We start from the raw sequence: 72089 nt of genomic DNA, 5'->3' as shown, positions 1-72089 counted from the left end.
CCATTTGCAGATAATTTGGTGGTATAGTGCGTTTAGTTTATTATCCTTCTCATCTTTTTTATTCCTTTTGGATCTTGCTGTTGCGATTTTCTTTTGCGGCTAGTTGTGCCATTAGCTTCAAAGCTGGCTTTCATGTTCAAATATCGCATGCGAACTATCACTCTCTGTTTTGCGAATGATTTAACTATCTCTGAGGGTAATTCGACTTGTTTTTGTATATTAACCGCTAATCTCCGTACGATTAATGTTTTCTTATTGAATTTACCATTCTTGTGTAATTTTTGGAATATTTTTTCCATTTTCTTTCCAATGTTCATAAACTCTTCACTGGGTTTGTGTAGTCCACCCAGCGACAAATGGTTTACAAATGTTGGTGGTTGGCAATAGCTATGCTCATTAAAAATTTTAAATGTTTGTATTCCTAGGTTTAAGCTGGGATACTTTTCGTTAAATTTTTTTGCGAGGTAATGTATTGCAATCCATCTTCTTCTTGTTCTGTCATTGTTAAAGGATTACTGCTCGCCGTACTGATAATATCACTATCTTCGGAGCTTATTAATCCATTAGCTTTTTCCATGCGTTGCATGTCTGGGAAGTTTGGTACTATTTCGGCTCCTGAAAACACCGTTGCAGCTATATATTCCTCCGGCTCTTCATTTAAATTACTTTCTTCAACGTTAGGTTCCACTGTCGTCAAATATTCATCCGGTTCTTGGTTGTTTTGTTGTCCGGTATGAGTTTGATTCCGTAATATGGTTGAGGATTTTCCAAGTATCATTATTCTTATACGGTAAAGACAACTCAACGGCGATGGGTGATCATTCACCCCTCCTTTTTGTCTTACTTGCGTGAAGAAGTTCTCTAGTACATCTTGGTTAAGCTGTTAAAGAAAATTATAATACGAAGATAGAATTGATTATTTTAAACATTTAAAATAACTATACAGCATTACACGATGGACAATAAATTTGGTCCAACATTTGCTGCTTTTTACAATGCATAACTACTTGCCTTATATGTTGATATGAATTTGACTGCGTTTTTATGCTTTTCCTTCATGTCGTCAAACAGCATTTGTAGAGCAGTTGTTTGCATAATCACAGATTTTTGAAATGTTTGTAACGAAGATTTTCCCAACGCAATGGAATTCTCCATTAACTCGCGCATATCGTTGAGGGCCTTTCGCTGCATTTCGTTACCATTATACGATTTTTTGTAGTCTTCTTTTGCAAATGGTGAATACGAATTTGAGACACTGAACCATGAATCAATTTTTTCTATAAAATCTGCCAAATCACTTGCTTCTGTAGTGTCATCGTATCTCCGTAATGAAATTGTTACTGTACGCGATAGAAGTTGCGCTGCTTTCCGAACATTTTGTTTTTCTTGGCTAGTCATTCTTATGTGTCCTGTGTTTATTTTAAATATGGGTGTAATTTCTGCAGCCATTCTTCTTCTTCTCCTTCTTTGGCTCAACAACCGATGTCGGTCAAGGCCTGCCTGTACCCACTTGTGGGCTTGGCTTTCAGTGACTAATTGATTTCCCCCCATAGCAGGATAGTCAGTCCTACGTATGGCGGAACGGTCTATTTGGGGATTGAACCCATGACGGGCATGTTGTTAAGTCGTACGAGTTGACGACTGTACTACGAGACCAGCTTCAGCCATTCTACCTTCAAGAATTTTTTTGAGTGGTTCAAGTGTAATATTTTTTTCTTTATACTTAAATCCATGGTCCACTAGCCAGTTTCTCGTTAATTTCAGCAAATGCGGCACATCAGGAACAACGTACACATTTTTTTTGTGACGGGATGCGGAAAGAATGGGTTATAATAATCTGCTCCCAGTTCTTTCCAACAGCTCGTATTTCCTGGGCAATTATCACTTACTATTGCAACAACATTTATATTAATCTCGCTCAGTCTGTTTATGATACTTATAATTATGTCTTTTGTCATACTTTGATCAAACCCGATGTATATTGGCTGCTTTCAGTTGTTGAATAATCCTCTAGCGATTACCACTTGCATGTAATTGTGAGGTCCCAATATTTCATCTGCAGCCGGATCATATTCCATAACGCTTTCTACCTTCATCTCATCGAAGCTTAAGACACATTCCTTGTCTCTTTCGGTAAACGTTTTTGTTACGGTCGCGATTAAATTAATGATATCATCTAAAATGCCTTGTTTAAGATTAATTCTTTGGGAATATTTTTCCAATGTTGATGGCGCTGGCATTGGAATTTTCATATTATTTCCGAGATATCCATACGCTCGTTTGGAAAAGTATCTTACTGTGAAAGCCTTGCTTATTTCTTCCTTTGTCCATCTGACTCGCTTCTTTCTCTTAGTTATTAAATCGATTTGATTGCTAGTTAATGTATCTCCTAGCACCTTTTTCATTTTAGGAACAAAATCTTCTTTTTCTATGCTTGTACTTTTTACGAGTTTAAGATCGTTTTCCAGGCACGTGTTTTGTTTCTTGAGAGCTGTATTTTCTTTTACAGCGGAATCCAGATGCTCCTTCAGAATCAAGTTAGCATCTTTTAATTTTTTTGCTTCATCCAATCGAGCTGTAAGCATACATATTTGTAGCTCTAGCTGTTTGATGGTTTTGTCTTTCTGGTCACAGTTTTTACATTCGTTTTCATTATTATTGTACAGCACACGTCGACGTTCCTCAATCATAAGCTGTTCATTATTCTCATCATTATTATTTGCGTCGTTTGAAGTTTGAAGTAATATTGATGGAATAGCTTATAAAAAGAGTCACAATGTACAAAACACATAATTAATAATCATCCAAATTTCAAATAGTAAGGCAGAACCTCACATTTCACATGAGAGATAGCTATTCGCTCTGATAGATCATGCGATTAATTTAATGACACGACCCGGAGCAGGTACGTGCGTACCGGAATCGTTTCCCACTAAATCCAATCCGTGGGTGCAACGCGTTCTAGTGGACCAGAATCTCTCTTCTTTAGGCTCAACAACCGTTGTCGGTCAAGGCTTGCCTGTAACACTTGTGGACTTGGCTTTCAGTGACTAATTGATTTTTCCCCCAAGCAGGACAGTCAGTCCTACGTATGGCGGCACGATCCATTTGGGGCTTGAACCCATGACGGGCATCCAAACTCACTTCATTAACTTCATCATTTCATCAATCATTTATGCCAACGGGCTTATGTTTCCTTACACCTACCGCAATAGCTACACCTACTGAACCTACTTGTACCTTCCTGGTTGTCCCCAATGATTCCGAGTTGCTTACGGATGGCTCCGACTCAGCAGGTGTGGGTCGATCCGCATAAACTTAAGCGATAGTAATTATACTATGATAGAAAATGCCTCGTTCATGCCTCGAATGGACCGTGCCTCCATACGTAGGATTGACTATCCTGCTCTGTTAACAATAAGTCACTGAAAGCCAAGCTCACTTTACCGACAGCGGTTGTTGTGCCAAAAAAGAAGAAGGACCGTTTGAATGTGAATCAAATCACTTGCCGCCTTTGCAGGAAAAAAAATCTCAAAACCTGTCAACAAAATCTTGTGTATCCCATCTCTTTACTTTAGTAACGACACACAATTAATTTAAAAATTTAAATTAAAAACTTCACGCGTTCTTTCTGAATAAAAAAAAATACTTCCCGCGTTACTCTGCATGTAGAACTGTGATAAAAAGGATAAACTATGTGTATCTGTCGTTACGTGTCCTTAGTTACCGTTACGTGTGCTTGCTCGTTCGCTGAACACAACAGCATCAACACGTTTCATCCAGATGCATCTGCATGACGCACACAATGCATCCGGTCATAGAAACATGACTTCGGTGCTGCCAGCCAGCCAGCCAGTGAGCTGAGTAATTGGTGCTCTTAGGAATAGTTAAGAAAAAATATGCACTACGCGAACTAAACGGATCCTGGGAAACCAAGGGAATACACACTAACACTCGCTCTTTATCTTATCGCTTTAATCTAACGCTCTTTATCGCTCGCTTTATCCACAACTTCGCTCACTATTAAATTATCATTTTGATCTGTTTCCTGCTTAAATTTCCTTGAGAAACTTTACTGCACGACACTCAGTGGCGGATTAAGGGTATCAGGGGCCCTAGGCGGTAAGACGAGTTGAGGCACCGTGTAAATGCTAAATGATGGGGAAGGGGGGGGTTTGTACTGGCACTGAACTTGCTGTTGGGAAATTGAACAGTAAACTTGAAATGCCGTCGAGGGGGCCCTACGATCATCAGTCACAGGCTAAGACAAAGTCTGGCAGGGGGGGGGGGGGGGAATCATTCGCCAACCTCGGAGGATTCGCCCCAAACGTCCATCCTTCCATGGGCCCTTTTCGCTAGTACTATGTCCATACAACGTACTATAGACTAGCGATCTACAGGGCCCAGGCGACCGCCTAGTCTGTTTACCGTTAGATCCGCCACTGACGACACTTAAATATTTTCGGCAATCCTGATTTCGTATTACAAATGAACGGAAGTTTATGTTTAAATAGTACATGAGATGTAATTTATGTAATATTGCTTAACACTACTATAATAACAATATAAATATTCATTTACTTACCGCCACAGTTGAGCTTCCGCTATTGTCCATTTTTCATTAAGGGAGCATGATGCAGCTGGTAATCCTCTGCCTGAAAATGAGAAGAGCAAATAACAGAACAATTAGTAGGTTCCCAATCCTCACCACGATTGCAAAATTTCTTCCAGGCACTGCGCAACACAGTTTCTTTCGGAAATTTATGAAATGCCGTGTTTGTTCCCTGTTGTTTCACTTTGCAACGATTGTTGCCACAACAAAATACAGAACACGAGATCGGCATGATGAAAAAAAAGATTCCTGAATAGGATGAATGGATAAAAATTGCTTTTAGGCAGAGAAGTATCCCAAGATGCGGATTGTTTATGCAATGCATGAACAAAAGTGTGTGAAATGGCAATAAACCGCCAAAAGAGATTCCTGAGAATTTTTGAACAATCGAAACGTAAACAAGACACCAATACATGTACAAGAGGTATTCTTGCCGTCAAAATCGGTGCCCAAGATGGTACCTGTCAAATGGGCTAATATGTGACCTGCAAGGTGGATTAAAAATATCAGGTGGTGGATTAGGGCCTTTGGGGGGTCGCCATAGTTGAGGGACTTTACGTCATTTTAGAACCGTTGACCATTGGTTTCCGCACACAAAGCTTAGCAAATATAACAGATTTCTTTGTTATTATGTGCATTTTCGTGTGTCTATTGATTTTATCGAAAAAACGTAATATATTAACAAAAGATTTGATGATTTGTTTATGCACGAAATTTAAAATCATGCTAGCATGAGTTCTAATCTCAAGTAAATTGTCCATGCGGCTCGTAGATAATGAGGAATTAATGTAAAAATTGAACAAAAAAAATGATTTCTTAATTTTTATCATCAAAAATGTCGAAAACACAAAGAATTCTAGAATAAATTCACAGAATAACACAAAATAACACACTTTAATGTATGTTTCAATGTTAAATAAGAACTCACAAAGTCCAAAATATATTTTTAAAGAATATTTATTCGAAAAAATGGGGTAGATAAATTATATGAACAAATTTAATTAATGTAAACAAAGTTTGAATCCTGGGGACCTTACGTCAAGTGACGAATTGTCAAAATGCACCAGAGTCCACCACCTGATATTTTTAAATCCACCTTGCTGACCTGATATCTCAACAGACCTTGCTTGTAGCCGTCAATTTTTGACAGTGTGCATCAATTTTTGTCCCGGAGGCGTCAATTTTTGACAGTGTGCATCAATTTTTGTCTCGAATGCGTCAATTTTTGTCAGTGTGCATCAATTTTTGTCTCAAAGGCACCAATTTTTGTCTCATGGTCTCAAATTTTTGTCTTTTGGTATATTTTCGTTATTTTAATATTTTCATAATTGCAGAATACACAACAAAATTAGAGCGGTTATACAATGCAAAGGAATCAATTCAGGAATTCTGTATTTCACATAGTTTTACGTCTTATATTTAATAATATCAAAACAATTTAGAGAAGATTAATCCTCGATTATTTCTTCATTTTGGCATCGTGGCAAATCTTCTTCTTCTTTTGGTTCAACGACCGTTGTCGATCAAAGCCTGCCTGTACCACAACTTGTGGGCTTGGCTTTCAGTGACTTATTGATTCCCCCATACCAGGAAAGTCAGTCCTACGTATGGCGGCACGGTCCATTTGGGGCTTGAACCCATTACTTACTTACTTATCCGGCGCTACAACCGCTTTGCGGTCTTGGCCTGCCTCAGGAGTGTCCGAAACCGCTCACGGTCTCGCGCCTTCGTCTGCCAGTCCGTTATCCCGGCCTTAATGGCGGACGCCTCCACGCCATCTTGCCACCTCAATTTGGGCCTACCACGCCTCCTCTGTCCTTGTGGACGGCCTAAAAAGACTTTACGGGCTGGGTCGTCCGTTTCCATGCGTACAACATGGCCAGCCCACCGGAGCCTGGCGAGCTTAATACGCTGTACGACAGTGAGGTCGCCGTACATCTCGTATAGCTCGTCATTATAGCGGCTCCTCCATTGTCCTTCCACACATACGGGGCCAAGTATCCTTCTGAGCATCTTCCTCTCGAACGCGGCTAAGAGGGCTTCGTCAGATTTGGACAGTGTCCATGTCTCAGAGGCGTATGTGAGTACTGGTACTATATAGGTACTATATAGTCCCAGCTTCGTCCGTCGCGACAGGTTCTTTGAGGTGAACTGCTTTTTCAGGCTGTAGAATGACCGGTTGGCAGCCAGCATCCTTGCGCGCAACTCAACTTCCATACTGTTGTCGTTGCTGACCTTTGACCCAAGATAGGTGAATTCTGGGACGACTTCAAAAGTGCGTTCACCTATCTGTACATCACGCCTACGTAGATTTGGATTATTTATTGGTAGGTCCGCTGATGTTGCCACCATCAGTTTGGTCTTTGCCTCGTTTATCTGCAATCCGAGGTTCTCTGCCGCCTGCTCAATCCCTTGGTAGGCTTCTGCTACATAGGAGAGCCGCAGACCAATGATGTCTATATCATCAGCGTATGCCAGGATCTGGGTTGACTTATAGAAGATGGTTCCCGTAGTCTCCACCCTCGAGTCGCGGATGGCCCTCTCTAGCGCCAAGTTGAATAGGAGACAGGCAAGCCCGTCCCCCTGGCGCAGACCCTTGGTGGTAGCAAAAGGTCCTGAGAGTTTTCCATCCACCCTCACCTGGCATGTGACGTTGGTCATAGTCATTCTAACTAGCCTTATCAGTTTGGCCGGGATTCCAAATGAGCTCATAGCGTCGTACAGTTTTACCCTGGCTATGCTATCGTATGCGGCTTTGAAATCTATGAAAAATGGTATGTGTCGTTTCTGTATTCAGCCATCTTCTCCAAGATCTGCCGCATGGTGAAGATCTGATCAGTGGTTGATTTTCCGTTTCGGAATCCTCTTTGATAGTTTCCTACTATCTCTTCGACGTGCGGGACAAGGCGATCCTGAAGGATCAGGGAGAATATTTTATAGGCAGTATTCAACACCGTAATACCCCTGTAGTTGTTGCAGTCCAACCTGTCTCCCTTCTTGTATACGGGGTAGATGATGCCGAGATTCCAATCACAAGGCATCGATTCGCTATCCCACACCTCAGTAACAATTTGATGAATCTCGTTTTCTAGTCGTGCACCTCCATTCTTGACCAGTTCAGCTGCAATCCCGTCGGTTCCGGGTGCCTTGTTATTTTTCAGCCGACGGATAGCCTTTCGTGTTTCTTCTATGCTAGGTGGCAGTAGCATGACACTATCTGCTAGTGGCGCTTCTAGCTGTTCGTTTAACTGGTCGTTGAGTAATTCATCAAAGTACTGAGCCCACCGCGAACCCATTACGAGCATGTTATTAAGTCGTACGAGTTGACGACTGTATTACGAGACCGGCAATCGTGGCAAATAAATAAATAAATTCCTAAAATAGTTCTCGCAATCCGTACGGTTTATCATTCTTCTGCCATTTTCGATTAAGGAGTACAAAGTATATTCATTGTTCAAAAGCAATCAGCTCTGTTGATCTACGTACCTGAAATTTAGTCAAAAATTTTGAAGCATTTTCCTTAAAATCCCAATAAAATTTTCATAAACCACAGATTTTTATTGAATTTAAATGTTACTACAATTAAATAACTCTAACTACGCGTCAAATCAGGTAAACTCATGTTGATATATCAAGAGACAAAATTTCATGAACAAGCGACAAAAATTGGTGACCATGAGACAAAAATTGGTGCCTTCGAGACAAAAATTGATGCGCACTGACAAAAATTGACGCATTCGAGACAAAAATTAATGCACACTGTCAAAAATTGACGCCTTCGAGACAAAAATTGATGCACACTGTCAAAAATTGGTGACTTCGAGCCAAAATTTGACGGCAGCGGCTGTAAAATACCATAAGATTTCGAGCAGATGATACCATTCGCAACCAGCTCTTTGATGCCATGCAGTATCCTTTGTTTCATCCCTATGGCGAGTTGGGTTGGACGTTTGGGCTTCCAAAGACATGTCGGCGCTCTACGTTGCATAGCGATGCACAAGAGCAGTCCCGGAAATGTTTCATCGACAAATCACACCACGAGAGTACGCGGCTTATCGGCTATGCTGGCGGCAGAACGACAACTCACTGTTCCACCGGGGTGGACTCCTTTTCCAATAGTACTGTGTCGATCAGTTTTGTAAGATGGAAGCGCAACGTTTGCTGTTTCAACGCAAACACCAAAAACAATTTCGTGCTGAACTGTACCAAGGAATCTGGGACGTTGCTACCATGAATCAGTTGACGTCAAATGCCAATCCACAACATCGCCGCTTGTGAATAATCCAACAATGTATCACTCTACTACCACTACCACTACCACCACCACCACGTCCAACAAAAACAACAACAACCATGGTCCTTCACTTCAAACCACGGGGACCAGAGTGATTTTATCTCCATATTTTGTTGGCAGTGACCGGTATATGCGAGCACAGTACCAGGACTCCATGGCAATCATTTGAGCCTGTGGAAAACCAGATCTGTTCATAACCATGGTCTGTAATCCAAAATGACCAGAAATTACCGAGAATCTGTTTGACGATCAAAACGCGTCCGATCGCCCGGATCTCACTGCTTGAGTGTTTCACTTAAAGCTGAACGCGATATTTGCCGATTTGCAGAAAGGTGTACTTGGCGTGGAGGTTGGTAGAAAGTACGATATTGAGTTTCAGAAGCGTGGGCTGTCTCATGCTCATCTATTACTCATTTTGGGAGACAATGACAAACCCCGTACGCCAGAAGATTGCGATAAGTTCGTTTCAGCAGAAATTCCAGATCCGGCCAACGAGCAGCTTTACCAAACTGTGATGGAATGCATGATGTATGGACCGTGTGGAGAAAATAGTCCACAGTCACCGTGCATGACAAAAGGAGTCTGTTCAAAGAACTTGACAAAATCGATTTGTGATCGCACGCACGTCGCTGAAAATGGTTATCTAGCATACCGTCAAAAATCGATGGACGCACCGTGACGCTGGACAGAGTAACGCTTGATAATCGGCACGTCGTACCTGTAGTGTATGCGTGAGGTTTTAGTTAAAGAGTAATATGTATTAGTATATGTGAGTTTAAAGTGTAACTTGTATTTGTAATAAAGTAGGTCAGTCTAGTCCAGTCCGTCGATACGTATAGATGTCACAAATTGGCAACGAGGATAAAGTCAAGCCTGTTTTAAACAAGCCCGTAGTAAAAGTCGAAGTGTTAAAAATGAATACTATGGGAAACATTGAGCCCTACGTCTTGGGAGAATGTTTTAAGGAGTACACTAGTCGGCTTGAAATGTTTTTCTTGGTCAACGATGTGTCCGAAGAGAAGAAAGTGCCGATCATGGTGACAATGGCGGGAGCGTCATTGTATTCAGCCGCAGTAAAGATTTGTTCACCGGATGATCCACGAGAAAAGTCGTATAAGGATTTAGTGAATGCCTTAAGTGAATATTTCACACCAGTGGAGAATATCGTGTCGGAGCGCTACCAGTTTCGCAAGCTGAAACAGTCATCGGATCAATCGATAAACGACTACATTATCAGCCTTAAAGCGAAAGCGCAATCGTGCGATTATGGATCGTTTTTACCGGATGCGCTAAGGTATCAGTTTGTTGCTGGAATCCCAGACCATGAGCTACGGACGCGGTTGCTGAGAGAATCGAGAGTGAAATTTGCGGATGCGTGTGAAATAGCGCGTTCGTGGGAAGCGGCGCAGCAGCAGAACGCAGCGATGGTGGAGAAGGAGGTGCATGCGGTAGCGAGCGTGCGTAAAACACCTGTACAGCAGCAGAGCAAGCAGTTGGAACGAGAGTATGTGTATCGTCGAAGCAGCCAGGAGCAAAAGACAAGTGCGGAGTGTCATCGTTGTGGTCGTGCGCACAATCCTGCAACTTGTCCAGCAAAAGCGTGGAAGTGTTACGTGTGTGGAAAAATGGGACACGTTTCGTCGAAGTGTCGGTTTGCAAAAAAACATATGAGTAACCCTAGTAGAGGTCAGCTACGGAAAGTAGATTGCGATAAAGGTCAGAATCCTCAGATGGTCCGTCTTGCTTGTAATAGTAAGCAATTAGAGTTTGAGATAGATTGCGGTGCGTGTGTTAGTGTAATTTCGAAAGAAACATATACTAAAATGTTCAACGATGTACAAATACTACCAACCGAGGAATCCTTTTTCTCAGCGTCAGGGCAAGCGATAAAGCCAATGGGAAAAATGTGTTTAAAAGTGGAAATAGCGAGGCGCGCTAAATTATTTGAGTTAGAATTAATAATAATTCGATCGGAAAGAAGTGTTACGACACTGCTAGGAAGAAATTGGTTAGATGTTTTGTTCTCGGATTGGAGAAAAGCCTTCGAGTTAAAAAGTGTAGAATCAGATGTGCTGGCTGAGTTACAGAAAAAATTTCCGTGTACTATTAATGCGTCAAATGAGTCAATTAAGGGATTTGAGGCAAATTTAGTATTGAAAGAGGATTATTGTCCAATTTTTCATAAAGCCTGTTCCGTTCTCTTCACCTTACAAAGGAAAGTCGAAGAAGAGTTAAACAAAATGGTCGAAGAAGGTGGGTTAGCACCGACAAACCGACGTGACACTTCGAACAAAATGAGCTTCAAAAGTTATCTCCTTATTTCAAATGAAAATACGTTAAACACTAGCGCCATCTATATAATGATTCGCTTACTACACTGACACAGCGGAGAAACTAGCGCCATCTATATAATGATTCGCTTACTACACTGACACAGCGGAGGAACTGCTAAATCCCCTTTTTGTTTTTCTTTGAAAATTCCAATGCGTATTGTTTTATGTACTTCTCACATCTTTTGCATTGATTTGGAAACTTATAAAATGATTTTCCTGGGTGTTTTGTCCAATATTTCTAACAAAATCGTGCTTCACACTTCCTTCGCAATTTGTATTTAGAAAAGTTGTTTACATCGAAGCAGCAGTGAACAGAGCTTACTTTGACAGAAGTGATCGCCTCACTGGTAAATGACAGTACTTTTGTGTGGGACACTTTTGTAACGCCAGTGTCACGTCGGTTTGTCGGTGGTGTTGGTGCCAACAAAGTATTCCGAATGGGCGAGTCCTGTGGTAATAGTGGAAAATGAAAATGGTTCTGTTAGACTATGTCTAGATGGAAAAGCAACGCTGAATAAGTATTTGTCGATGGAACATTATCCACTTCCAAAAATTGAGGATATATTTGCTAAAATTTCTGATTGGAAATTATTTTGTAAAATCGATTTATCAGGCGCATGTTTACAAGTCAAATTGTTCGAGTCTGCGAAACAAATATGCACGATTAATACATCCAAAGGATTGATCAATTATACACGTATGCCATTTGGAATCCATACAGCCCCAGCAATCTTTCAAAGTATAATAGATCAAATATTAAGGAATACGAAAGGATTGGCATATATAGATGATATTATTGTCGGAGGGAAAAATGCGGAAGAATGCAAAACAAATTTATATGAAGTAATGGAAAAATTGAACAGTCATAACGTAAAGATAATGCGAATAAGTCAGTTTTTTATGTGTCACGTATAGAATATTTGGGTCACACTATAACGAGTAACGGAATACACCCCATTGAATCCAAAGTAGAAGCTATTGTAAAAGCACCAGTACCGAGTAATATAAGTCAACTTCAAGCATACTTGGGATTACTGAATTATTACCTTAGATTCCTTCCAAATGTATCAACCACATTATACCCTTTATATCAATTGTTGCGAAAAGAGAAAAAGTTTGAATGGACTAAATCATGTCAAGAAGCGTTTGAAAAGTCGAAAATATTGCTATGTGAAAACAGAATGTTAGTTCCATATGACCCCGAAAAACCGTTAGTTTTGCAAGTCGATGCAAGTCCATATGGAATAGGTGCAATTTTGTCGCATGTTATTAATAACGAGGAAAAGCCAATTATGTTTGCGTCAGCGTCACTATCAGAAGCCCAAAAGAATTACGCTCAAGTCCATAGAGAAGCGCTAGCTGTTGTATTCGGAGTGAAGAAATTTCACAATTATCTTCACGGGAGAAAATTTAGATTAGTAACAGGCAACAGTGGAGTCAAAGAGATTTTCAATCCTACGAAAGGAACGTCGAAAATTGCTGTTGCAAGATTACAGAGATGGTCGTTAATACTAGCAAACTATGAGTACACAATAGAACATAGAGCTGGAAGGAAAATGAGCAATGTTGATGCACTGTCGCGTTTCCCTTTGTCAGAGGAAAATAAGATAGAGGATACAAAGTTAAGTCTAAAAGTGTTAGAAGAAGCAACAATCGATCTAGAAACACTAAGAGAAAGTCAAAAAAGTGATGAAGAGATACGGCAATTATATGAATACGTTAAGAAAGGGTGGCCAAAACAACTAAACCAAGAGTTTATACCATACTTTAAAATAAGGTATCATTTTGGGATTGAGCAAGAAGTCTTATATTTCGACGAAAGAGTGGTGGTACCAAAACGCTTGAAAACGAAAATACTACACCAATTTCACGGAAACCACGAAGGAAAAGTTAGAATGAAAATGCACGTAAGGCAACATTTGTGGTGGAGGAAGCTGGATAAAGACATAACTGAATTTGTACAAGCGTGTGAGGTATGTCAAGCACGTCAACCGATAAAGAGAGAAATAGTTGACACCACTTGGAGGAAAGCAGAACAGCCCTTTGAAAGGATACACGTCGATCTATTCTATTTTGAGTCGCGTACGTTATTAATAATCGTAGACGCATATACAAAGTACATTGACGTAAGAGTACTTAATATGTCGAAAGCTACAGATATAATCGAACAGTTAGAGTCAGTCTTTGCTTACTTCGGAAGTCCTAAGGAGTTAGTGTCTGATAACGGTCCTCCGTTTAATTCCGAAGCATTTAAAGTATTTCTAGAAAAACATAAAGTCAAAGTTACAAAATCACCACCATACCACCCAGAGTCGAATGGTTTAGCAGAGAGAGGTGTGAGAACTGTCAAGGAAGTGCTGAGTAAATTTTTATTGGATGAAAAAAGCAAACCATTGTCGTTAGTAAGGAAGATAAACAAATTCCTCATAAATTATAGAAATACGCCGCATACAGTAACGAAAGTAACACCGTCTAGTAAGATGTTATCATATAGACCAAAAACGCAATACGATGTAACGCATTCTTTTATATCAGATTCCGTCACTAAACCGAACGAACAAAACTACCTAAGTGGTAAACAAGATAGAAAGGATCGAAAGGGGAAGTACGAAAGAAACAAAATTGTAGTATATAAATATGGTGAAAAAATATGTTACAGGAATCACTTAAAAGATATATTGCGATGGACACCGGCTACGGTATTAAAGAAAGTTAGCCCTCTCATCTATTTAGTAAATTTAAATGGAACTTCAAGATTAGTCCACATTAATCAAATAAGCAAAAGAGGTATCGTAAGGTCATTTCATCCTCCAATAGAAATAGAGAAAGAAGTCAAATTCCATGAAATACGCAAACGGAAACGAAGTGTATCAAGATCGCCCCCGATCAGACGATCTGACCGATTAAAGGGTCAGCCTAGAAGAAAATATTGTAAATAGTGTAAATCCAAGTTACTCCGGGAGAATGTGGTGTATGCGTGAGGTTTTAGTTTAAGAGTAATATGTATTAGTATATGTGAGTTTAAAGTGTAACTTGTATTTGTAATAAAGTAGGTCAGTCTAGTCCAGTCCGTCGATACGTATAGATATCACAGTACCGAATAACCCGTGGCTAGTTCATAAGTATCATTGTCATATAAATGTTGAGGTATGCATCTCCATCACCGGAGTCAAGTTCCTATACAAGTACGTTTACCAGGGAAACGATAGGGGAACCATATTTCTTGGATCTATTGTGGATGAAATCAACTATTATTTAAATGCACGATTTGTCTCGGCATGTGAAGCCTGCTGGAGGATAATGCGCTTCGAAGTACAGGCAAAATCTCACACGGTGATTGCCCTACCGATCCATCTACTGCATCAGCAGAGTGTCGTTTTCCGGCAGGGCGAATCGATTGAAGAGATATTGGATCGTGGCAGAAATACCATGCTTACAAGCTTTTTTGATCTAGCTGCCCATGATGATTTTGCACGGACACTGCTGTACCACGAAATTCCGATACAGTAAACCGATAGTCTCTCAACGACAGCCTTGGCACAGTGGTGCAGGTAAACAGTAGGTACGGCGCATTCGCAACGATAAGAAGGTCATCGGGAGGATGGTCTACAGTAGTATTACTGATATGGAGCGGTATTGTCTGCGGCTTCTGCTTTGCAATCGGCAAGGGCCTACCTCATTTCAGGATTTGCGCACACTCCGTGGAACAGTGTGTGCCACCTATCAACAGGCTGCGGCCAAGGAGGGTCTATTGCAAGATGACTTTGTGTGGGATCAGACCCTACGAGAAACGGCGTCGTTTGAAATGCCACGGTAGTTACCAAACATGTTTGGCATGATCTTAATGGCTGCACAACTGCAAATCCCACGGCTTTTGTGGCACAAGTATGCGGACGACTGCAGCAAAGACTTTCGTTGCTTACATCTGGACCGTCAATACACAGCAGACGACCGATTGCTTTTACGTGATGTCGAACATTTCCAAGCATTCTGTGCGATCGATCACTATTTGCGCGGTGCAACTTCAGCCAAAAGCGTATCGTACTATGCGGGAATGCCACAGCTTTCCGAGTAAGGTCACGTTCAGACCTGGTATCCTATCGGGGACAGTACTCAAAACCCATTGATTGACGCAGAACGTCAGTACCCAGTTGGCGATCTCAACGCTATACTTGTCACCGTGCACCTGCTGCACGCAGATCAGCGAAGAGTGTACGATCAATTGACGCTGGCTGTAGATAACAACAACACCTACAATAGTAATCGACTCTTTTTTCTTGACGGTCCTGGCGGAACTGGTAAATCGTATCTGCTTGAAAAAATACTTGCCTACACACGTCGTCAGGGAAAAATTGTGCTTGCGACTGCAACCATAAGATTTCGAGCAGATGATACCATTCGCAACCCTCGCAATGTTTGTCGGGCAGTGCGATTTTTAGCATACTGAACACCGGAATTTCTACATTATATTTTGCCAAAATTCACAAAAATTGATAAAGTGATCTTTTCGACGAATAACACCGCAAAATAAATTAATAGAGGCGAATGAGCTAGACCTCAAAATCTCTACAAAAATAAGAAAACGAACGAGAAATAAAATAAATGAAGAAAAAAATAAATATATTTTTTAAACTACCATACTATTTCGTTCAGATGTTACCACTCCCAACCCTCACAATGTTTGAGGGGGCTTTGTCGCGTATGGGTTCACATCGAAAATATAAAAAAAAACACCGTGATGAAAACCCTACTAGCAAAGAGAGTGAAAAAATGTGCGACTATCAGGCGATGGGTACGTTGAATCAGGGGGAGACGGTTGGAAATACGCGGAATTGCTCGGAGGCGAGAGCGTGTTTTACTTTCTACACAGTTTTTGCAATCACACAATGACACAAGTGTAGATGTGTGCGTTCACTTTCAGTTTGGTTTTCTCGCAGCGGCGTACTGGATCAGTCCCTCTGCGCAAAGCGATCGAAAACTTCTCAAACTCAAATTGCAAACATATTTCACAGCCCATAGCCGGCATCGCGAAAGAAATGGTTTAAAATTAACAGTCGTTAAAAATTAACCAGAGTCGTTTAAAATTCGTCGATGAAATAGAAATCACATAGAAATACAATTCAGGAACGCGTTCTCGTAGAAATTCTCATACGATGCAGGAACAAAACGCCTCAACACAGCAACACAGCAAACTTGCGACAGGAACAGCTTCACAAAACTCAAACACGAACGGTTTCATACAAAAATCACACCAAAAACAGACAGCACACAGGAGTAACGCAGAAACACGTTCAAACGCTTCAGTGTTCCGTGAGTGAATTCATAGCGTTTGGGCCATCATAGTGTGGTTTTCACAGCGAAGGGTTCGTCCGGCTGTCCGAACCGTGTCTCACGTGACCGTATTAGGTTCACATCACTGAGTCCGATCAGCAGGGTGGGTCTTGCCGTCTCCAGCGACGTTGTCGGAAAGTGATGTAGATGAGTAAAAGTACTTATCAGTATGTCGTAATTAAAGTTATTAGACGGAAGACTAAGGGCGGTCCCGTGGTACAGTCGTTAACTCGAACGACTCAATAATATGCCCGTCATGGGTTCAAGCCTAGAATGGACCGTCTCCTCGTAGCAAGGATCGACTATCCGGCTACATGGTAATGAATTAAGTGTCGAAACCCTGTGTTGGCCGGCATGTCCGCGTAGGACGTTACGCCAAATAGAAGAAGAAGAAGACGGGAGACTTAGCTTGTTTATAGTGTAGGCGGCCGCTATGTTGTAGCGCCACCGCCCTACCCCCTTCGCTGATATCTGGAAGCTCACGCGATGAGACGTTTCTTCTTTCCGGGTCATGTTGGACGTCCAACAAAGCTCCAATGGATCTGCCTTTTCGTCGAGGCCCAATTGTAGAGCCTGGACCGCTTCCAATAGGGAAACCGATGATCTCTCGTCCAGGATAGCTACAGCATCTACGGCTCTTCCATTGTTGTAGACCGTCACGGGCCGGATGCGGAAAATCGCTGATTGTTTTTAGAGGTGGTGCGCTTGGTAGTGCACCTCTAGATATGTGTTTTGGCCACGGTGCAGCAAGGTATGAAGTTTGAATGCGAAATATTTCACAGCCATGAGGTCCGATTATTAAACACAAATTGTAAAGACAAGTTGTCAAAATCGGAAGATTTGTATTATGACATCCGTTTGTGTTGTGTGTGGGAAAAATAAAATTTAACGAAACACAAACTCACAAGCACACTGCCAAGATATGTATTATGAAACACAAACGGAAATCCAAAACTGTCAAACAGCTTTCCGTCAGCTTTTTGTCACGGAAAGGCGCCAATCTCAGATTGTTTATTGTTGTGTTGTGTCGGTCAGAGTTGTTGCATTTGCTTTCACGACAAAATGTAAGTATTTTATTTCAGAAATAATCAAATTTGATCATTTTAAACAAAAACATGTGTACCGCCATATCCATACCAATGGCGATATGCTGGAGATATTGGTAACGTGCTGCTGTTTCGGCTTAAGAAGCTGCTGGTATTTCCTTCCTCTGCTGTTGTTCGATGGTAGTCGAAAGATGAAGGGCTCACGCATCCGGTTTGCGTTCAACAGCATTGGATTCCAGCAACTTCTTCAGTGAGTGACTGCTTCAACAACCTGTCGTAACCGCCGCCCTTGTCATCGTTGTTTCTAAACATCCTTCAATACGCCACTTGTAGTTTTCTGAAACACTCCTTTATTGCGACTCTCCTTTACTACGTCCGTCCAAAAACTGATCGCCTTTTCGCGTATCGTTTCCATCCTGCCGCTCTCACATGCGATCTCACCGAGTCGCTCCTCTCTTGAAATCGCGCTTCTCTGTTGATCTCTTCTCACCGATATCTCACCGTGAGATCTGCGAGCTGCGAGTCTCTCACTTGTCGATAGGCTTCTCGTTCTATCGCTATTTCTCTCTATATCCTTCCCTCTCGCGACCATCTCTATGCTACGTTTTAGTGCTAATAATTATTTTATTTTAAATTTAAGTTCTAACTTATTATTATTATTATTTTTGTTATTATCATTATTCTTATTATTCTTATTATTATTATTATTATTTCTATTATTCTCTACACCAGGGGTCTCCAAACTACGGCCCGCGGGCCGCATGCGGCCCTCAAGAGCTTAAAATGCGGCCCCGATGACTTTGCCAGATTTAGAATAAATATTAGGTTATTTTGACTTTTTCAAAAGAAATTGTATTTTTTTACATATCTTAGACAAAAATCAAGCTTTAGTAACACGAATCTGTTCAAGTATCGTTAGTATTTTGTTATGAAAAGAGATTTAAACGTTCACTCATCAATTATAGATAACATCAAATGGCCCTCAACATAGTGATTTTTGAAGCAATGCGGCCCGCGGGCTGAAAAGTTTGGAGGCCCCTGCTCTACACAACCAACAGCATAAGCAAATGTTATTAACACATCTAATACTGCATACACTTTTAGGAATAACAAAGACGCCCGCACAACCAGAATGCAGTACCAAAAAATGGTCGACAAGATGGAAGATGTCCCCGACATCGCTAGAGGGATGTTCAAGGGTGACCAGACCGCTTTTTGGGAAGCGATGGCCGAGCATCTTAACGCCCTTGGACCGCAATTCAAACGGGTGCAACGTGGAAGCGGGTAAGATTAAAAGAGCAACAATACTTATATACATTTTGCTTTTAATTTTCGATGTCTGGTTTTACAGGTATGGTTCGATTAAAAATGTGCGGTCAAAAAAAAAAATCTGCGATTTAATAAAGCTACTGGTGGCGGCCCGTTCCATCAACGGCCCTTAAACGACGTGGAGGAACGAGTTGCTGACTTGGCCAACTTAAAGGCCACAATAGAAGGCAACTCTAGCCATTCTTTCGGCGATCAGCTTTGCACGATGGACAGCAACAACAACAATTACAACCAATTGTTGGCGATTAACAATAACGAGCCAAACATAGAACACGAGCAGCCAAATAGTGAGATGGCAAATAACGAGCAGCAAAACCCGGTGGTAACCAAAGCTCGACAGAAACGAAGCCGGAAGCGCAGAAACACCGTAGCGGTGTTGCGCCAAAACGAAGAGCTGCTACAGCTCTTGAAGCGCAACATAGGGGCGCAAAAAGAATCTACCGCCGCTCTAACGAAGGTAGCTGGCGCAATAGAGAATGCAACAGCAGCGCTGAAAGAGGCTATGGAACGCCTGACAATTGGTTAAAAAAAAATCATTATCTTTAAGTTTTTAGTCGTTAGTTTATGTTTAATTTTTTGATCAGCTGAACTGTGATGCATTTTGTGAACTTTTGTGATGAATAAAAAATAAAAACTTGAACTCAATCGCTAACTTAGTTGCGTTGCCTTTTATTCATCTGAGCTTAGATCTTCCAATCCATACGCAATACACATGTTGTGTAAGATGCAACATACGTTCGTTATTTGAGTTGCTTTTAACGGAGTGTAGTGCAACTCTCGAGCACCTAACAAACACCTAAATCTATTTTTAGCAACCCGATCGCACGCTCCACTATTTCTCTACCTAAAGAATGGTTTTTATTAAAGGCAGCTTCTGTTGTGTTTGGAGTAGGATTACGTTTTGGTGTTATTAACCATGGTTTTGACGGGTATCCAGAATCACCAGTGAGAATTTAAACGATTATTTACATAAACAAATACCCATAGGATGGTTTAATGTATTACCTAGTAGCTTGAATGCAGTTTCTCCGCTTCGATGTTTTGTTTCGAAAAAGTTGTCCATTCCACTTACATTCCAAATATGTGAATCGTGATTGACTCCTCCGAATTTGGTATTCACATACCGAAGTTTCATGAGATGGTCGCAAATCTACCGGTACGAAGAAAAATAATATTGAAGTTTACAACATAAGACAAAAAAACTGAAAGCTTTACTTACAATCATCGCGTTTATGCTGTAATAGTCCTTCCGGTTATAATGCTAATCGTAATCGTCCTCTGGTGCAATAATTTTTATGTGTGTTTCATCAACACACATCACCAGAAATTGAGAAGAAGTATCGTCGTGCATCTTGTTGCTCATTTGGTTCCATCGCTAAAGAGATCCATTTGTTCCCAAGAGTTTCTTCGATTACGTTCAAGCACTTTGCAAAGGCTACCGAGAAAGTAGGTTGGGCAATAGTTATTTTGTAATCATTACCTGTTCCATTTTGGTAGCTGCCTTCAGCTAGAAATCGCAGAGCAGCAGCCAAAATTTCATTTGGCTTAAACCCCTTTCCCTTAACCTGTGGGAACTTGGGCTCGATCTCCGCCAGAATGTCAAGGAAAATTTCCTTCGATTCACGAAAATTTTTCTTAAATCTGAAAAGAACAATCACATATGTTTAACACGGTTTGCACAAATGAGCCGCATGCTTAACTCACGCTTGGTTAGAAAGCTCTAACGGTTCGAAAACACTTCGAAGCAGTCGGCGCTGTTTTGCCAGATCTACCGTTGTTTCTTCTTCACTGCTGTTCACTTACGAAGTGGGAGAAAATCATTTCAATTTTTAAAACAAGGATTGTTGTTAGCTTGCGAAACGTATGTATCTTAATTAAACTTGTGCTTGTACAGATAGGTGAACACACATTTGAAGTCGTCCCAGAATTCACCTATCTTGGGTCAAAGGTCAGCAACGACAATAGCATGGAAGCTGAGCTGCGTGCAAGGATGCTGCCTGCCAACCGGTCATTCTACAGCCTGAAAATGCAGTTCACCTCAAAGAACCTGTCACGACGGACGAAGCTGGGAATATATAGTACCTATATAGTACCAGTACTCACATACGCCTCTGAGACATGGACACTGTCCAAATCTGACGAAACCCTCTTAGCCCCGTTCGAGAGCAAGATGCTCAGAAGGATACTTGGCCCCGTATGTGTGTGTAGGGATTCAGATGGGATCGGAATCAAACTAATCGAAAGCGATCTAAATTGCAGCTTATCTAGAGCTAAACTTATCTAGAGCGAACATAGATGTAATTAGAGTTAAGTTAGGAAGTAAGAAAGAATAAGACTGTTTATCCTTTGATCGACAAACCACCGAGTAGTAAGGTTGACTGTGTGAAGCTCCCATAACTGGTGACCCCGAAGAAGTAAGCACGCGACAAGTTCGTGTTACATACGTGTAACAACGCATATTTTACACATCCGTGACAAACGCAAAACGGTAAAAAATCGTCGCTCCTGAAGAAACGCACACCAAGCGCGTCGAACAGCACTGCCGATACACTTGCTTAAACACGTGTATTTGTTCTTCGATACATACACCTGTAAGCCTTCGCTGTACTCTCTCACACAAGCTCCATGTGGTTTTGACAATACACACTACACGCGCCTACGACACTGGCGCAGTACGATAGGAAAGAGATTCGTCCGTGTTCCGCATTTCATTTCGTGCACCAACGATACAGCACGGCGGACAAAGCACATACACACAGAAGAAACCATCCACGCTTACAATACCTGCGCTCATCTGTGTAGTACATTCGACATTGCGCACCTACAACCCAGACAGAAGACACCAAAACGCATTCTAGCATCCGTATACGTTTGATACCGGCACAGCAGGGTGCCTAGGGAAGAACAGCGAATTGCAGCTCATCACGCATCTACACATCACGTATCTACTCATCAAGCATCTACACGTCACGCAGCACATTACGCAGGCTAATCGACAAGAAGCGCTGCATTCGAGCTCACCCACCACCAGGCAACGATCGATAAGGGGGAGCAAGAATCGCGGATCATCGCACCACCGTGGGTAAGTCAAACCTATTGTTCGCAAGAATCTAATCCACGTGGTGACAATCGGTGAAAGTGTGCGTGTGTGTTACACATAAAAAAGAAGGAAGGCTAAGGCTAGAAGAAAGGAATTTTTAAATACGGGTTTTTATCGTGGTTGTTGAATCGTATAAAGTGCATTGTGATAGATTTTTAATTTTAAACAGTGAGAACAGTCCAGTTAAAATGTCAGTTAACGAAAACGATCCCACAGTAGAACAAGAGGTTAAATTAGGAGAAATATCAAGTTACACTGTAAAGCTTGCGCCATTTTGGAATACATCGCCAATCGGTTGGTTCATTCAGGCCGAGGCAGTTTTTGACACATGGAACGTAACGTCGGATAGAACAAAATACATGCATCTGCTCAGCACAATGCAACCAGACGTGTTTGAAAAAGTCATGGACATCATTCAATCTCCCCCGCTACTGTTAAATATAACTTTTTGAAACAAAAATTAATTGAAAGACTTTCGGCAAGTGAGGAACAAAGGATTTCAAAACTACTGTTTCACGCGGAATTGGGAGGCAATTCGCCATCAAATTTTTACAGAAAAATGAAACAACTAGCAGGCACGTCAACTGATGTTTCAGAAAATTTCGTTAAGAGACTCTGGATTGGTCGATTACCCAAACCAATTGAAGTCGCGTTAATCTCAGTTGGAGAAAAATACATTTTAGAATTGCTTTAAATTGCGGATAAAATATGGGAGGCTTCAAGAGGAACTAACATCAGTGGGATGAAAACTAATACAAATAACGTGAACGACACAGATAATGAGAGTACCGCAATGAGTGGCAATGAACTTTTAATAGAGGAGATACGGCACCTCAGTCGGAGGCTGCAATATTTAGAAACAAAGTTAATCCAAACCATATGGCCCCTTACAAAAGATATGGCAGGTCTAATAGTAGGAATGATAAAAAAAAACGAATTTTAATAACAATTAACAATTAATAACAATAGCCAAAGCTCTATCGCCCTGCTCTTGGCCCCCTCACCTCGCATTCCGCGAATTTTTGGACTACAATGCTCGCCGGGATTTTCATCACCCACCGCTGCCGCCATCCCGTCCCAGGCAATCAACAGATGCGACCCAAGAACACGAATCACTTCCGTCTATCCGTACCGATTCAGCGCCGCCAACTTCCCACCTGTTGACGAACCAGCAGCGACAACTGCGCAGTCAAACAGCACCTCTACGCCAATAACCCCTCTCCATCATGGTGCTGAGCGCTTCGGTCGCTTCACCGATTACGGTTAGTGCCCCGCTACCCTTACACGCATCTTTCCCGCATCCTATCGATGATCTACGGTTCTACTACCAAAATACCCGTGGCTTAAGGACCAAGCTAGACGATCTCAGACTCGCTTCAGCTGATACAGAATACCATGTACTCATTCTCACCGAAACATGGCTCTCAGAGAACATTCCCTCATCTCTAGCATTTGATAACAACTTCGTTGTATACCGATGCGATCGCAATTCTCGCAACAGCTCACGCTCTCGCGGCGGGGGCACTCTCATCGCTGTGTCCCGAAAGCTCGCAGCCTGTGAAATTTCTCCAGCTTCCGATTCGCTCGAGCAGTGCTGGATACGTTTAAAACTCCCATCCTGCTCTCTCTTCATCGGATCTATCTATCTGCCGCCTACTCTCAGCGCCGATGCCAGCACGCTTAACGCGTTAGATGCATCGATCGACGAAATCATCTCGCGCATGAAGAAAAATGATCGTTTACTGCTGTTCGGTGATTTCAACATTCCATCTATTACCTGGCACGCGTCACCGGACCCAGCTCCCGCCTTCTTGCCGCTCATAGTTCCTGCCTCATCAGCTCATTCTTCAAGTTTATTCATCGATATCGTGCGTTACCACAGCCTTAGGCTGGTATTATTGAATCCGTTCGTAGCGGGAACGTACGGCGCTCACATGAAATTCTAGGGATGGCAACACATTTCTTGAGCCCGCTCTTACAACGCCGCTGTGAATAACTGTAGCAACCATCTAGTACGTTAGGAAAATGAGTGTCGGGACGTACGCCGCCGCTACGAACGGATTCAATAATACCAGCCTTAGTCAGCTTAGTAGTGTCAGTAATTTCAGACAGGTTCAGCTTGATCTAATTTTTACTTTCCCTAAAAATCAGTCTAATGCAACGTCTACATGTACATACGTCTCGCAAGCGCCAGTTCCCATCCTACAGATAGACCCTCACCACCCCCCGCTGGAACTGTCTCTTAAAATCACAGGTTCACTTACCCCCAGTAATCGTTCTCAGCATAGCTCTTCTCGTTTAACTACCGTCCCCTCGCTCGATTTTAGAAAAACTGATTTTAACCTATTAAATACTTCTCTTTCTAATATAGATTGGTCACAACTTTACTCTTGTAAAGATGTAAATTTGGCCGTTGCTACTTTCACATCCCTCTTTTTATCCACACTCCCGCAATGTTGTCCCAAGCGCAATCCCCCTCGTTCCCCACCCTGGTCTGATGCTACCTTAAAGTCCCTGAAGCGTGACAAATCCCGCTACCAACGTGCATACTGGAGTACCCGTTCTGTTAACGCTCTTAGAACTTACAAATATGCAGCTGCCGCATATCGACTGTATAACCGCACTCGCTACAATGGTTATATTCTTATCCTTCAGACGCGCCTCCGCTGGTACCCCCGTGCCTTCTGGAAATTTATGAATGCTCGACGCAAAGGCAGCTCTCTCCCGAGCACTATGCATTTAGAGTCCGTATACGCCTCTTCGCCGGAGGATATTTGCTCGCTTTTTCGCAACCATTTCTCGAATATTTTTAGCCCTCCCTCGCAAATACCCAATACCGCATTTCAATGTCTTTCGTATACCCCCCAAGATGTGATTGATGTGTCCTGCTTTGGCTTCGATGAACACTCTGTCTCAGAAGCTCTTTCAAAACTAAAACCTTCTTTCTCTGCAGGCCCTGACGGAATTCCTCCCTCACTTTTGAAAAAAACGGCTGAGGTGATAGCCCCTCTTTTGTCATTCATTTTCAATCTATCCCTGCGCCTCTGCTGCTTCCCTTCTTCATGGAAATCGGGCTGGCTTTGTCCCATCTTCAAGAAAGGTAATTCCGCTGACGTGTCAAACTACCGTGGCATTGTTCTGCTACCGGCTTGTAGCAAAGTTTTCGAAATTGCAGTTCACTCCGTAATTTCTTTCCAGGTAAAAAGCTGGATCAGCGTGAACCAACATGGGTTCATGCCAAGCCGCTCGACGGTCACGAATTTAATGCAATTCGCGTCTCACGTCATACCCTCGATTGATTCTGGTTTGCAAGTAGACACGATCTACACGGATTTCAAGGCCGCCTTTGATACCGTTCCCCACCACCTTCTGCTGTTAAAACTAAAAAAACTTGGTTTTTCTAATATGTTAATTGACTGGCTTTATTCTTTTTTAAACAGCAGGTCCATTCGTGTAAAAACCGACACTACCTTTTCTTCGTCCTTTTGTCCCTCCTCTGGAGTGCCACAAGGCAGCGTCTTGAGCCCACTCTTATTCGTACTTTTTGTCAGTGATGTTCATGCAATTCTCCCGTCGGAAGGTCATTTACTGTATGCTGATGATTTAAAAATATATTTAACTATCAGTACGCACAGCGACTGCCTTCGGCTCCAGGAGTTTCTGAACTCATTCTCTTTATGGTGCTCCTTCAACCAGCTAAGTCTTTGCCCTGAAAAATGCTCTGTAATATCCTTCTGTCATAACCGCAACCCTATCCATTACGAATATTCGCTCTCCAATTCTGTGCTGTCTCGAACCTCCCTTATACGTGATTTTGGCGTCCTTTGGGATGATAAATTATCACTAAACGAACATTTAGAGTCGGTTGTCGCAAGTGCTTCTAGAACGCTGGGTCTTATATGTAGACTTACCAGAGATTTTCGTGATCCACTTTGCCTCAAGTCACTTTACTGTTCTTTAGTTAGATCAACATTGGAATACGCTTCAGTGGTCGTTGGTCCAGTCCGTTCTGGATGGATCTTAAGATTTGAAAAGGTCCAAAAGCGTTTCACTAGGTTCGCTTTTCGACGAATGGCTGGCCCCAATGCCGCTATGCCCAGCTACGAATCTCGCTGCAATTTACTAGGTCTGGAATCCCTGGAAGTAAGACGCTCCCAAGCGCGCGTCCTTTTCATCGGACGCATGCTCAATGGGCTTATTGATGCTCCCACTCTCCTTGAGAAGATTGGCTTGTACGCACCCTCCAGAAATTTAAGGGCACGTAGCGCACTAAACATGGTTTCTCGTCACACCACATTTGGTTCCAACGAGCCTCTTCTCCTGTGTGTTCGCACTTTTAATACTAGCACAGATCCTCCCCACCCCCGTTTATAATCCTTTATAATCCTTTTCCCTTTTCTTTTTATAATACTCTTCCCTATCCTCTTTTTTTCTCATCCTCTTTTTTCCGACTATCATATCTAATATTATTCACTCTTCTTTTCTTACATTTGTATTTTATTCTAATATCTGTTTTTCATGTGCTCAAAAGTTCGCTTTAGTATTAGGAATTTAGATAGGTTAAGTTAGGAATTAGTTAGATTTAGGAATTGTGAAACCATCAGGCTGACAATTTGAATAAACTTGAAATGAAATGAAATGAAATGAAATATAATAACAACCATAAGAAGTATGGCAAACAGGCACGAGGGTGCACACAACCATGCGCTTGGAGGCAGAATGTAAAAAACTAATAAGCTCAGCGTCATTGACAGGTAGTCGCAAAGAGCCTGCGAAATCCTGTAGACTTTTTATTTTTGATTCTATCTCGAATTTTACATTTTTTATGGATACCGGCGCTGATGTGTCAGTTTTGCCTCATGCTACTTTTGGCAATTTAAATAAGTCTCCTGTACATTCTCTATCAGCCGCAAATGGAACTCCCATTAATGCATATGGTTTGAAACTAATACAAGTTAGCCTCGGTCTACGCCGTACCTTTTGGCATGAATTTATTTTAGCAGAGGTTAATAGGCCAATAGTTGGTGCTGATTTTTTGTCCAAGCATGGATTACTTATAGATATTCAAAACAAACTGTTGGACTTTGGGTTAATATTAATATTTCAAATATGAATTCAAATAGGAAAACACGCAGGAATTACAAGGAACTAAACCATAGGATATAGATAAAACTACTTGACTAATTAGGACTGCATGAAATGAACTGCTCGAACTACACGAATGAACTTTGTAATGAATTATGTAATGAACTATAGGACAAACGAATATACAGTTGCAAACAGACCGACGATTAAGGTGCACTCTTTTCATTCTCATCAAATTTACACAAGTTAATATCACAGTCCAGTACTTTAGTGAATATATTTCACACAAACGTTTGGTCGACCCACTGACCGAACTCCACTCAAGTGGTACTGTTGCTACGGTTGATACGCCAACACCAAAATTCGTCTCTATTAGTGGAGAATATGCCGAGCTATTAAAACAATATCCCAAATTGTTATCAGCTCCTGACTATAATGTTCCAGTGAAACATTCTGTGGTGCATTTTATTAACACAAAAGGTAATCTACCCTTTTCTAAACCACGTCGGTTGGATGGACAAAGATATCCAATAGCAAAAGCAGAATTTCAACACATGTTGAACTTAGGAATCTGCCGAGCTTCGTCTTCTCCCACGTCCTCACCATTGCACATGGTGCAAAAATCGGATTTAGATTGGAGACCCTGTGGAGATTACAGACGCCTTAATGCAGTAACAATCCCCGACAGGTATCCCATACCTCACATTCAAGATTTTACTATGATGTTGAGCGGTTGCAATATATTTTCAAAGTTGGATATTGTGCGTGCATATCATCTTATTCCAATAGCAGAAGAGGATATTTATAAGACTGCCATTACAACACCATTCGGTTTATTCGAATTTACACGAATGCCTTTTGGGCTAAAAAATGCAAGCCAGACCTTTCAGAGGTTTATGAATGGTATATTTAGCGATTTGAATTTCGTGTTCATTTATATCGATGATATACTTATTGCCAGTTCCTCAGCTGAAGAGCATAAACAACACCTCAAAATTGTATTAAATAGATTATGCGAAAACGATGTAAAGATAAAATCTTTGAAATGCATCCTCGGAGCAAAAGAAATCGAATTTCTTGGTCATAAAATTTCAGCGGCAGGCATCACACCCTCGGATGATAAAGTAAATATAATAATAAACTTTCCAAATCCAACCTCTGTTAAACAGCTACAACGCTTCTGTGGCATGATAAACTATTGTCACAGATTCATTCCGCAGAAACAATGAATCCTTTATATGAATTAATAGCATCACACAATAACAAAAATAAATCAACATTCATATTAACGAACACTTGTGAAAAGGCAATAGACAAAATTAAGGCAAAATTGGCCAAGGCAACTATGTTAGTCCATCCTAAACCAGATGCACATTATTCACTAACAACGGATGCATCGGATCTGGCCATTGGAGCCGTATTGCAACAGCAGATTGAAGGTAGAGTGGAGCCAATTGCGTTTTATTCTAAAAAAATCACACCTACGCAACAACGATATTCCACATTTCATAGGGAGTTATTAGCAATATATTTAGCTATCAAAAATTTTCATCATTTTTTAGAAGCAAGATCCTTTACTATTTTTACGGATCACAAGCCATTAACAACAGCACTCACATCCAAGAGTGAAAAATCGCCAAGGCAGAACCGGCAACTTGATTTCATTTCACAGTACACATCAGACATACGATATATCACAGGGAATAGTAACATTGTTGCCGACACGCTGTCAAGAATAGAAACAATTAACATTCCTATTCATACGACACACCAAAATTTTGGTGATCTCAAAATTTTGTCGGAAGCGCAAAAGCAAGATAATGAATTAAAAACATTAATTGAATTAAAAAAAAGTAAATCTAAGTATAATCTTATCAAACATAATGATCTTATTGTCGAAGCGTCGACTAGTAGGGAACGTGTATACATTCCAGAGCAATTTAGGAAAACCGCATTCGAAAGTCTCCATAATTTGTCACACCCAGGAATACGTGCATCGCGAAAACTAGTAGTTGATCGATTTTTTTGGCCATCTATGAATTCCGATGTCGCAAAATGGGTACGATCATGTATTAACTGCCAGAAAGCTAAAATTCAGCGGCACACGCGACCTCAGTTGGGTAATTTTGCACTTCCAACCGGAAGATTTGAACACATTCACATAGACATAGTTAGACCATTACCAAGCTCTGAAAATTTCACTTACTTGTTGACAGTGGTTGATAGATTTACAAGATGGCCGGAATGTTACCTAATGGTGGATATAACAGCGGAAACAGTAGCAAAAACCTTTGTTAAGGAATATATATCTCGCTTCGGATGTCCCCTTCGAATAACAACAGATAGAGAAAGGCAATTTGTGTCCAAACTTTTTGAACATCTTACACAAATGTTAGGGACACATCATATTACTACAAGCTCGTATCATCCACAAGCAAATGGGATGGTGGAAAGATTCCATAGACAATTGAAAGCTTCATTAAAGCCACCGATCCTGCTATTACATGGTCGATAAAACTGCCTCTAATACTGTTAGGAATAAGAGCAACTCATAAAGAAGATCTACAGGCAACTCCTGCAGAAATGGTGCTAGGGCAAAACTTAAGACTACCAGGAAAGTTTATTCAGCATGTAGAATTGTCGAAAAATACAGATACGAACCAATCAGAATTTATAAGAACGCTTAGAAATACGTTAAAATCGTTTAGAACATGTATACCTACATTAAAAACCAAAATACAACCTTATTACCTAGAAGAATTACAGAAATGCAAATTTGTATTTGTTAGGAACGACAAGGTCAGAGTAGGTTTAGTACCACCATATGATGAAGGATCTTTCGAGGTTATAAAAAGATTAAGAAATTATTATGTACTTAACATTAATGGAAAAAATGACTCTGTGAGTTTAGAACGAATTAAACCGGCAATTATAGAATAATTCGTAACTCCGTTACTGGTGGGAGGTACTGTAGGGATTCAGATGGGATCGGAATCAAACTAATCGAAAGCGATCTAAATTTCAGCTTATCTAGAGCAAACATAGATGTAATTACAGTTAAGTTAGGAAGTAAGAAAGAATAAACGGTCTCTTTGATCGACAAACCACCGAGTAGTACGGTTGACTGTGTGAAGCTCCCATATGTGGAAGGACAATGGAGGAGACGCTATAATGACGGGCTATACGAGATGTACGGCGACCTAACTGTCGTACAGCGTATAAAGCTCGCCAGGCTCCGGTGGGCTGGCCATGTTGTACGCATGGAAACGAACGACCCAGCCCGTAAAGTCTTTTTAGGCCGTCCACAAGGACAGAGGAGGCGTGGTAGGCCCAAATTGAGGTGGCAAGATGGCGTGGAGGCGTCCGCCATTACAGGGTTTTCCAAGCCACTTCAATGTTGAAACTGAAAATGTCAACCACGTTAAACGAATGCTGAAGGCTGCACGGATGATTTCAAGTCTGAAAAGCCAGTTCAATAAAAAAAGTTTTGTTTTCAAAATCGTTACACTATTTTTCAATATCGGTATAAGCCATTTCAATCTGTCAGTTTGGCGGACTCTCGGCACTATGGAATAGAAGGAAAAGCAATACGTCAAAATATTCAATGACTGATGAATATTCAATGACTTGATGTTTGTTTTCCTTTAACATTGAAAACGTGTTTTAACGTGCAAACAGCAATTATTAAATTCATTCAAAAAAAATTAAAACTATTTATAGTTTTGTTCATTTGATGGTTTCCATACTGTATTCGTTGGGATGATTTAGAAAACATCACCCACTGAATATTTTGACGTATTTCATTTTTTTCTATTCCAGAGAGGCGAGAGCCCGCCAAACTGACAGATTGAAATGGCTTATACCGATATTGAAAAATAGTGTAACGATTTTGAAAACAAAACTTTTTGTATTGAACTGACTTTTCAGACTTGAAATCACCCGTGCAGCCTTCAGCATACGTTTAATGTGATTGAAATTTTCAGTTTCAACATTGAAGTGGCTTGGAAAACCCTGTAAGGCCGGGATAACGGACTGGCAGACGAAGGCGCGAGACCGTGAGCGGTTTCGGACACTACTGAGGCAGTCCAAGACCGCAAAGCGGTTGTAGCGCCGGATAAGTAAAGTAAAGTAATTATTTTTTGCGTGTTATTTGTAGTAGTAGTGGAATTTATTTGGGATGATATATGGTTGAGTTTAAGTTTAACATGCATGCATGCATGCAATATTCCCCTACCGATTCGCAACATTCACCTAAGTGATCGAACTAACCCTTATATGATTCGAAACTTTGTAAGATCTTCATTCCAAAACATAAGCGATAAAAATCAGCCTTCTAAATTTATACACCTTGGGATAAGCCCACCTTTATATTTTACCCACCTAGATAGCTGCTCCAAAACTGCATACAATGCAAACAGCTGACAGGCTGAAATTTCAGCCTACGAACTTAAAACCAAGGTGTGTTTATTAAGAAGGTGAATTATTAGCGCGTTTTCCGGGCGCCATCATTGAGTATTGTTATGTCAAATCGCATACAATTTTTTATACCTCCCTCCAGCCCTCCCCGATTTTAATACCGGAGCTCCCAGTATTGTTATGTCAAGTCGTGAAATGTCAATTTGCTCTGAAGCACTTCACCTCCTAATATCCATACACCTTGCTTAAAACGGAAAGGGCCGCAATAATAGTTTGAACATTACTATCCCCACTATTTGTCCTTTTTCGTTTTTAGTGGCCGTCGTATATAACCCTAAATTTACTTCCTGCCTTGTTTCGCTGGTTTTCTTAGGCCCGTGGCAGCGCTCATCCGGTGCAATTTTATCGGACGAGATTTAACCGTAGAGTTGGCAACCAGATTTACACACGCAAGTTGGCAACCGGCATACCCGGATATTCCACATGTTTTGATGCAAAAAAATAACGATTTTCATAGGTAGACAATGCTTTTTATATTTTAATGTTGTAAGCAAATCGGATGCAACGATCCGACGGAATCAAAATTTTTTGATTCCGTCGTACGACGAATTCGCACATCCGAAGTTATCTGTCAAAACAAAACGCAACATTGTACAGGCGGTCCCCGAGATACACGGTACCTCTTATACGCGGATTCGGAGATACGCGGTTTTCAAAATTTGACAGTTCTTTGAGCAAATTGTACTGATTTGACACATCCATTGTGAAATACCAAATAATTTCCGTATTGATCGAATGTAAAATACCACTTACAAAGGTTTAAAACTGTTTAATTCATTAGAAACATATCAAATAATTCATTTGGTGGCTAAAACCACCCCCTACTTGCAAAATTGCACGAAAATTAGTGATATTTTGGCTGGAAATCACGAGATTCGACTTACGCGGAAATTCGAGATACGCGGTATTTTGCGGCCGTTTTCGGTCCCCAATAACCGTGTATCTCGGGGACCGCCTGTATTTGTATACTTTATGGATCATACACACCGGAGCCACCGATTTGACGGCTTAATGGATCTAACACACCGTAGTCACCGATCCAGAGCAAGGTGTATGGATATAAGAAGGTGAAGTGCTTCAGAGCAAATTGACATTTCACGACTTGACATAACAATACTGGGGGCTCCGGTATTAAAATCGGGGAGGGCAGGAGAGGGGTATAGAAAATTGTATGCGATTTGAGATGCCCGAGATACACGGTTAATGGGGACCAAAAACGGCCGCAAAATACCGCGTATCTCGAATTTTCGCGTAAGTCGAATCTCGTGATTTCCAGCTAAAATATAACTAATTTTCGTGTAATTTTGCAAGTAAGAGGCGGTTTTAGTCACTTTATGAATTATTTGATATGATTATGACTGAATATAACTGTTTTAAACCTTTTGAAATAGTTTTTAACATTCGATCAAAACGGAAATTATTTGGCAATTTGAAATTGATGTGTCAAATCAGTACAATTTGCTCAAAGAACTGTCAAATTTAGAAAACCGCGTATCTCCGAATCCGCGTATAAGGCAGCGGTCTAATGTTGTTGCGCGCAACATTGTTGCTCGGCAACATTTCGCTGAGGTGGTCTATGAATGTTGCTGGCAACATTTCGCTTTGACATTGTTTAGCGTCAAAAAATTGCCTATTAACAGCTCAGAGTTTATTTTTTATCATTCACTTGTTGAATAAAGTGTTGAAAAAACAAAATATACATCAAAAAATTTATTATAAATGCTTAAAATCCAAATTTAGTGGATGTCAACAAAACGCACACTGCTGCTGTGTCATTTCATACACCCGATTACCATGACCAAGGTAAATAGAAAATGTTGCCAGACAAAAATCAAATTGGATTGAATTTGGCATGCAACAAAGTTGCGCTAGCTGTCAAAATCCATACATTTTGCCAGCAACAATGTTGCGCGCAACAAGATTAGACCAGTGCCTAAGAGGTACCGTGTATCTCGGGGACCGCCTGTACTCAATGATGGCGCCCGGAAAACAAGCTAACAATTCACCTCCTTAATAAACACACCTTCACACGATTCATACTGAACAGGGCCCGTATAGAAATGACAGTGCCCTATTGAGGGTTTGCGTTACCTGAATAAGTATTTACGGCGCCCGATGACACTTTTACGATGCTCTATTACCTAGGTAAAGCTCATAAGAGAATATAGAGAGATGGACTCTTATAATCTCTTTTCTTTTGTACTACGAATGGTTCGCTAAACTAAACAAAACTTATTATTCAAGGGTCCATTGTACTTTATTTTTAATTAAAAAAAGGTTTGTAACTATATTTTTATTTATTGCAGATATTGTTGCCAAAAATAAATGGCGAAACTTGCGGGACACATTCGCCCACAAACTAGCTGAAATAAATCAGTCATCTGGGTCGGGATACAAGCATGTCAGATGGAAGTTTTACGAACAGATGAGCTTCCTCAAAGACATACTTTCGTCCCGACCCAGAACTGGGAATCTCGAGTCATCTTGGCAAGGTAGTATTTTTTTTCTACTATTTCATTTTATTATATGGTATTCTATTTCTCTTTATCATCCTCATACAAACAGATGAAAGTATCGAATATTTGGAAGAGAGCGATGATCTTCTAGATCATTTGGACCCGGTAACAAATAAACAGAGAGCAACAGAAAACAACAGAAAGCGGAAACAGGATGATCGAGTGCTGCAGGACATTGTTAATGTGGAGAAGGAGCGCAACGAACTTTTAAAACAAAAACAACTACCACGTAATGATGAGTGTTGTTACATTCCTTGATTCATTACCCGATCTAAATGATGAGTTGGATGCAAGTGAAGAGATATTGGAATTCGCTTACCAAGTAATTAAATCAAAGTGAAGAAAAAAAACAAAGGAAGAAAATTAAAAAAAAAAGCTTGAGTGAGAACACAACTACCAATCGTCTCGTTGAATAGACAACACAGTACCATGCTGAGCGTGTTAGTCTGTGTTGTCTATTCAAAGAGACGATTGTTATAAACATGTGGACAGTTGTTATATTAGTGTTACTCTACTAGTTACAATAATTTAATTATTATGACTGAAATTGAATTTGTGATATGAATAAAAAGAACTTGTTATGAATTTTATAAAAATATCCTTTATCATTTTATTTCCTTAACATTTTTCGAACAATAAATTGGCAATGAGCTCCCTGACTAAAAACGGTTTAATGATATTGGCTGGTATCATTGAATCCGTTCGTAGCGAGAACGTACGGCGTTCTCATGAAATTCTTGAAACACATTTCTTTAGCCCGGTCCTACAACGCCGCGGTAAATAACTGTAACAACCATCTAGTACGTTAGGAAAATGAGTGTCAGGATCAGTGTTGCGAACGGTGATAGTCGTCGACATAAAATTTTACAAAATGATACTTTTTGAAGCATCGCATTCTAGATCCACGCATTCATTCGACAATCACGGAAAAAAATATCATTTGACACGATGATATTTTTTCTGCTACAATCATTTGACTTTTTGATTTTGCCGTACAACAAGTGAACTAGATCTTCATCGAAAATGGGTCCTTTTTTCGTGTTTTCGCGTGAATTTCTATACTCCTGTAAGAGAATACCATTTTCCTGGTTCACTGAGTGAAAATATCAAGTGATCTAATGGCTTAGTATCAGTAAACGCACGATTAAGCAGTTCTGGATTCTCACTGAAAAATGTCAAATGACATTCATTCTACATTTTTTGCAATCATGTCATCGCAAAAGCATTGATTGTTAATGCACAAATGATTGTCGCTTTTGGAAAGTCGTGTCATGGTAACCATGAATATCATGATCAAAAAAAGATTTTGACACCCGCTTACTGCGAATATCATAAAAAAATGTCGACAATTAACAACACTGGTCAGGACGTACACCGCCGCAACGAACGGATTCAATAATACCAGCCATTGTTATTTTTATAGCGATAATCTTGGCAATCTGTGTTTTTACTTCTTCGAATATGTATTTCATCGAAAATTATTGATAATTCGAACAAAAGAGTAATTTTTGAAGACATTTCGAATGATTGAGATGGATGATTGTTTGCCCTGTTCCTGTTGGCATTGGATTGTGGGTTAGTATTATCCATTGATTCCATGCTTTCTCTAAAATCTATGCACATGTTTTACAAAAGGCATGCTGTTCTGACGATTATTGAGACGTGTTCCGGAGTTGTCTGAAGTTCTTGCTTGACCAACTGGCACCAACACACCAAAGGCGCATTCAACGCAGCGTCTCACCATACTCAGCAGATGGTTGAAGTAATTTTTTGCCGGATCTTCACTATCTGGAAAAGGCCGCAGTAAGAAAGGTTTTAGCGGAAAACCCTGATCGCCTATAAACACCTGAGGCATTCTTTGGGTAGTACTAGGCAGTGGTTTAGGAGGAGGGATATTGAGCCGATTTGAACGAATGTGCTCAAACAATGATGATGACGACTTATAGACGCCGCTATTGCTACGACTCCCATATTCACCAACGTCAATGGCGATACATTTCCAATTCACATCTGCTACTGCTGGGAAATGCAGAGAAAAATATTTTGTATAGTTATAATATTGTGTACCTGAAAATGCCGGGGCCTTCATTCGGATATGCTTGCTATCTATGGCGCCGAAACAATTAGGAAAATTCCATTTATGGCGAAACTCCTTTTCCACATTCCTAAATGCAGACGTTGTCGGGAACGGGATAAACTCTTCATTAAACGTGTTCCGAATTGCCTCTCATGTTTAGTAGACAATGAGGCCGATTATATTGTGAGCAACACAATATGTGAATGATAAAGACTTAAAAGGTATTCCAGTCGATAAATACCTGAAAGAGAAACAATACTTTAGTAAACGCTCATATGACAATTTTGTTTTCTTTATTTATAAAAAATCTAGATTTCAGGTGCTGTGGTCGAAATAAATGGCTTAGGCGGCGCTCTAGCAGCAATCGAACACGACATCCGACACGAACAAACCCATATATATCATATGGAGGTGCACTGTCAGACATAAACGAACAAACAAGACAAACCTCGAGTCGGACATGTCAGTTGATTCTGTCTGTGATTTTCGATACCCACCTGTGCTGTGAGTATCTTGGCTGTCAAACGCTTCGCAGCTACAGTAGATAGAATTCCATGCGGGAGATTTTCAAGTTTGTTTATGTATTTTGTCTCTTTTTCCTCTTAAAATTGCATGAAAAATATTTAAAATAGCTATCAATAATTTTTGCAATGCTTCACAATCAATTATAACATCAAATATATAGGGTTGAAACGTATTAAACTATTGTGTGTACTAGTGATGGGTAAAGTTGGCAAAAATCCGGAGTCGACTCCGATCCGACTCCGATAAATTCGGAATCGACTCCGGAAGGTAGGTCCGCGCTGCAATATCCGGAGTCGTTTGGAATCGTCCGGAGCCGTACGGAGTCGCCCGGAGTCGCTCGGAGTCGCCCAGAGTCGGAGTCATCAGGAGTCGTTCGGAGTCGTTCGGAGTCGTCGGAGTCGTTCGGAGTCGTCCGGAGTCGCCCGGAGTCGGAGTCATCCGGAGTCGTTCAGAGTCGTTCGGAGTCGTTCGGAGTCGTTCGGAGTTGTCGGAGTCGTCCGGAGTCGCCCGGAGTCGTAGTCGTTCGGAGTCGTTCCGAGTCGTTCGGAGTCGTTTGGAGTCGTTCGGAGTCGTAGACTCCGGACGACTCCGGTCGACTACGGACGACTCCGAACGACTCCGACTCCGGGCGGATCTAGTGGTTCCATTTTGCCGGAGTCAGAATCGAACTAACAATAGTCGGAGTCGGATCGGAGTCGTGGGTGCGCTCCATACCGCACATCACTAGTGTGTACACAATGAATGTGTATGCACTGTATGTGTTTTGGCATGAAGGTTTGTTTACATTTTTGAAAATTAAAATTGAATGATTTTTATGTTATTATTCATGTGAATAACTAGTAAATTATTTGTTGAATCTTCCCCCTGCAGATGGACATTAATTTAAACTATGAAAATGCTTCATTTTAGAGATGAAAAGATAGTCGTATTGCAGTGCATCATGACAGGTCTATAAGACATCGAACAGCTGACAGAGCACCTATCGAACAGAGTCGTGTTTGTTTGTCTCGTTTGATTGGTCCCAGAGCGCCGCCTTAGCTTGCGAGTTCTCGATCGCTCGAATGTTACCGAGGTAAACTAGCTAACGAGTTCGGAAAATAACCATGTCATATATGATGGAAATTTTTCGAGCATAATTCATATGGATGTTCTTGCATCGGTTAACAGTGTGGCGATTAGATTCGCAAATTAGCTAAATTCATATGAGTTGATGAAGTGTAGTTTTTTTTACTAGTTGGGTACTCCATTTTTTTTTAAAACATTAGTAGGTATAGGTAAATTCAATAAAAACTCGAAATCGCTTCCTAATGACTTCGCCAAAATCAGAAGACTCCGTAAGATCAAAACTCTTAATTCAGAACCGTCCGCCGGTAGTCAGCTGCCGGACCCATTCGGAGTCGTTCAAAGCTGTTCAGAACTGGCTCACAAATAGCTCTTGACGGCTCCGAACGACTCCGGCCCGAACCGTCGTTTTGATGCACCCGGAATCGGAGCTGAAGTAGCAATATTAGGAAGCAGTTTGGAGTCGTGGTTACGATTCCGGGAACCGATACATGCGCTCAAAACTCTTCTGTTGTCTCAGGTAACTTCTATTAAACATACCTGAGAGTGATCATCAATCGTTCCTCTGGACTAATGTTTGGTTTGTTTGTAGATTGCTTTGTTATAAGATGCTCTATCCTTCTCAGTATGAAGGAAAAAGTTTTAATTGAAACTCTCATAAACTCGAAGAATTTATCTTCTTGTTTCAAAAGTTCATGAAAAAATGTGTGGTATTGCCCTATGTTTTCACGTTTTTCCCACAGATCGTTGGTTTTATCGCGCCTTCTTTTTAAAAGTATGTATCGCAAAGCTATGCTCGAACTGTATAGTTCCGTTTCAGTATCTGAATCCATGTAAAAAAAAACAAAACAAAACAAAACATATTGTATTGTATTGTATTGTTTATTGTATTAAGTGATTGGCCAAACAAGCGGCCTTATCACTGAATTAAAACTAAAACTTAAATAACTAACGCAGTGTACAATGACAAAACGGATCAACAAAACCCAAGCTCCCGACCACGCTGGTTTTCGCTGGTCTTTTCGGGGATAATTCGTTATCGAATTATCCCCGAAAAGACCAGCGAAATACAGATCATTTTCGGGGATAGTGAACACACGTGAAGGATGAACCCATGCAAAAAAGAGCTAAAAATAGAAATGAACATTCGGATTCATTCCCTTCCCTCATATTCCAATTCATGCTCATGCTTCATCCTTGATGCTACCAACCACATCGCTAATTCTACTTCGAATCACTTTGCCAGTTGCGCCACCATATTATTATTCATGATCGTGCTATTTGCTTGTTTTGTTGTATGAAGGGGTACTGATACTAAATGAATTAAAAGAAATAAATAAAACAATAAAAATAATAGATTGACTATTAAACACGCATTTCTAACAATGAGTAAAGGAGTCTGAAGTTACTGGAGCTGCATGTTTTAAAAAGAAATCAAAACTTTAAATCATCAATGAAAACAATAAAAATGGAATTGAACTCATGTCGACCATGGTGCAAACATTACACCATTACCATTTGACCACTACTAGTTCATGAACATCGTTATCTATCAGTTTTAAACCCTTCAAATATAGCACAATGAACAAAAAGATGTGTAAAAGTTCATCGATGCGTGTGAGAGAGTAGAGCTGATGAATAGAAATAGATGGCATGAGTTTGTGTTCATTATCCCCGAAACATTTCGCTTGGGAATCTAGTAGGTAGGTGCCAGTCAAATGAAATGTAACGCTGATTAAATTTACGGGCCATCGCAGTCATTGGGTCGTTCTCGCTGTATGCACGTCTTGTAAGGTCAGTTCTTATTAGTCTGTAGTTACGGAACACTCTAGGAGGGACATTTATGTTGACTCTAGCCAGTAGTTCTGGCGAATCTATCTCACCGACAATAAGTTTGGACAAAAACGTACATTGGGCATTATCACGTCTCCTAGCAAGTGTGTCCAGACAAAACAACAAACAACGAGTATGATACGATGGACGAGGGGTTACATTACGCCACAGAGTGAAGTGTAGGACAATACGAGTAACTCTCTTTTGGACAGCTTCTATTCTATTGGACCAAACACTAGAGAACGGACACCAAACTGTAGAACTAAACTCGAGGATGGAACGAACATAGGACTTATACAGAGTTAACAGGCAGTGTGGGTCATTGAGTTCTCTCGAATGGCGACGAATAAATCCTAGCATTTTGTTAGCTTTGTCTAAAATATCACAGTAATGTTGTCGGAAATCTAGTTTGCGATCCAGGGTGACTCCTAAATCCCTGACCGTATTGCACCGCGGTAGTTGTGTCCCTGATATGCTATAGATATACCTTATCGGACTAGCTATTCTAAAGAAAGACATTGACGTACACTTATCAACAGAAATTAGCAGGTCGTTGTTGATACACCAGTCAGAGAAAACATCAATCGATCTTTGCAGAGAAAGAGAGTCGGAAGTGTTCCGTACGATACGAAACAGCCTAACATCATCCGCATAAAGCAGACAATCTGCTTCCGTAATGGCCAGTGTGACGTCGTTAATAAAAAGCGAGAACAGCAGTGGTCCCAAGTTGCTGCCCTGAGGGACGCCAGATGAACTCTCGAAAACGTTAGAGGAGACACCATCGATTTGTACGTAGTAGCTACGTTCAGAGATATAGGACCTGAACCAATTCACCAGCGGAGTAGAGAGACCGATCCGGGCGAGCTTAGCCAACAGCAAGCGATGGTTCACACGATCAAACGCAGCCTTAAGATCAGTGTATACTGCATCCATCTGAGCTCCGGAAGTAAAGGCTGCATGGCAGTTGGAGACGAATTCCACCAGGTTTGTGGTAACACTGCGTCGAGGAAAGAAACCATGCTGGCGTGTAGAAATATAAGAACGACAGTGATACATTAGCGAGTTTTGTATGACGATCTCAAACACCTTGGCACAAGAAGGCAAGGTGGTTATACCGCGGTAGTTCTCAGCAGAGTTTTTATCCCCTTTTTTGTACACCGGAAACATCACAGAGGATTTCCAGGCATATAAGAGTTAAGTTTGGACAAACATTTGATACAGTGATGATGATGCATATGATGATGGATATGATATTCAATTATAGATTGAATGATGTTTTGAAACACTATATATCTTTAAAACAATTAGCATGGTTTTATCGTCAAAGTACAGCTGCATGCGTTGATGATGTTTCGAGAATTGGTTAGATTTAAGACCAGTGGCGGATTTAAAGTGTTGGGTGCCCTAAGCGGCAAAAGGAGTGGAGGCCCATGGTAGGTGTTGAGCGATGGGGGATGTTGTTGCATTAAGTTTTGAATCCAACACACTTTAATTGTTTGCTGGCGGGGGGTGTTGAGATAGTTTATGAGTCCTTTCATCCATGAGGCCCCTATCTAGCACAAAAGCTCTCGATGAGACTCCTGTACACACTGTTCTATAAGTTGGAATTACCATAAACAGCTCCCGCGGCCGATCAGTCCGCGTACAGTTAAATCCGCCACTGTTTACGACATAATGAAATCGTGGTAAGCTTTGCAAAAACTTCCGTTTTGATTTTGATCCGATACGAGCGATGAATAACATTAGTCGGAGGATGAGAATCCATCATACTAAGTGGTTCGGATGATGATTCGGATAAACCGGATGATGGTTGTGAAGGAGCTGCAAGTAATGGAGAAGCAAACGCTGGAGATACTGACAGTGTTGTTGGCATAGCATCTGACGAAATGATCGACAAGTAGAACTCAAAAAGAGCTTAAAAGTTAATTCAATCATATTTCAAAAGATTTTACCTGCAGCGAAAGAGGTTAGGTGTCTAAACGACGCAATACTAGAGCTCGCTGGACAGCACCAGTTGTATGAATTAATAGCATAAAATATATGATTTTTCTCAGAACATAAACAATGACAATAGATAATCTTACCCTTTATCCACTAGCAGTAACTAACAATAATTTAGAGCAGATTTATTTAAGCAAAAAGTTAACTTTAGCGTGTTAGCCTTTATTCAGTGGTTGCTTGAAGTGTGACGGTGAAAATTAAACCCACAACTTCCGGCACAAACGATCGGGTCATCGCCGTTTACGATCACGGCAGAGCATTTTAAACACTCCATGCCGTAAAACAAATCACAGGCGAAACTATTATCAACTAATTATACTTAAATTGATATCGACGCAGGCGTCTTCAAGCAAAAAAAAAACACACACACACATTCTTTGGTGTCACACACACACAACACAAACTGCGTTACTAAGTTGGTCTGACACAAACACAAACATATACTTACACCGGGAAGGATCGATCGTTGTCTCAACGTACAACGCTGTTGACCGCACAATCCAACCGTAGTTTTACACAATAAACAACGTACACAATAGCAACAGTGACACCGAAAGAGTTTACAAACATTTAACAGCACTTGTGAAATTGTTTTGAGCGCTCAACTCTTTATTTCACACGTTTTACAGGAAAAACACAGAAAGCTAAACAGTAACACAACTACACTTGTCAGCAGTCACCAGTCCTCACCAGTGAAAAAAATTGCTTCGGATTTATTAGGGTTTGTTTTAAGTTTCCAACGATTGCAGCATTTTTGGTATGCTTTTAACAAACCATTCATGGCTTTAACTATTGCGTTCGGGCTTTTGGCCGAAACTGTGACTGCTAGATCATCTGCATACAAATAGTTTGTTGGGTTTTTTGATGAGGGCAGGTCAGAAATAAATAAATTGAATAGTTCTTCTTCTTCTTCTACTTCTTTGGCTCAACAACCGATGTCGGTCAAGGCCTGCCTGTACCCACTTGTTGGCTTGGCTTTCAGTGACTAATTGATTCCCCCCCATAGCAGGATAGTCAGTCCTACGTATGGCGGCGCGGTCTATTTGGGGATTGAACCCATGTTGTTAAGTCGTACGAGTTGACGACTGTACTACGAGACCGGCAATTGAATTGTAAAAAAAAAATTTGGAAATTGAATAGTATAGATGATAAAATACTTCTCTGCAGTACTCCAGCTACGGGTACGAATGTTTGAGATTTGGTTTGTCCGATATAAACTGAGTTATTCCTTTTTTAGAGAAATGATCAAATTATTTTTATAAGATATGTGGGTAATTTGAATTGTATAATTTTGTTTAAAGGACCATCATGCCAAATAGAGTCAAATGCATTTGTTAACGCTACGGTTATCACACAGCAGACTGTGTGATAACAACACAGCAGTCAGAGCGCGGTATGAGCATACGCGTTATATGGATTTGAGGTGTGCGGTGCAAACTCACGAACAAGAGCGCGGACTTATCACTGGAGAGAGGCCGCGTGTTTTTTTGACAGATAAACCACATAGATAGCGAAGAAATCAAGTGAATAAAAACGAGAATATAAAAACAGAGTAAGACACACATTTAGTTTACAGTTTTATTTAATAAACCAGAAATTCCGAAAGCAGTATTCTGCTCAAGCAGCATTTTCAGTGTCTAACAAAACTAGACCAGTGGATTCTTTTCTATTTCGATTTTTAGTACTCAATTTTTAGGTCTGTGTAACTGGTGTGTTGTAGACTTACCGGGTTAGAAATTACATTGGAATTGTGAGATGACGTTGTTACATCTGCTATGTATCTGCTATGTGCAAACGTGTATTGTGTGCAATTATTTTTTGCCCTTAGTTTTAGTTTAGTTTAGTAGTTTAGTTTGCCCTTAGGAGAGAAATTGGTCTATAATTTTCTGGGCTCGAGTGATCTTTTCCGGGCTTTGGAATAACCACTATTTATGCTATTTTTCATTGGGAAGGGAAGTAACCAATTTTTAAGCAACTATCGAAAATTATGTTAAGGTACAGTATCGTCTTTACAGGAAGCCTCTTAATTTCATTGTTGTTGCTTTCGTAAAAAAAATCAATTTTTTTGTTGCTTTTCTTTCTTGTGTTTCAAGTTAAGTGATGCGAGTTTTGAAAGTGTGTTTTGAGGGCATTGCTTTTTTCTATGGCGGTTAATAACATTCTGTTCTCTAGTTAGAGGGTTGGAATAAAGTGTTACTCGTATTTAAGTTTATTTACAATTTTAAAGAGGCTATTAGTGTTATTTCCTGTGTAATTATGTTATTTAAAGTGAGTGTTGTATAAAACAATGAGGTTGGCGAAAAGTGACAAATTGTTGTGTACAGTTTGTGTTTATTATTATGCCGTTGACAGCCGAACCGTAACGTCGCCGATTTGGCGTTACCAGAGGGAGCAGAAAAAACATTGCCGCGCGAATCGAAAAACGGCCATCGCGCGAGCCATGAGATGAAGTCAGAAAGCATAGGAAAGCTAACGTGAATTTTTTTAACGATCCGCCGCGAAAGTTTACTTTGCTACGTTGTACGATTTGAGCAATAAAGTAGTGCAGTAAACGACGAGTTAAAAAATCACGTGTTTGGCCGCGGTGCCACGGGGCTTTCTCAAGCTGAGAAAACATTCTCAAGCTTTCATTTAAGTTTCTCAAGCACTCGAAACTTGTTCTCAGATGCGAGCTCGTTGCCGTCGTCAATTTTTCTCACTGTGAGAAACTGATTAAGCCACTCATGCTTTATTTGGAGCTTTAAATAGTTTTTGATCGGATTTTTTTTCAATTTTAAACATAAGACACATTTTCCAAAGTGATTACCGATAAAAGAATAGAAAAAGAACTGATTTTTCAGTTAGCCGATCGCTGCATCCTCAACTTTCTCAAAGATTCTCAAAGATTCTCAAAATCGATTTTGTTCCTATTCAACAAACGCTGAGAACGAGGATTTCTCAAAAGCACTCATGAGTGCTTGAGAAAATGAGCGTTGAGAATCCCCATGGTCCCGCGGTCTTTAGTTTCAGTAGAAGAAAGAATTTTGCTTCTAGAACAGTGAGGGACCATGCTTAGTTACGGACCTGGGCGATTTGATGCTCTATTTCTTTTTCAATGTCACAGTAAGCATTTTTGAAGGAAAATAAGGTTGTGCCTTTGCTATTTTTTTCTATATTTGTTTCTATGCTTTATAAGAGCTATAATATTGACTGGAATAATAATACAGTAGAACGTCGATTATCCGGGGACGGATTAACCGGCGGGCGGCTTACTCGTGCGCATAAATCTGACAGCTGTTCATACGTACGGCGAAAGTTTTCAGCGATAGTCAATTGGGTAACCAGTTTCTTGTGCAGCTCTGTAGTGTCTAGTGGTATTTTCGAAATTCGTTTTTGTTCATGAACAGTTGTTAAACCTACAGTTATTGATTAAAGTAATATTCTACTAACGATTCATCGATTGATTCCAGGTGAATTAATCATAAAACTAGTGAATTTCATATGTTTTATATGCGTTTGACATTTCTTGGACCATTATCCGTGCAAATCGATTAACCGGCAACCGCCCGGTCCGGAGCTGCCCGGATAATCGACGCTCTACTGTATTATACTTTCCCGGAATTACTTTTGGGATGGCACATTGTTTTGCTGATGCAATGAGAGTAGTAAACTTTCGGTAAGGTCTATGTTATTTTTAAAAAAATATTTGAAATTCTTCCAATTTGCCTTGCTGTAGTTGGAAATAGAGTTATATGCGACAAATTCAAAAGATGAGTTCTTAATGGTGAATGATCAGACGTGAGAGCAGTTTTGGTTCGTAATTCCGTTGTTGTACACATGTTATTGGTTAGCATTAAATCCAGAGTGGAGGAGTTTCTGGTGGGGTTGGATGAAATGTATGTGGGTTTATCTGGGAAATGTATAGAAAATTTACCTTTTTGAGCTTCTTTAAAGAGGAGTTTCTGGTTGTCACTAGAATTCGAACAACCACTTTTTAGTGTTTCGATTATTCTTAGCTGATTGTGTTTCGATAATTGGCGTTTTAAATTGCATTTGATCAGTATTAGAACCCCTTCTTATGGTCCCGTTAGTCTGTCAACTCTATATACTTTATAAAACAGAATAGAAAAAGTATGCACTGGTTTTAGAAAAGTTTCGACAACCAACATAGCGTCTATATCATGTTGGTTTAAATCAGGTATGTCAAACTGGCGGCCCGCGGGCCGCATGCGGCCCGCGTCGATTCTGAATGCGGCCCGCGAGAATATTTTGAGAATTGCTAAAAGCACTGCAAACCATAAATCTGTTATTACTATTTGTCAAAGTGTATTAAATTTTCCAGAGAAGAACAATCCTTTTGTTGGTATATGGAAACTAACATGAATGTACCCATAACATCTCATAAACTTATTCTACACAAAGGTACATATCAATCGAGACCCTTAAGAATCATTGGGCCTCATCGCGAACGAAAGTCGATAAAATTTATCCGATCGGTTAATTCGCTCGAATCCACCGGTGGAATTTATTTTCCACCGGTGGATAATTTTCTCCACCGGTGGATAATTTCTCCACCGGTGGATAACTCTTTCCGATTCGAGTAGCCATTGATTTTGCCTATCTGTCAATCACACTTTTGTTTACATTTAGAGGTGTTGTTTTGCGGAATGAGTAAAATAGTAAATTTTGCTTATTTACGGACCATCTAGTGAAGAATCCACACCAGGCCTTAGACAGTAATGACTGTAGGCCTATTCAAACAATCCGGGTAAAGTGTAAAACGGGTTGTAGGCTGAACAAGTCTAGTTGAAACAAAATCGTATGAACTGGAGGACGAGGTTTGAATCCTTTCTGAGCTTGCCACCTTCACTGACGCTTGTCCTATGCCATATACCATGTGCGTCCATCAACTCCAGCCACCGCGAACGTTGGATCCGTGAACGTCCGTATTTTACGCCCTCGTGCAAAAATATATTGAAACAACGCGGTACACTTATTCCGTGCAATAAGAAGTGTCCGAAACCGCTCACGGTCTCTCGCCCTCGCCAGTCCATTATCCTGGCCTTAATGACTGACGCCTCCAAGTCATCTGGCCACTTAAATTTAAACCTACTACGCCCTCTCCGCAATTGCGGATTTAACCGTAAGCGGACTGATTGACCGCAGGAGGCTCCGTGGATATAAAGTCCAGCATATATGTGTACAGTAGTCTCATCGTGGACCTCCATGAACGATAGAGGCTCCATGGACGAAGAGACTCAAAGACTACAGGGGCCCATATATGAGGGATTCCGACCAATACCCCCCACTCCCCCAAGAAAAAAATTAATGTGTATTTGATTCAAAGCCAAGAGATGAAATTTCCCCCCACCCCCTCTCCCTGCACAACACCTGAGTCGTTCGTTTCCATGTGTTTAACATGGCCTGTCCACTGAAGCCTGGCGAGCTTGATACGACAATGAATGTGCTTCCACACATACGATGATGATTGCGTCAGATTTGATAAAAATAAAATAACTACGTTAAAATTGTAATCTATGCAATTCAGTATAGATGCTATTCAAGTATACATATTCGTTAAAATGGATGAACAAAAAAATTCATTGGGTGACGCGTTTGTCACGAGGCGTGGAACTTAGCGATGTGTGTGTCAATCCGAACACTCCCGGGCTGTACCCTTCCATAAGCGACCCTGAGTTTTTGGGGATAGTCCGGAAGGTACAAGTAGGCACAACACCTTCGATAGGTGCAAAACAACGCAAACGATTCCGACCGGAACTCGCCGCTCCAACGGATATGAGTTGCTTATTATTTCTTGTACCTAGTGATAATACTGGTCTTCCCAATCTCGTTACATTTACGTGTCGGAACCGATTCTAACATGCCATAAGGCCATAACATGAGGTTGGATAAAAGAGAAGGATTAGCAGAAAAGGATTTTTTTTGGTTTCTTATTTCTTAGCTTGAACTATAAAAACTAGATACCTGTTATAAACCTAAATTTATGTGTTTTGATTATTTATTAAAAAAATTTATATTTTCTAAAAAATAATATTCTAGCTAAATCGAGTGATAAAACATCTTAAATAACTCAAACAGCGATAAAACATTCTTTTATGCGAGCTGTGAAACATGGTTTTTAATATTATTTAGTTTTCCACTGTTATATCAACTGGGGTGGAGCAGTAGATATGACTAACCGACTGAAATGGTTTTTTTTATATGAAGTTTTCAACTGCATATCCCACTGCTCGACTTTTTAACCACGTTGCTATGGCGGCAAACACCATTCCACTCCACTACCAAACCGATCGGTTAGCGAAGATTCTGATTCAGAAAACGCAATTGGATAACATTGGAATTTTGCTAACCGATCGGCTAAATTATCCACTCCGTTATCGACTTTCGTTCGCGATGAGGCCCATTGAATCGAATGCAAGCTCAGTCGTATTATGTTTCGATTAAATTCTGAATATTAGCATAATTTTGTGCACACTCGATTGCACATTCTGTATGGAAAAATAGATCTGCGTCAACTGGCTACAAACGAAAAAGGAATGAAAATAACTTGATACATACACTAGGAAACTTCGCAACAACTAATGATGGATTGTCAGAATCGCATCCACGGCTCAAAACCATTTTCGATCTTAGCTATAGCAACTTCGAATCCGGCCAAATCAAACCAACAGTTACCGTTCAGTGCCGTCCGAAGCCTATAGAGCCGTTAGGAGCCATTCGGAACCGTTGGAGTCATCGGTTGTCCCACCGAATTTGACAATCTCCATGCCCCCGACTGCCGAGTAAAGGATTCATTCGGCTCCGATTTTTTTCCGACCTTAGAATGTTACATCATTGATATTCGATTGGAGCCACTTCTGTTTTTTGTCATAAACATGCCACCATAAATGTTAATAAAAGTGGTTGTAGCCAAGTTGCAATTATTTGTACCCCCCATTCTGCAAGACGAATTAATGTACTTTCCAACCTCTCCAAAAATTAAAACAAAAATAATATGATTACGCTTAAGCATAAGGGATTTAGATCAAGGATAAAAACAATTGAAATGCCGAAGCCTTGCAATACAAAGCTAATTAATTAATAGAGATTAATAGAGCTCAAACAGTCCTCAATTCCTCAATTCGTGAATCATCTCCCTTCAAGTGTCAAAAACAGATTTGCCGATCTGTATGGAATCACACTCCACGAATCTTCTTCAGATAAAATTATCGTTATTTAAAAAAAGTTATTCGTAAAATACGAATATATATTGTTATAAGAAATGAATATGCCACCAGAACACTTGGAACTTGGAAATTAGCGAAAAATAATGTATAAACACGAGTTTTTACATTTTTTTCCTTGATCTGTCAAAAAAATACAAGTGTAAACAGTTTAAAATTAGGCTACTTATACTTACCTCGGGTGAAATCATGTAATCTACAAGAACTGCAAAAAAATAGGAATGACAGCGAACAGAACGGAACTTCCTACGACTCACAAAAAACGATAGAAAGCCCTCGTGTACGATAAAAGCAACAATTATGAAAAATAAAGCTGTTTACACAAGCAAATATTTTTGTTATTCATCCAGCGATGGATAGTTCGGATTGCATGAAAAAGATTCACCACAGGCTGCTAGACTTCCGCTACTTCAGTGAAAAAGTGTGTTTGACAGATTTTTGCTAGCACAACTTCCGTAAGAGAACGCGAGTAATGAAAAATATCCTATTTGAATAATAACATTGAAAGTACAATAAACATTTTTTCTAATATAAAAAAGAGCACATATGAAAATAACATCGTGAATTTGTACATAACAAACGATTCCAGATAAGAGGCGAGTAGTACAAAAACTCAATTAGATTAAAAATAAAAATGTAAATAGTACTTTAGATAAATATTGGGGTATTTTTTCCATTCTCCACTTTGCGGCCCGCGAATCACTGAAAATTTGTACTTGCGGCCCTCTGATGAAATGAGTTTGACACAGCTGGTTTAAATGATAGATAAAATCCATCTTTTTATTGGATATGCTGTTCGCATTCCAGTATGAAATTGTTCATTTATTAGAGCAATACATCACGGGAAAAAAATTTAGCGACTACTTCGAAGATCACAGTTATTTTATCCTGTTTTATTTTGCACTTTTGTAGCTTGGGAAATACTTCGCTTACGATTGGAATGATTTCAGAAGAATTAAAAAGATCGCCTGACGCGGTTTCATTTTGTCTAAAGTTTATAAATTTGGCTGTGTTTTGTTTAAGTTGTTTCCATCCCTGAATTGTTTTTGTCTGTTTTTGTCTGAATTTAGACATTTATTTTGCAATAATCCACAAAAATTGAAAAAAGTGATCTTTTCGACGAATAACACTGCGAAAACTGTATGTTTATGAGTAAAAAATAATTATTATTTATAATACTTAAAGATTTCGAGCAGATGATACTACTCGCAACCAGTGTTGTTGATTGTCGACATTTTTTATGATATTCGCAGTAAGCGGTTGTCAAAATCATTTTTTGATCATGATATTCATGGTTACCGTGACACGACTTTCCAAGAGCGACAATCATTTAGGCAATAACCATCAACGCTTTTGCGATGACATGATAGCAAAAAAAGTAGAATGAATGTCATTTGACATTTTTTTGCTCGATACAAATAGCTGAAATGTGATGTCGGCTGTAGGTGTTCACATGATCAATAAAATTTAAAAATATTATCTAGTAACTTTCCCAGTGTAAGCTTTGAACATAAAATCAATTTCATAAATTTTCCTGATTGGTCCTTTTTTCAGACATTACAAAACAATTTATTGAGTGGAATTTGTAGGAACTTGGGTTCAGAAATCCTCGAAATGTTGCTTATAAAACTTATTGGTAGCTAATTGGCTAACACAAACAGCACTCACTTCCAAGATCCCTTGCCACCATGGCCCCGTATCAAAAAAGAATACATGGTAGAGTTTTTCAAGGATTTTCAACGCTGAGTTTTTTAATACTATCTTATTTTTATTTTTTATTTTTTAAATGTCTTAATGTGGTTTGTTAAAAAATTCGTAAGTTGTAATTAAATGTTAGCGTGAGTTAAAGCTGACATTTGCAACTTTTGGAATTGTTGTTTTAACTTTTGGTTAAAAATGTTCTAGGAGGGTCGTTCATTTTTGTTTAATAATTAATTAATTAATTCATTAATTAATTTAATAATTATTAACAACCCATTCGCACAGAAGGTGTTATTCCCTGTAATTGCCGACAGAGGGCGACGCGGTAAATGCTTAGTGTGGACAACGTCCAACACTGATCGGGACGAGTACTCCCGAAGGCTCAGGATCGGGGCTACCGGAGAGAAGAAAGCTCACTCTTTCGCCTTAGCCCGAGACAAGTGACGGATTTTTTAGCGTCTCATACTAAAATTCTAACTTAAAGGCAGCTTAAAAACCGCTTGTTTTTATTAATAATAATTTACTGCGAGCGAAAGAAAGAGAGCTGTTGATAACTGTCGTGATCGTCGAATGAATCTTCCATTGAATAAAGCTATTTTTTTTATTATTTTTTTGTACCAATCCTTTTATTTCTCGATGTATCCGTTGTGAGTTCCACCACAAGACTGTAGCACGTTATTCCGCGTCCTGTCGTTTCACGATTCCCCTCTATTTTTGCCTGACAATTGTTTTGACAGTTCTGACATTTTCGCCTGATTTCAATATACATCTTGATTATCTGTTTATTCGGTTATGATTTCCGTTGATATTCTACCTTTCTCTCGTCGTCTTTTTTCATTATATTTTCTACCCTATCTTATTCCCTACAATAACGTCTTTTTTTTTCGTCCCACAGATCGCGCATATGTAAGAACGCTGTTGTACAGATGGTGTGCATCTGGTGACTGATTTTTTTGTTATGATTATCCAACTGATCGAACGCGGGTGTGTATGATTCTATGATATTTTTCTTTTCTTTCCACAAAGCAAGCGGTATCTTTTTTTCGGCACCAAGCGAACAATATGCAGACGACGCACAGCGACGGGTATTCAACGTAATCGTTCGGTAGAGCTTGAGACTCTTAATCTCAGGGTCGTGGGTTCGGGCCCCACGTTGGGCGCCAAATGTTGCCTCGAGCAACAGAATTTGTTCAACTCGAAAAAGTCCACGAATAGTAAACGTAAAAGTTCTTTTAACACTTTATTCAACGTTATTACAAATTCTTATGTTACAAAGGCCAGATCAATTAAAAAAACGGTTTTATTTATTTCATTATTGTTATAAAATTTTTTATATTTGTTCATTATATTAGTTATAACATTATTGAACCTCAATTTATACCCCCTCAAAGTAATTAAACATCTTCCTTATTCCATTCATATATAACAGGAAGGATTTATAACTCTCGTGTGTGTCACGTTATCACTCGGTATTTATTGCGTCTTATCACTATAACTGTCAGCGATGCTTTGCTTTGTTCCCTAATTCTATATCCGGTTGCCAACGCAGTTGGCATAACTCGATTCAGTGGAAGGTTGGGGTGCACAGCGACAGGTGGCGTACCTGCTATAATTTGTTACCTGCTAGGCGAAGATCGCTAGAACTGGTCTAACGCGAATCGAACGGTTAGAACTGGTCTAAAGCCGTAACGGTCACTACAATTTTTTTCAAGTAAGGGCTGGTTCAGCTTGAACAGTAAAATGTTTTCCAACGTATCATCGTTCATTCTGATCCGTTTATCAGATAAAATCAAACCAAGTGCGTTAAAAGCACGCTCCACAGATACCTGGTTTGATGGTATTGATAAAAGTAATGTCGCTATTTCATACAGTCTAGGATGAGTGGATTTTCGTATTAACCAAAAATTCCAAACATCAAAATGCGAGTTTCGATAGGCTTCTGCGCCTTTTGATCAGAAAAAATAGAAATAAAATGTTGAGTTATTGAAAAACTTTTTCGTTTATATCATTTTTCTCACCTAATTCCGAATGTTGCTGACTCAGTTCGTTGACGAAATCCTCCTTTATAAAAATGGTTCAACATTTCGAAAATACCTCCCCACCTGGTTGTTGAGTAGAGAGGTGGGAGAGATTCATTGTTGAAGATAGTCTTGTAAATAATTTTTCGGCAGTTATTCGATACTGCAGTACATTCACGAATCCCCCCATCGAATGTCTTTTTTTATATTTTGATCACATCTACTACCGAAAGTTGCATGGTACGAAAGGCACATCTTACAAGAGTGATACATTAGTAAAGTTATTTTTCTATGGTTTCTGTATAATCTAAATAATGATTCGGAAGTGAACAGTTTTCTTCTTCCTCAAGTGGGTTGAACATGACCTGGGCATCAGATTGAAGATGCTTAAAGGCAACGATCATGTTCGCACCATTATCACAGGTGACCGTGAAAATGTGTACCAATGAAATTTCATATGGAGTGAGTATTTCTATGATCTTTGTTTTCAAAAATTTTCCGGTGTGTCTATTATTCAGCTCAGCCATTTCTTATTTACTTTAAACAAAGTATTATTCATACTTCATCAACACTTTCAAGATAGGTGAAACATGAAATCCGCTGCAACTCGCACGCGTGTATTAAAAAAGATTAAGTTGAGAAAGAGAATTTTTACCAATTGTATAAATGACGATATCCTTTTGTAATTCACAATAATATTGGATGTTGATCCCCAATATGTGGCGTCCAAGACGAGTTCAAGTCAATTTTCAAACATAAGAGTTTTCCTTTCAAAAATGTGGTAATTTCCTAGCGAATTTTTCAAGCAGCAGCTCCAAGATGGCAACACAATATTAGAACGGTTGAGATTCATCTTCAAAGCATGACAAATAGTTTGCAGAATCAACCCTAAGCCTTCCCATTCGACGCACATCATGGTACGTTATGGGAACATGTTAGCTTCATCATACCTTTTGATATAGGCCATTTTGATTTTAATGAAACGAAACGACGATTCAGAGACCGTTTAAGAATTAAAAAATATTTAATTTATACTAATTGTTATTACTAAAGCTTGTGTAAATATTATTTGACAGAATTGCCACACAAAAAAATTAAATATAATATATTTACAACCATTTTCTTCGTCGATAGTACAAACGAAGTGTCCATTTTCGAAACCCACACAACCTTCTGCTAGAATTTCACGGAGTTTTAGCTTTTCTCCTGATGTTTATGACATTTTTATTTAACAATATTGGAATTGGAATGTGTTTTTTTACTACCTTGTTTCACTCAGAATAAGCTTGTTCTGTTCACTAACGCCTCTGAATTTTTGAGGACGATAATCGCAAAGCCAACTGCGTTCAACACGACCTAAGTTACTTGTATCCCGGGAAAATTACAATCAAATGAATACACCAAAAAAAATATCATCGTGTCAAATGATTTTTTTCCGTGATTGTCGAACGACAGCGTGAATCTAGAATGCGATACTTCAAAATGTATCAGTTTTGTAATATTTTATGTCGACGACTATCACCGTTCGCAACACTCCTAGCAACACTCCTCGCAACCCTCGCATTGTTTGACGAGAATGTTTAACGGGTATGCTAGAAAACGAAGCGGAAAATAATTTAGTGCCGAACACGTTAAAAGTTTTTTTGTGATAATTTAGCTTGTTGTATCTTTGTAATTAATAAACAGTTATTTGTCGTAGTTCACTGTATTTATTTCTGCCTCGTGATAGCTTCCTTGCTCGTTGGCTTCCCTTTTAGTTCTCCCTGACGGTTCTTCTTCCAGAACCGTAGCAATAGACGATGCGCAATCTCAGATTGCGCATATATTTACACCTGCTTCTAACTACGTTCGAATCGCAAACCGCCTGCTTCGAATTGCATGCCACTACGATCGAATGCGTGCATCCACGGTTGAATCGCGTGCCAATACGGTTGAATCTCGTTCCACTACGGTCGAATCATATGCCACTACGATCGAACCGTGTGCCGCTACCATTGGATTTCTGAAAGGTAGGGCACAGCAGACTGTTTGTTTGGGTTTGAAAGCTGTTTCTTTTTTCAATCCATTCTCGGATACCATAAATCCAGAAATGTTTGCCTTCCGTAATGCTGCATGTAAAAAGTACGAATATTAGCAGAAATCTAGGATTATACTCTCAATCAGAGAATAACTACCTTTTTTTAGAATTTTAGCATCCGACAAAAAAAGAAAGAGCTTTCAAACGCAAACAAACAGTTTACTATGCTCTAGCTTTCAGAAATCCAATGGTAGCCGGCTCACGATTCGATCGTAGTGGCCAAAGTCTATATAATACAGAGGTCGATGCAAAGCTCGATTTTGGTCCACCATTTTGAAAGCTTATTTTTGACAGTTACACCTGTTTCCATCTACGTTCGAATCTCGTGCCGTTTGCATCGAATCGCAAACCGCCTGCTTCGAATCACATGCCACTACGATCGAATGCGTGCAACCATGGTTGAATCGCGTTCCACTACAGTCGAATCGCGTTCCACTATGGTCGAATCATATGCCACTACGATCGAATCTTGTGCCGCTACCATTGGATTGCTGAAAGCAAGAGCATAGTAAAATGTTTGGTTACGTTTGAAAGCTGTTTCCTTTTTTGTCGGGTGCTAAAATTCTAATAAAAGGTAATTATTCTCTGATTGTAAGTATAGTCCTTGTTTTCTACTAATATTCGTGCTTTTTACATGCAGCATTACAAAATGGAACGTGGGGTCATTAAAAAAATAACATCTAACGAAGACCGCGAACGCATTGTTCGAGCCTGCGACCAAGGCAAGAATATGAAAGAAATTGCCGAAATGCTGCACTTGAGGCATTCTACGGTACACGGCATCGTAAAGAAGTACCGAGAAACCGGTGTAATTGAGGCGACAAAACGAACGACACCGAATACGAAAAAGCTTTCACAGCGTGAGATTGCTAGTATCTGAGAATGGATTGACGAGGATTGCTCACAATCATTGAAGGAGCTGGTGGCAAAGTTAAGGGAACATCACCAAGTCGTAGTTTCTACTACGACTGTAGCTCGAGCCATTAAAGGATTCCACTACTCTTTCAAAAGAGTTTATAAAGTTGCTGAGCGAGCGCTACTGCCAGGATTGAAAGAAGTTCGGAAGATGTATGCCGAGAGGTTCCTGCAGTTACCGAACGAATACGCCGATGATGCCATAATTTTCATCGATGAAGTTGGGTTCCAGGTGAACATGCGTGTTGCTTATGGACGATCGCCTGTTGGTGAACGAGCAGTGAAGGTTGTTCCTACCCTTCGTTCACGCAATATTTCTATTGTATGCGCTATGACGAGGAAGGGCATCGTACACTACCAACATCGCAACTCAGCTATCAACAAAGTATTTTTTATTGAGTTCCTCAGCGATCTCAAAACTAAAATAGCAGATTTGGGCATCGGTAGATGCATTTTAATAATGGACAACGTTCCATTCCATCGCAGCATTGATGTACGGAATGCTATAGAAGAAGGAGGCCATACCATAATGCTACTTCCACCGTACATCCCTTTTTTCAACCCAATTGAAAATCTGTTCAGTAAATGGAAGTCATTAGTCAAACGATCACAGCCGTTAAACGAAGACCATCTTATGACTTCTATTTCGAATGGATCGTCTCTAATAACACGCCATGATTGTGAAGGCTTCGTTCGTCATTTGTAGTCGAATATTGGTCGCTGTGCAAACAGAGAAGAAGATTTTGAATAGTTTATAGTCTAGTTATAGTTTGCTGTTGTGCCATAGAATGGAGTTTAGTATGCTCATTACATACATACATATTTATGAATTTGGGCACGTAACATTAATTATCAGCGTTGTTTCATTATTTAAAATGCTTTTCACATTGATAAGCATTACATACAATACATTAAATTTGTTCAAAAAGCACGAATATTAGTAGAAAACAAGGATTATACTTACAATCAGAGAATAATTACCTTTTATTTGAATTTTAGCGCCCGACAAAAAAGGAAACAGCTTTCAAACGTAACCAAACATTTTACTATGCTCTTGCTTTCAGAAATCCAAAGGTAGCGGCACAAGATTCGATCGTAGTGGCATATGATTCGACCATAGTGGAACGCGATTCAACCGTACTGGCACGCGATTCAACCATGGTTGCACGCATTCAATCGTAGTGGCATGCGATTCGAAGCAGGCGGTTTGCGATTCGATGCAAACGGCACAAGATTCGAACGTAGATGGAAACAGGTGTATATGGAAAAGTTTGTAAACGATTCCACACAACCAGACACTTTTTAGGGCTAATTGTGCTTTTTCTGCACAAAACCTAGTGTAACTATACATTTCCTTCTCATGAACGTGGCATGGAGTAGTTTTTTCAGTAATTCATCACTTTAAAATGACCAAAATCAGAAATCTGGCCTCTTAGCTTTGACTCTCTTGAGCTGCACAAGATTTCATCGTAATTTCGCGCACTGATCTTGTTATAATTGATAATTTCACTATAATTCTATCTTTTCTTGATATTCGTCAACTTTTTAAAGTACAATATTACAAACAAACGATGTAAAAATGGCCGAAAATGCTTTCAGACCACTGCATGCACAACAACTAAAACCTCAATGTATGCTACGATGAAACTATTGAAGCTTTTTCATCCAGCTGTCAAAACTTTCCCACGCTTTTTGATCAAATGTTCTGGACGACTCGACCTCTGTATTATATAGACTTTGATATAGACTTTGGTAGTGGCACACGTTTCTACCATAGTGGAACGCGATTCAATCGTACTGGAACGCTCGATCGATTCGATCGTAGTGGCATGCGATTCGAAGCAGGCGGATTGCGATTTGATGCAAACGGCACGAGATTCGAACGTAGATGGAAACAGGTGGATTTTATAAGTATTATTTATTATTATTTATTATTTTTCATTTATTATATATAATTTATCGTTATTTATTATTTATTCATTTCTTAAATTGTTTGCCTCTCTGGGTTATACAATTTTTACTTAAAACTAAGGAAGGGGGATTGAAGGATGGGAAAAATTTGTGGAGGGAATAGGTTAGAACGAATCCAGTAAGAGAGCACGGAAGCGGGATAAAGGAAGAGTAATGTAAAAAGGTTATGCTTATTATTAAAGGACTAAGACGCTCTAAGCCACGGGTCGTTCTGTGCGAAAGTTTAACACATCCGAGGAATGAAAATGGGGGGTCTGTCACGAAGACAACGGGAAGGAGCATACAGCGGAATGTTGGACAGTAAAGAAGGAGCATCAATATTGGGGCCCTTTCCGTTTGAAGTTCGTAGACTGAAATTTCAGCCTGTTTGTTCCACCTTTAACGCTTCTTGCGCTTTCTAATATACGTCGAATTGTAGCTCTATAGATGTTTCTAGCTTTGTCTGTTGCTATCCCTTCGATTTTTTCTATTTTAAAGACATGTAAGTGTCGATTATCTGATTCAAACGGAAAAGTGTCAAACAAAACCGCGCTACACGAACTGAAACGAAATCTGTATTATACACGCTTGTTAGAGACTTCTTTCGTTGACTCGAGACATTGCTACCAAATTGATTTGAAATGGATTTGTATGTCAAAACAAACTGCAACGCGTAACGCAGGAAGTATCGTACCAATTAATAGTTATTTCTACGTGTGGCATTTTATTGTTTTTTAAATATGTTGGCAATGTCATGAAAAGTAGCGCTTGTGGTATGATTCTCTAATTTCTGTGTATTTTGTTATTCCCTTCCTTTTTCCAGTGAATAATTGAAAAAAAAAAAACTCTTTTGAATGTAATTACATGCAATTCGTGTGGTTTAAATGTATGTATTTAGTAGTTAAACCGTAAAACAAAACGCTTTCCGTAGCTTTAACCTGACGGAAAGCTGTTGGACAAAAAACGGTCTCCGTTTGAGTCAGGTAATGCAAATAACCTTCGTTCAGTTCGATATATCAAACCAGGGACAAATCGAGTTCTCTAACACGGATCATAATAGAAAATGAGCATTTTTGGTACTTTTTGTCAAGCAGTTGAGCACTGTAGTCTGTCTCTTCCTTCGTTTTTGAGAGCTTTATTTAGTTTTTATTTAACAGACGGATCTATTGGTCTAATCGTTTATATTACAAATACAGTGGAGCGCCGTTTATCCGGGCTTCTCGGGACTTGACCTTGCCTGGATAAGCGAATAACACGGATAATGAGTCAAATGATATATTTTATCACTAATTTCTGATTAGGTTTTGCTAAATTTTATTATTTTTTGATAAAAATAACCCAGTTTTTATTTACTTCATGTTTTTCCAATGCGAATATTTAAAATTTGCCATGAATGATAGTGGTTTTTGTTATGACAATGTGGTCTTATAACCGCTTTTTCAAATATCCTCCTCATAACGCAATGTCACTTTTGTATTGAACTGTCAGTTCTCAACAGCACGGATAAACGGAAAGCCGGATAAAAGGTACCCGGATAAACGGCGCTCCACTGTAATACCACACATACGTCAGACATATAGGGTAAATGTACCTATAGTGGTGGTAGTACCAATAGTGGTGGTATTGCACTAAAATGCGGTTCATACGGCAAATTACAAGTAATTAAGTTATTTAAGTTAGTGTGAAATGTTCTTTAGCCTTTTACAAAGGGTTTAAGAGTTAAATGGGGCCATTCCGTTACTTAGTGACCGAAAAATCCATTATTTTGTGAAATGAGTCAACATTTTTCCAAAATCCTTAGGATTTCATAACGAAACTCATTTTTCTGTTAACGTTCTAAATGACCACATAACCACGCAATTACTAGTTTTTCAACATAACTGTTATGAAATGTTATTGTTTTACTAAAATTATTTGCCTTTTGACCATATTTATGCATTTTTGAGTGTTTTTACCATAGTGCTATTATAGGTACACAAAACAGGCATGTTCCTATAGTGGTTATAGTTATAAAATCAATAAAAACAGGTCGTTTTAGATTTTTTCGAGGATAATTTTGACATGTCGTACTGTTTTCACTAAAATAAGCAACAGAAATGAGTTTTATGTAAGTAATGTACCAAAAACAGGCCAAAATTAGCTTATCTGACTGAATGATAAATTGACTTCAAATCAAGCACACTCTTCCGGGTGTAGGTTGACGACAGGTGTGATGCAGTACTTTAGTGAATAGTTTCATCAAGCAAATTTATACATTTTTTACGATCAAATTACGCAAGAAACCAACATTATGGCAGTAATCGTTGTTATTCATACGAAAACAGCTTCGAAACTGAGTTTCATTAATATTATACACCGTTTTTGATGCATCTTTGTTTACCACCACTATAGGAACACAATACGACGACTATAGGAACCATAGCACCATTATAGGTACAACGAAGCAGTCACAAAAATATGTATTTTTTCGTAAATTTGATGTATTTCATGATAAAAATGGTTGTGATTGCGTAGATAAAACATATTCCAATTGCTATGTGTTAAAATATTCAGAAATTATCCTTCCTCACACTTTAAATCCATGTGCCTGAGCAGATTTCAGATTTGACTGAGCAGGTTCAACTGCTAATATCTCAACGAATAATCCATTTTTCGGCTAGAATGCTACAGTGGAGCAAAGATAAACTTCTATTCTTTGTAAAACAACATAGTTGTATCACAAATCAGCACTAAAAGTCCAAAAATTTATTTTTGAAAAAAATGTAAACATCGCGGACGGCTCCAGCTATTATTCCCTGCGAAAAGACTTCATATAATGGATGAAAATGAATGCGGCGGAATAGGAAATTATTTCGGGCCAAATGAAGTAGCACGTCAGAATAAAAATACGTCTCAAGTAAGATGAATTGTGCAGCTCACTTCGCAAAGTGACTTGGTAAACCCTGTAATGCATTTTTGTTGTTTCAATTGCACTTCAAGCGGTCAGAGAGGCACTAAAGGCGGGGGAGTTAAATGATTGGAGCATGATGGTGAAAATCGTATCTTTAACTTATGCATAACCTATCCTACCCTTTTTCGAAGGTGGTCCTTAAAGTGTGGGAGGCCTAATTCCTTCATTTGATCAGAGTTTGGCCATTTTTCTGACACTAATTGTGTGACAAATTGCCATGTAAGCAGCCATTCTTGACGGTTAAGCTAACGAAAGAAGCGGTTTAATGTCCAAAACAGTGCATTTTGTGATGGCCAATAAGGTCGGGAGAATAGATGGGTCACATTTGGTTGATGGGTCATGCTGCATTTCATCGTAGCTGGTCATGTAATAGCTTGAATGAGTGAGTTGTTACAAACATGTTTTGTTTGAATAATACCATACCCAGAAACTGGCCAAATATGTTAAGGTGCATCAAATAATTCAGGAATTTGTTTCAAATTAGGCTCTACTAACATATTAAAACATGTTTAACACGTTAACACTATGTGGCTGACGGGTTTTTTCCGATCGGGCCACGTCAGCCACATAGTGGCTGACACATTACACATTGTAAAAGACGTGTTACAAGAGATAAATTTGCACGTATTTGATCGGTTCTTTCACAATGCTTTTCTTTTACGGTTATTATTTCTCAAAAAAATGATTCAAATATCAAAATTAGTTTCTATTATGTTTTCATAAATAAATGAGAATGAGAATGAAAAATAATTAAAAGATCTTGGAGTTCATTTATTCATCCTTTACTTTTGATGCACAATCTTAAAACACTCATCACAAAGTTGAGGTTGATCGGGACAGCTTGGACAATACGTAAACGATCTTTTCACAGTTTCACGTGCCTTTCATCGGCCCATGCTTTGCCTGTCATTGTTGTAGCATCGTTTGCATGCGCGTACCAAAGCGTTGCAAAGCGTTGGAGTCGGAATGTCACCGACTTTTGCGAGAGGTAAAGAAAGGGAAGGGAAGGGAGGGGAGGGGGGGGGGTTCCAAAAATGAAATTTCATGGAATTAGCCCAACAAACGACATTATGGAGCGACTGAGACAACAAAGAGAATTGGTGAATTTGATTTAAAAGAGAAAAAATGCCAAAGCAAATGCATTCGTTTCAAAGAGTGATTCCGTGGCCTGACGGGGCAGTTCAGTGGGCATGTATGGTGGCAGACAACGTGTTAAATCGCCAAGGTCATACGGTCGACGTCGACTGTAGCGAAAACAGTCTACTAAGATGCAGCAACAATATCTCGTGTAACGGTAGCACCATGGTGGCATTATACCAGGGCTCATGGAGGAAAGGTGAGCTAGAAAAATGATTCAAATTGATAGGAGGCGAGATGGAGAAATATATTCTTGCAGTTTTTAAGTACTTTGGGTGCAAGTTCTGAGAAATTGTACTAAAAAGGTACCACATGTTTCAAGACCAGTCAAGCTGGAGAACATACAGAGCATTGTCATTTCCCCGAAATACCAAACCAGCTGAAACCAAACTGATGAAAATAATTTAATAGACTCTCAATATGATATCCGTTGCCATTTTTTCAATGGAACTTGGCCACGTGGCCCGGAAATGCAATCTCTCTACCAGCGAATAATTGGAACAAGTCTTGGAGGATGTGTGGGTCAAAACTACGCCTTTTTAAAGGTTCAAATGAGTTCTTGTGTTGTGCAAGTAGTCACCAATAGTCATAAATGCAATAAGAAACAAGATCAGGACTCCATAACCTTTGTTTTCTTACGCATATTACGCCAAAAATCTGATGGACGAATACTTTTTGCGCGCCCACCAAACGGCTTTTTTTAGTTTTTTATATATTTTGGTTGGTATAGTACTATTTAAATGCTTATTTTTTAGCAAAACTAGTGTATTGATGGTCCCTTTATCAAACCCCATGATACTTTTACCACCCCATGCCTATTGCGGCCATAATTCGCCTTTTTCTGCAAAATATTCAGCTAGACGAATACTTTTTGGACTGACTGTATTAAATTCATCAATGGAAGTGATGTCAACCGCACAGCCTCCTGTGAAACGAATAACAATGGGTAATTACATGCAAAAACTTCGATGGCAAAACCGAAGTCCCTTTTTTAATCTTTTTTACAGATCACCAGCCTGTCAGTACATCAATTATCAAAATTACAACGAAAGCCAAGAACATTGTAACGACACCAACTTAACAGCAATAGCCACCAACGAAGTGACTGTGACAAATGAAGAAATTATGAAAATGGTCCAGTGTTAACGAGTGAATCGATCAGGTCTTCGTTTGTCTGGAAGAAATTAAAAACGAATCAAAAACGAATAAGGAATCTTCCAAAAATAATGATAGGAAGCTCAACCTAATAGACACAGTGGTGTCGACAATCAGAGATACGGTACCACTTACTGTTGATCAGATGTATCAAACAAATGATACAGTTTCGTTTGAGAATATCAAATCGGCTGAAGAGTTAACTTGTTTTGAAACCAATTTAGGTAATGTCGACCACTTCAACGATGTTCTATCCTTTCTGAATGCATCAGTTAAGAGAAGAGAAGTTAACAATCGATTGCATGAAATTTTGAATTTGGTATTTGATCGAAAATTTCTTCCCGATTATGGGTGGAAGGGAATACGACGATTGGAGGGTCAAAAAATTCCTTTAGCAACGCAGGAAAACACACACAAACAGTTTCAAGGCAGTCGGAACGACTCTCTTTTGTATGTGCACCTTTTGTATGAAGCCCCGTAGATCGCAGGTCTGTAGTCTGCATAATTTATAAAATGGGACAGACTACTAGCTACATGGGCGCTCAGAAGGGGCCCGCTGCTGGAAAATCATCTGCACTTCTCGGGCAAATAAAGAAGACTGCTTTTAATTTCCCAACAGCATGATGCAAACACCCCCCTCCGCCATATGCTCACCGACTATAAATCATTCTATATCGTTCGGATTGTTGAGGAATTTATTACACTTTGAAAAATTGTGACAAATATAATAATTCTGATCTTATATTCAACAACATACATTCATCAACTGAAAATGATTATCTATCCTACTTAATCTCCTAATTATAAATTTACTCTATTTCACCAATGTATGCAATAGTGGAATAACTACCAGCCCTTTACCGTCCTTAACACTGATTGTTACCAATTTGCATCGTATATCTTCAACAGGCACAGGAACCTGTTTTGTAGACAGCGTCTTTGTGTCCGCATAAAAAATATTCAGAATGGACGATCTTCGTGATTCTGTAACATGATTACGTTGCTGTCCAATGTATGTTCCTCGCACAAAAAAAAAACCAGATTGTACTGCATCCTGGAATTTTATGATTGCATTATTTTTCAAAAGGAACCACTTTTCTCGCTGTCCCTTTCTGAGTAAGAAATCCTTTCTGACGTGAAGAGTGGTCTTTTTTTCAATTTTCGGATATGTTTTTTGGTAGTTATTACCAACAATGGTTATTTGTGAGAGCTCTTTCAGCCTGTTTACAATTTGTGGCATAATATTACTCCCTGTAAGTAACAAATTTTTGATCAGCTGCAGCGCACTTACGAACGGATATGTTGAATAATTGTCTAGTGGCCCAAAGTTATCAATGTCGTCGAACATGTGTTTCAAATTTTGCACATTGCTGGTGATTAAAGAAGTACCATATAGCATGAAATATTCGCCTACGAATTATTTGAGCATTTCATCTGCTAATTTAAAATGTTCTGCATGCGCCGGGGATGAAAAAAATGTTACTGCACAGAAAAGTAGTTTGAAATGGTCGTATGCCTGTTTTGGTAGCACATGCCAATGAGCTATTATGCTTGGATAATGAAGAAAATTTTTGTGCCCTGCACCTTTACAAAAGTTAAGGTTGCGCATGCTTCTTAACTTTCTTTTAATTTCAGATGGTAAATTGACTTTATTTATTACTAACGAGATGTAATCTATTTGCGATTGATTCCATTTCATTACCTTTGAAAATTTGCCCTTTTTTCCAGGACCTCATCAGATGCCTGATGACACCTAGATGGATTAGGTGAAGCCAATCAGTGGTAGGGACATCTACTCGAAATCTGTGAGGTCGATCAGAGGAGTGTAGCATATGAAATGCGTCTTGTACTCCCCGTCCTTGAACTTTTTATGCGTTCTTTTTGGTGCATATATCCCGTCAAAATGCAACCGATGCTTGGAATGGTCGTAGCTGGTACTCTCAGTGCATTTTTGGCAGCAATCATACCACGGAAGCGCTACGACTTCTGAAATAAACGTAAGACAATAATAAACGGAATAAGAATATTATTTTTATATGTTCGATGGTCCATTGTAATATTTCTTCATCTTCTTTTTTGGCACAACAATCTGTGCCGTCTTGGTTTGTCGTTATCACCTGATGCGATTTTATCGGACGCTGCTGTCCAACGTTATTTCGGTTCATACTGCAATAATTTGGATGATTTGAATGGTTTAACCATTATAAAAAAATCGCACGTCCAACGTTTTCTGTTAAATCCCATATAAATCGCATCGGACCAGCGTTGCCGCGGCCCTAATGGACTTGACTGTTTGTGTCTTAAATTGCCAATATCAGGATAAATCAATAAACGTAGGACTGTGAACAGTCCAAACGAGGCTTGAATCCAAGACGAGCCTATTGTTACACTGGTGGACATAAAAATAGGAACTTTTTTCTGTGACCGAAAGACATAGTTCTTGTCAGAAATATTTGGTAGCCCTGAAAAGGACTGTTTAAGTGGTTGTTGGGAGGAGGTGTTGCGGTGTTCCACTGAGCGAAAACACATTCTAACGGTCAATCTGGTGACCGTTATTCGCTATCACTTCCTGACAGCGTTTGGCCATATCGCCGATGAGATTACGGCATTCGCTTCTGTCTATGCGTTCCCACATAAACTTGCAGCGTGTCCATAGATCATCGGCTGAACGTGCAGGCTGGTTCTTAAGCTGACGCTTGAGAGTTGACCACAGATTTTCAATCGGGTTGAGGTCAGGACTCAACGCAGGCCACGGTAGAACTTGCACATCCTGGTTTGCCAAATAACATTTAACTGTTCGCGATGTGTGCTTAGAGTCGTTATCATGCTGAAAGATGTAATGCTCTTCGTCTCCGAATTGTTGTCGAGCGTATGGCAACATCTCACGACTAAGTATTTTTCTATACCCTTTCGAGTTCAGTGTCCCGTTGATACGGAACAAAGGACCCGTGCCGTGCCAGGAGAAGCAACCCCACCCCATTACGTGGCCGCCTCCGTGCTTTAGGGTTTTTATCGTATTTTTCGGATGATACGCCTGATTAGGAAAGCGCCAGACGTATTTAATGCCGTCCGAACCATCCAGATTGATTCTGGACTCATCCGAAAAAATGATTTTGCTCCACCAAAAGATGGATGCAGCTAAATGTTCTTCGGCAAACCGAATGCGCGCTTCTACGTGGTGCGGCTGCAGCTTACGAACCTTCTTCGGTCTCCGGGCACAGAACCCAGCGGCGTGTAAACGGCGAGACACCGTTTTCGCCGAAACTTGCAAACCAAGCTCCTGCTTGATACGAGTGCAAGTTTTGAAAGGATCCGCCCTGATCATCTCAACAATCCGCGCGTCAACGTCGGCCGTTGTTTTTCGCGGACGACCTGTCGATTTACCCGTAGCCTCGCTACGAATGGCGTTGTCCACAAACGTCCGCGAACGGCCGAACGCCTTGCAGATTGTCTTGATTGGCACGTTCTCACGATACAGCCCCTGAATGTGTTTTCGCTCCTCTGGTGTGCAGTGCTTTCCGCGACCCATGATGATTTTGTGGAATTTTTAAACAGCAACCTTTCACCTTGACCACTGATGGAAGAATGAAGCACAACACGGTTTGGCTCTCCTTTTATACTGCCGCAAAACGCTGCCGGCACTCAAAACTCAGATAAGTAGCGCACCAAAAATGCGAGTATAAAAGGCAAAATTCGGCTATTACAAATTCAGTACGCCTCGAACTGTTGGCGATGACACACCTAGTGTATGCAAAAAAAACACACAAATTTTTTTTTTCCTATTTTAATGTCCACCAGTGTATATTGTTTAGTGTTAAGTTTGCCATAATATTTACCTTTTATAAAAGCCCGCGCTGGCGTGTCCGCTATGATAGCGCGTACACACCAACATCAACCGGCTTTCCACCCAGTTACAATCCATCTGACTGCAACTGATTCAGCTCCGTCACAAAGGGCCCAATGTCCACGCCGTCTGGTTTTGATGCACCGCAGAATATGGCTACCACGAAAACAGGTGCTTCAGGTAGGTCATCGATTCGCATCAAAATAGGCCGTAGTTCGATAGATTCACTATTGTGCAATGGTAGACCATCTATGTCAAAGTCTGACCTGAGCAAGTCGTGATCGGGCACTTGCTTGCTGAAAAAATAGTCACTGTTAATTAGAACACTTTTTATCATGATGCAGCTAGACATTCTTACCTAGAGTAGGATTTTAAACAGCTAGCAATTCCCTGATACCAATATTGGTCTCCTGCAATAAATTGGAAATGAAGGCTGGTGCTCGTTTTTGTTGACATTTTTATTAAAGTTTGAGCATCTTCCAGAATTTTTAAGTCGGTTTTCCTTTTCAGCAAGCAAAGCAATGAATTCGATGTCGAAACACTGCTTGACAATGCCCAGTGTCGAAGTTCCTCACGAAAAGAAATGTTTTCATTTTCGGCACTGCTTGCACTGTTGTCACTATCATCACTTAGATTCGCTGTAACAATCAAAAATGTCCGAAACGTTCGATTCAGAATTTTCACTGTCCATGTCGCGTTCCTCCAAGATTTCCATGCCGTGATTTCCTCGCTTTCTGCTACAGCAGGATGTGTAACGGTTTCATCTAAAACAAATTCGACAAGAGAAAAAGGGTAGCCATAATCAAAAAGGAAAAAGGAGAAAAGCGTCTCATTGGTGGGAAAGAACAGCAATATTAAATTTGATGACGTCACAAAGCAACAGACGAAGTTGTAAGCGACAGGCGAATTTAGCGAATAGTTTTTTCTGGGGCATTGATAAAAAACACACAGGAAAGCTTTTCTCGTCGATTATTTTATTCGCCCCATGCAAAAAATTTTATTTATTTTTTACATTTCTGCTAGGTCGTAAATCGCGGCGAAAACCGTCTTTTGCGGATAGGGTAGCCTCCCTAAACACGAACCTGCCGAACTACCGACCTCTATCGGTCAGATTCTGTTGATATAAACTACTATAATTCGCGTGATTCGTGCACCGTATCAAGCTCGCCAGGCTCCATTGGGCTGACCTTGTTGTATGCATAGAAAATGGACGACTCAGCCCGTAAAGTCTTAATGTAATTCGTGTGATGGCGTTGGGGCGGTCCCGTGGTACAATCGTCAAATCGAATGACTCAATAACATGCCCGTCATGGGTTCAAGCCCAAAATGGACCGTCCTCCCGTAGCAAGGATTGACTATCCAGCTACGGGGTAATGAATAAAGTCTCGAAAGCCTGTATAGGCCGGCATGTCCGCGTAAGACGTTACGCCAAATATAAGAATATGTTTTCTTTAAAATGTAATGTTTTATATTTCATGTTTTTTTAACATTTCATGATTTGCATATGACGATCAAAGCAGCATATATGTATTTATAAGGATAAAACTTTTATTGTTTACAAAATTTGTATAGTACGTTGATAATTAAAACGTAGTTATGAAAAATAAATACGTGAATTAATTCATAAATAAATACATCTATACCTCAATCCAAAACCCGAACTGACTGAGAGCAAGAGAACAGAAGGATGTGTAGATGAGCGGAGTCGTCACAGAGACACGCTCGCACTCTTGCTATAGTTCGCCAATAAAAAGTAAAACGTTTTATGTTCTTTTATTTAATCATTGTTTTAGTAATCTTTTAAGTTACACATTACATTGATTTCGGATTGTTGATCTCCGATTGTGTTGTGGACTCAAATGACCTTCTAACCCCGCTGCGCAAAGTGATCGAAAACTTCTCAAACTCAATCTTCCAAAATATTTCACAGCCCATGGCTGTGAAATATTTCGCATTCAAAACTGTTGCAAAATTTATAAGTGAAATATTTCGAAAGTTTCGGCGCTGAAAATTTTGGAATGAAATATTTCTTCGATCGGAATCCAAGCGTTTTTCCTGACATTTCTGCTCGCTTTTTCGATTGCTTTTGGCGGAAAGCGATCGAAAATCCGAGGTACAAAACTGCTCGATTTTGTCGTGCGGGACTGTGTTCCCCTAAAGCCGGGTTTCCTCTCCCTACCTACCGGTACCGAGACGGCGGGCACTCATGCTCGTCAGCCGATGGGTATTGCTCTTGCGGAGAGCGCACCAGAGTGCTCCGCTGTATAACGCCCCGCTGCGCAAAGCGATCGAAAACTTCTCAAACTCAAACTGCAAACATATTTCACAGCCCATGGCTGTGAAATATTTCGCATTCAAAATTGTTGCAAATTTATAAATGAAATATTTTGAAATTATCAGCGCTGAAATTTTAGGATTGAAATATTTCTTCGATCGGAATCCAAGCGTTTTCCCTGACATTTCTGCTCGCTTTTTCGATCGCTTTTGGCCCGCACGACAAAATCGAGCAGTTTTGTAGCTCGGATTTTCGATCGCTTTCCGCAAAAAGCGATCGAGAAAGTGAGCAGAAATGTCAGGGAAAACGCTTGGATTCCGATCGAAGAAATATATCAATCCAAAAATATCAGCGCTGAAAATTTCGAAATATTTCATTTATAAATTTGCAACAATTTTGAATGCGAAATATTTCACAGCCATGGGCTGTGAAATATGTTTGTAGTTTGTTACGAAACTGAGTTACGAAACTGCTCGATTTTGTCGTGCGGGGCATCCGGGGCCTCAGGTGTTGAACCTCGCGCTATACTGTAACCGTGCTGATCGTGCAATTGGCTGTGGGTTCACAGCATTGGTCTTCGGACAGCATACCGATGGTTCGTGTGACGCGTGCTGACATTTGTCACAACAATAGATGTAGGTCGCTGGTAGAAGAAACATTTTTTTTAAATTTACATAACTGCTGTCTGAATTTAATTTTTAACAACATACCCTGTCGCACACACGAAAGTGTCTTTCGGAGCAGCAGCTTAAGACAGGCACAGTACACGCCGACTTAAGCACAATAATAAACGCAGCAACTGGCTCTTGGCAAATAATGGCTTGATTAATTTATTCAATTGATTTTATACTCTAAAAATGCTGACCGTCGTCGATAAGCATATTCTTCTTAATCTATTCTTCTTAGCCTATTTTTCCATTTAATCGTTAAAACCAGCGCGCATCGCTGGTGCGTTGCATAACATAGCTAGTCAGCATTTATTGACCTAGCAACGCTTTGTTTTTTAAGCCTAAATTGTCGTCAGCTACATACCTATTACCTAAACTTATTAAATATTTTCTCGGAGGATGGATCGGAAGGATGGTAAGGAGAGGTAATGGGCAACCAGATGTGCGCAGGAATTAAACAATCTCACAGCACGTAATAAAGGGTCATTTAAACCAACTGAAGTGCGTCGATTTGGAACAAATAAAGGAGCACGAGGGCGTAAGGAACGAATTGGAACATAGAAATGCAGGGATGAAAGAATGATATGTGAATCCACAGCATTAGAGATGAGTGAGGCAACAAACATTATTTGGGTAATGTGACGGCGTTTCTCCAATGAGTCCAGACCAAAACAGATGGCATCTTTGCTCATAGTCCGGTAGGGCTTCTGACGTGTAGCCGGGCATTTTGCTGACAATATACCGAGTAAATGATCTCTGTACTCTTTCAATGCGGTCAATCGATGTTAATGACGTGGGACACCAAACAACAACACAGTATTCCAAAATCGGTCTTACTAACGAACAATATAACACTTTTAAACACAGAGGGTCGGTTATGCGGATTGAAAAACGTTTTATATTGCATGTTAATGGCTAGAATTACTCCTCATGTGCTATGAAGGACTCGCGACATTTACGATGTTACGATTCTGATACCGCAGTAGAGGAAGAAAACGTTGAGCTGCTTGAATGAAGCATCTGTAAGCAATATGAAAGAAAATGTGTCATATACTGTGACTATAAGAGCAATTGCATTTTTTTATTACTAATATAAACCACGTACCGTGTTACACTAACTCCACACCCCGCATACGTCATATAAAACTCCTTGTCACCTTTATTGATTAAATGTGATTGAAATAGTCGTAAAAAAATAGATCATAGGGATCTTGGTCCCTATGCTGGTCCTAAGCTGGGCCTTCTCAGCTTTTAAGGCGAGCAGAATGCTTTCAAAAACATTCGGGCTACACCGTTTGAACTCATACTCTCTGATGTACGAGATCAACGTCTTCTTATTTGTTCCCTTGCTCCTCAAAAATGGCTTAATTTTACCCCATAAATTTTCTATAGTCTGAGAATGTATTTCCCTATCTTCTGGATTTACGAAGCTAACTGAATGATTTACCTTTTTATGCACGTAATCATAATCCTCGAGAGTGTCGTATGATCTCCAACAATCGGTCATTATTGTGGTGCCCCAATCAAAACTCGAGGATTAGGTCGTGCAAATTTTCCCTAGTTCTCCTACCGACTATCTCTAAGAAAATTTCCTTATTTTCCCTACAAATACCCCCTACCAACCATAGCTCCCCAGTCCTTGGCAATCGGCCTCGGTTGTACTTACGTTTTACGATGAGGGACTCGTCGATCTCCATCGTTAGTCCTGGGCCTCCTATTAGCCGCCTATTCTTCTCAACATATGCACTACATTTTCCCTAAGAAGCTTAAACCATTCGTTAACCTTTTTGCGGCTAACACCTGACTCGGCCCTGGTACGCTTCATGTGCGAGTTTTGCGACCACTCGAAGGTAATGTGGAGAAGTTGTGCAAGCTACAATCTTGAGAACACACTATCCTTCTGAATAGAGCATTCCGAACCTTCACGTTGTCATTTGTACGCATTCCTTCTTTGCGTACCTCACAAAACCGCTGCGTTAAAACCGCTAACTGCCCTATCGACTTAACGTGGCTAAGCTCGCTCATTTTCTTATCTATTTTTTTCCTGTGCTATACACTTTCATAAATTAAATTTCCGATAATTCCGATAATTGATAATTGATTTTATAATTTGCTAAAAAAGAAAAATATCACCCAAAACACCAAAAACACAGTTTAACACCAATAACCTTTGCTCTCGATGCTTTGGCTATGATTTATTGCTAAAGTACAACCGATTCTGGACCATGCACATTTCACGATATGCACTTGTACTTTGTACATAACTATTTAGTTAACTGCCCAGCTAGCGCTACATGTGGTACATGTACTACAGCAACGCAACACTACTGTGCAGCGCACTCGGCAACAGCAACCAGCGTGTGGCCACACGTATCCGGTAGCCAGCCAGCTAGCCAGTCAGTCAATCAGCCAGCCAGCCCATCAGCCAGCCAGCCAACGAGTTAACCGACGACTAGCATAGCTGCGAGTCAACAGTAAACATGAACATGAATGAAGTCAACGCTTTGATTCCGTACGGCAACAACGCGAGAATATGTACGTACGACGTACGTATGT

The 72089-nt window shown here is 40.0% G+C and overlaps 1 long non-coding RNA gene and 2 pseudogenes across 1 annotated transcript; 1 reads left to right on the top strand and 2 right to left on the bottom strand.

Moving 5' to 3' along the window:
- Positions 1 to 19614: 19614 nt before the first annotated feature.
- Positions 19615 to 23867, bottom strand: LOC133395123 (putative nuclease HARBI1; annotated as a pseudogene).
- A 19221-nt stretch (positions 23868 to 43088) lies between these two features.
- On the top strand, positions 43089 to 52222 carry LOC133391619 (uncharacterized). The gene is made up of 3 exons (XR_009765106.1): positions 43089 to 43172; positions 51440 to 51484; positions 51571 to 52222. It is a non-coding gene; the product is annotated as an uncharacterized LOC133391619 (long non-coding RNA).
- Positions 52223 to 52405: 183 nt separating this feature from the next.
- On the bottom strand, positions 52406 to 54366 carry LOC133391618 (uncharacterized; annotated as a pseudogene).
- Between the last annotated feature and the right edge of the window lie 17723 nt (positions 54367 to 72089).

Source organism: Anopheles gambiae, chromosome 2 (assembly GCF_943734735.2).
Source record: "Anopheles gambiae chromosome 2, idAnoGambNW_F1_1, whole genome shotgun sequence".
NCBI lineage: Eukaryota > Metazoa > Arthropoda > Insecta > Diptera > Culicidae > Anopheles > Anopheles gambiae.
The sequence above is the reverse complement of the archived record's forward strand: the minus strand, read 5'-3'. Positions and strand labels throughout refer to the sequence as shown.